This window comes from Melanotaenia boesemani, chromosome 8 (genome assembly GCF_017639745.1).
Source record: "Melanotaenia boesemani isolate fMelBoe1 chromosome 8, fMelBoe1.pri, whole genome shotgun sequence".
Classification (NCBI taxonomy): Eukaryota; Metazoa; Chordata; class Actinopteri; order Atheriniformes; family Melanotaeniidae; genus Melanotaenia; species Melanotaenia boesemani.
The window spans coordinates 36,101,439-36,173,527 of record NC_055689.1 but is presented as its reverse complement, the minus strand read 5'-3'; the positions used below and the strand labels follow the sequence as shown (position 1 = coordinate 36,173,527).

The 72,089-nt window shown below is 42.8% G+C and overlaps 2 protein-coding genes and 1 gene segment (V, D, J or C); 1 reads left to right on the top strand and 2 right to left on the bottom strand.

Annotated features, from left to right (window-relative positions):
- Positions 1 to 8,783: 8,783 nt before the first annotated feature.
- Positions 8,784 to 19,795, bottom strand: LOC121645111. The gene is made up of 8 exons (XM_041993495.1): positions 19,615 to 19,795; positions 15,718 to 15,813; positions 12,427 to 12,630; positions 11,110 to 12,155; positions 10,925 to 10,994; positions 10,358 to 10,532; positions 9,829 to 9,994; positions 8,784 to 9,661 (listed from the first exon to the last, which is right to left on the bottom strand). Exons 3-7 carry the CDS (start codon positions 12,626 to 12,628, stop codon positions 9,847 to 9,849), a joined length of 1,641 nt encoding a protein of 546 aa, XP_041849429.1. The 5' UTR covers positions 12,629 to 12,630; positions 15,718 to 15,813; positions 19,615 to 19,795; the 3' UTR covers positions 8,784 to 9,661; positions 9,829 to 9,846.
- A 3,416-nt stretch (positions 19,796 to 23,211) lies between these two features.
- Positions 23,212 to 24,188, top strand: LOC121645011. The segment is given in 3 exon segments: positions 23,212 to 23,232; positions 23,511 to 23,577; positions 23,710 to 24,188. Coding segments are annotated over 3 exon segments (474 nt in total).
- Positions 24,189 to 37,728: 13,540 nt separating this feature from the next.
- On the bottom strand, positions 37,729 to 55,048 carry LOC121645148 (zinc finger protein 135-like). 4 transcript variants are annotated; one of them, XM_041993550.1, is made up of 3 exons: positions 54,677 to 54,990; positions 40,830 to 41,297; positions 37,729 to 37,757 (listed from the first exon to the last, which is right to left on the bottom strand). In XM_041993550.1, the coding sequence occupies exons 1-3, from the start codon at positions 54,846 to 54,848 to the stop codon at positions 37,744 to 37,746; spliced, it is 654 nt and encodes a 217-aa protein (XP_041849484.1). In that variant the 5' UTR covers positions 54,849 to 54,990; the 3' UTR covers positions 37,729 to 37,743. The 4 variants fall into 4 exon arrangements, 2 of the variants coding, with proteins under 2 accessions (XP_041849484.1, XP_041849483.1); XM_041993549.1 differs by lacking the exon at positions 37,729 to 37,757 and having other exon boundaries at positions 38,055 to 41,297; positions 54,677 to 55,007; XR_006011358.1 differs by lacking the exons at positions 37,729 to 37,757; positions 54,677 to 54,990 and adding an exon at positions 48,716 to 48,832 and having other exon boundaries at positions 41,254 to 41,297.
- Between the last annotated feature and the right edge of the window lie 17,041 nt (positions 55,049 to 72,089).

Below are 72,089 nucleotides of genomic sequence, written 5' to 3'. Positions count from 1 at the left end.
TATAAGGTTTTATAGACAATGATGCAGAGTGAATCAGCAGTGTTAGGAGAGTAGAGTAAGACAGACGTCACCATTTACCCAAAATATACAATATTCTTCCACATTTCTGGAGCATAAAATACACAAACATGTCCCCAAAGTAGCAGGTAAAACTGTTCCAGATGATCTAAGAAGTCAGAACATGCCAGAAAATCTGAGATGTGTTTGGAGCCAAAACTGTTAAGAACTTGGATTCATGAAAACCTCCAACCAGACCAGGGGATTATTCCATGAAGCTTTTAAGGGATTAAGGGAAAGCCGGGCTTATCTTGAGAAGTCTGGATCATTTCAGAGAGAGCTCTGTTCCATAAAGGTGGTTTATGTGAATGCCGGTGAGTAACCATGGTAACTGATGCACCAGAACTAGCCTGCTCGGGGCAGGCTAACGTTCAAGCTTAGCTTAGCTGCGTGTCAAAGATACAGATTCCCTAAAGAAAAGTTCCACCTGGTAGAACGCTGGGCTCCCGCCTCATTCTGGTATTAAAGTAAAATAAAAACACTTGTTATCATATCACTACTTTGTCTTATATAATCAATAAATCTGTCAGCGCCGATGTAACTAAAGAAACACGACTATACACGTACTGAACATGAAATAAAAAGAACATGGTGTTCATTAAAACTAATTAACACCTTATTAACCCTCCCCAGGTTCAGGAACCCGACCTCCACTGCCTCTGGTTGGCTAACAGTAAAACTGGGATCAGCTGAGCCCCGTCCATACAGGCTGAGGGTGTTTAAAGAGAGAGAGAGAGAAAGCTGGTCTAAAGAGATGGACGGAGAAAGATATAGATAGATAGAGACAGGCTTCCTTTCTGGTTACCATGGCTTGGCCTTTTATTAATGACCCTGCAGAGGGCGCACGCTTCATTCAAAGCTCATTCAGACCACCAGACCCACGGTTTTCAGGGGGAGGACCACCAGTAGCAGGTCTCTGACGTTGTCGTGGTCTCTGACGTTGTCTCGGTCTCTGACGTTGTCTCGGTCTCTGACGTTGTCTCGGTCTCTGACGTTGTCTACGGTCTCTGACGTTGTCTTGGTATCTGACGTTGTCTCGGTCTCTGACGTTGTCTCGGTCTCTGACGCTGTCTACGGTCTCTGACGTTGTCTCGGTATCTGACGTTGTCTCGGTCTCTGACGTTGTCTTGGTCTCTGAAGTTGTCTCGGTCTCTGACGTTGTCTTGGTCTCTGACGTTGTCTCGGTCTCTGACGTTGTCTTGGTCTCTGACGTTGTCGCGGTATCTGACGTTGTCTCGGTCTCTGACGTTGTCTCGGTCTCTGACGTTGTCGCGGTCTCTGACGTTGTCTCGGTCTCCGACGTTGTCTCGGTCTCCGACGTTGTCTCGGTCTCTGACGTTGTCTCGGTCTCTGACGTTGTTGGTCTCTGACGTTGTCTCGGTCTCTGACGTTGTCTCGGTCTCTGACGTTGTCTCGGTCTCTGACGTTGTCTTGGTATCTACAGAGCAACATGTTTACAGCTCAACACGTTTAGAACAAACATTTCTTCAAAGATACCTCCCACTCTGAGACATGTTCTGGTTCTTTATTGCTGCAGGTTCGCTTTGCTGGTAAGATGCTGCTGCTGGTGGAACAGAGTTAATGTAGCTCACACACACACACACACACACACACACACACACACACAATAATATATTGACATTATATGATGATGCATATTGATTACTGGATCATTAATAAACTGAGCAGGGCCTGTACATCTTATACAGCAGTGAAGTGCGGTCAGGAGGCAGCAGTACTCTGCTTCACCTCCAGGGGGCGTAGTTTCATGCTGGTGGATGAACAGTGAAATAAGAAACTCTTTTCAGTTCTTACAATGTAAATGTGACTCCAGAGGAGTCGGTGCCTCACCAGCCATGAACCCACCGCACGTCACTGATCTCCATCAGCTTTCTTTGTTCAGCTGCTGAGAAAATGAAGCTCTCGGTTTGCTCTCTTTTCCTGCTGCTCCTCTTTTCCACCGTCCACTCGTTCCTCAGGACCTCCCACATAACCAGGCCATGTAAGTCTCGCTTGGATTAGCTTCAAGTAGATGCAGCTGAATGTGTTAGTGGAACGGCTTGATCCTTAATTCAGAGATGATGTTAGTTCAAGCGAGGCTTTCCGCTTACAGCCTGGCTTTCTGTAGCTACGCTGGTGGAACACCCCCAGCGGTTTGGTTCCATCACCTCTAAAACAGCTCTCATTAGGCCACTACTCAAAAAAACTGGTCTAGACCCAAACACCCTGTCAAATTACAGGCCCAACGCCAACTTGCCTTTAATTTTGAAGGTCCTGGAAAAGGTGGTGGTTACCCATCTCGAGGGTGTAATGGAAAGTTTTACACATAACCCTTATATTTGTGTGATATTGAGATGAGACATGTAATCTTGCACTTTGTATTATAAAACCATGGCTTATATTTCACTAAGCAGAACGACCTGTACCCAGCAAATATTTGGTAATGAGCTTTTCTTTCTTATCACACCGCTGGTAACTTTCTTCAGAAACTCTATAACTCATCAAACCTCCATCCATCTCTCCACCTCTGTGACAAACTTTGCTGTCAGGTTTGACCCCAACCTTTCATTTGACCACCACATTTAAAATCTCTGCAAAAAATATTCTTTTCATCTCAAGAACATTTCCAAATGTTGCCCCTCCTTTACCCTCAGTGATACTGAAAAGCTGGTTTAAGGCCTTTGTCACCTCCAGGCTGGATTAATGTAATGCTCTCCTCGTCGGGATACGGGGAGGAGCCTGGAGAAGCTTCAGCACTTCCAGAACTGTGTTGCCTACGTCCTGAAGAGGAGGCGCAAATACAACCACATCACCCCTGTTTGCAGTCCCTGCATTGGCTCCACATCCAGCAGAAGATAGAGTAAATGCTCTCATTTCCACCGGGTGCGTTTGCACCGTGTTATGGCTGCCGCAGCTTATCGTGGCCATTTTAGTCAACGGTTTAGTTCCCACCGGGCGCACCGCGGTGCGTGTCAGAAGCAACCTGGAAGCGTCTTGTTGCAGCTCTCTGCTAAATAAATGTGGCGAGTCTGGTTTTGACAGAACATGCACCCAGAACGCGTCAAACTCCGCAGTTCAGATATGAGCAGACAGGAAGTCAGACACGGGAGCAGTGTAAAAGCTTCTGGCAATTTTCAAAATAAAAGCCCCCGTGCAGATTTGTGCTGCTGAACCAGTAACCATTACGTCATTAACCGGTCAGGGTCTCTCAGTGGTTTTTCTTTTCATCATGGACGACTAGACGTTTATCTTCGAAGTTGAGAATCACAATATTCTCTAGTCCTCCTGTGGATCCAGCGAGATGGACTGCACTCGCGGGCGCTCTGGACCTGACACGCTCCCGATGTGGACTGACGCGCCACAGACGTCAGAACGAAACCGCAGCTGTTATGCAACCCATACAACCCGGTGGAAATAAGGGGTAAGATGTGTCTGCTGACCTTCCAGTGTCTGCATGGCCACACTCCTGGCTACTTGACAGAGCTACTGACTCCACACTCTACCATTCGCCGTCTTCAGTCCACTGACTCTAACTGCCTTTGCCCACCCAGGACCAGACTCAGCAAAATGGCGGACAGGTCCTTTCAGGCTGCTCCTCCATGGCTGTGGATTTCCCTGCCTGAACCCCTGAGGGTGCCACAGACAGTGGAGTCTTTTACAAAACACCTGAAAGCTTTATTCAGCAGGCGTTTTTATAATCTAATGTATTTATTAGTTTATAGAGTTTTGTGTTTTCATGCTTTACTTGATTTTAATTTTTGACACTTTGACATTTTCTCTAGAATGTAAAGTGTATTCCAAATAAAAATTATAATAATTATTGTATTATTAACTAAATATTTTAATATGTAGGTCGTGACAAACATGCTATTATTGTGGTATTTCTATATATATTTATGCATTTTATGGTAATTTCAGTTTTCTATAGAAATGTAACTACCACTTCCTTTCCTCTCAGCATAGCTGCTTTCAAAGTGATTTTGTAAACACATTAAGTTTCTGTATGAAGTATCGTATCTGATCGGTATCACCGGAGCTGGCTTGTTTTTACTTGGTATCAAATTGGAAATAAAATGAGTGGTATCACACATCACTACCAGAAATCTTACCACGTTCTAAATAAAGACAAAATAAGCACTATTATCCATCCTGGAACACCAAACAAGTCGGATTTACTCACAAACAAAACATCTTAAAGGTTCAACACATGTAGATGATACAGACTCAGAGATGGCTGCTGTCATCTGAAACCCATCACGTAACCACACCTGAGCAAGCTGAAAAATCCTGAACTGAGCTGCTGCTTCCTCCACACAATCACCGGGTGGAGCTAAAACACCTACATGGAACATCACAGACGGTAACTGGAGAGATTCAGGGAGGAGCTGAGCTGTTACTGAACTATAGAAGAGACACAAACTTCCACATTCAACACAGTTCAACACACAAACCACAAACATCACTTTTATTCAACATGCTGATCTTCTGTTTTTTCATTTCTCTGCTTCTTCTTATTCTAACAGGTATTAATGGACTAAAAAGGAAAATTAAGCTAAATGAAAATATTTAATGAAAGTAAATCATGTTAAACATTAACAAATATTTCTCTTCCTTTAGGTTTCAGTGATGAACAACTCACCACCATCAACACCACCATGTCCAGTTTAGAAGGAAGCTCTGTTACTCTGTCCTGCAGGTACACCAAGTGAACTTCTGATTATTTCTTCTGGTATCGACAATATCCAGGAAAACCACCAGAATTCCTGATTGCTCACTTGGAGTCTGGAGAAATTTTTAAGGATTCAGGATCTGGACATTCAGTTAGAGTTAGAAAAGAAGAAACTCTGATGGATCTGGAGATCTCCTCTGCTGCAGTGTCTGACTCTGCTGTGTACTACTGTGCTGTGAGGCCCACAGTGACAAGAAACAGGAAAACTCTGTACAAAAACCTTTGGAGCAAAGACAACGCAATACTCCACAACGTCCACTAGAGGGCCTCACACACTGTTACACTTCTATGGTTTGTTGGGGTTCAGTCTGGGTTCTTTGTTCAGTTTAAAGTAAAACATACAGCAGAGTGTTTGATGCATCTTTTAAGTCTCTGTGATGATGACAATAAACTTTCTTTATTAGAATTAAGCAGAAGAAATAATAATCATGTACTTTTCTCTCTTAAGACAGAAACAGACATTATTAAATCTATAGTTTATGTACTTTCATGTAATAAATTCAGTAAGAGTTTAAAGAAGTGATATGATTTCATGAAGGTGCGTTAATCTGCAGTTGTTCAGGGATTCACTCTCAGTGCTTTGTTTAGCTTTTCTGTTGGTTTAGTGTGTGTTTGACCACGTTCTGCTGGGCAGACGACATCTACAGCCAACATGGCCTCTTAAAGGTGGGATTATGGACTGAGCAGCGTAACACAGGGCCTGACTTCACATATAGAAGGTGGTTTTTGACATCCTCTGTTAGAGCTCATGTGGAACTTTAAATGATCATTTTGTTTGAAACATTTTCCACATGTTGGACAAAAAAATTACTTCTCAGCTGTGTGAATTCTCATGTGGCGCACCAAAGCATCCTGGCGACCGAAACATTTTCCACATGTTTGACAAGAATACGGCCTCTTACCCGTGTGAATTCTCATGTGGTACTTCAAATAATGAGTTTGATTGAAACATTTTCCACAAGTTGGACAAGAATACGGCTTCTCACCTGTGTGAACTCTCATGTGACGCACCAAATTCCCCTGGTAAAAGAAACATTTTCCACATGTTGGACAGAAAAATTGCTTCAAGCCTGAGTGAATTCTCATGTGGCGCACCAAATTACTCTGGTGACTGAAACATTTCCCACATGTTTGACAAGAGTACGGTCTCTCTCCTGTGTGAGTTCTTACATGAACAGTTAACTTATTTTTAATTTTAAATTGTTTCCCACAGAACTTGCAGGAATGTTGTTTCTCATCTCTTTCATTACAATGACTTTCTAACAGAAAGGACTCTCCTACGTTCTCATTTGTCTCCGTTATACAGCTCTTTTCTGGCTGTGTATCTGCACAAGTTGTTGGTCCTGAGTCTTCAACCATGCTTTCCTCTAAAGGTGAATGTTGGTCTGCAGGAGGACTGTAAGAGGGAATATGGTCCCGGTTTGGTTCTGGATCACTGTGACCATCTTCCTCATGAGCAGCCGGTATTGAAAACTGATCAGTTTCATCCTTCAGCCAAAGCTGCTCTTCCTCCTGACTGCTGAGGAGTTCCTCCTCTTCCTCTTTAATACGAGCAGACTCTGGTTGCTCCTGGTCCAGGTTTGAGTTCTGGTTGCACAGCTGCTGGTCATCTTGAAGAGCTTCATCCACCTTGTAGACATATTGATGTGGAACCTCTGGAGGGATAAAGGGACAAATGAAAAACATGAAGAAAGATTTTAGTTTAGGTTAATTACTAGGGTTCCTAAAAAAGAAAAAATAGGACTTAATATTTATATTATTACTTATTTAACCATTACAAGCTTCACTGAGACTAAAAATCTCTTTTCCAAGAGTTTAACAGCACATTTAAAATGTACAAACACACATTCAAACTGAGTTTATAAAACACATTTAAAGTAAATGTAAAACTAATTAAAATCCTCAAATGAAGCAGAACATCTACAAACACATGTAACTGCCTCCAAATCATCATGAAAGCCCTTTATCCCACCTCAGTTTGAACCCTCTGGGACTGAAAACAATAAAAAATCTTGTAAACTAAGACGAAAAGGTCCTGATCTCTTCAGATGATTATATTAAATAATTTATCAAGAGCTATAGGATTAGACAAGAGATGAAAAAATGTGGTTTTAAAGGGAGTCAGTGAGTCTTCATTTGTCCCCCTATGACCCAGAAGGATAGCAAATCATTAATCTGACTGAAAAAAATCATTCTTAACTTTTTAGTTAATCTAAGAGTGATCTTCACATAAAATCCGCCAAAACTAAAACACCTAAAATCTATTATTTGAAAAAAACAAAACAAAACAAAAAAAAACCAAAAATTTTATTTATTTTATTTTCCATCCATCCATCCATTTTCTGCCTCTTATCCGGGGTCGGGTTGCGGGGGCAGCTGCCTAAGCAGGGAAACCCAGACTTCCCTCTCCCTGGCCACATTCACCAGCTCATCCAGGGGAATCCCGAGGCGTTCCCAGGCCAGCCGAGAGATGTAGTCCATCCAGCATGTCCTGGGTCTTCCTCGGGACTTCTTTCCGGTGGGACGTGCCTGGAACACCTCACCAGGGAGGGGTCCAGGAGGCATCCTAACCAGATGCCCGAGCCACCTCATCTGGCTCCTCTGGATGTGGAGGAGCAGCAGCTCTACTCTGATCCCCTCCCGGACCACCGAGCTTCTCACCCTATCTCTAAGGGAGAGTCCGGCCACCCTGCGGAGAAAACTCATTTCGGCCGCTTGAACTTTCGGTGACTACCCACAGCGGGTGGCCATAGGTGAGGGTAGGAACGTAGATCGACTAGTAAATTGAGAGCTTTGCCTTTCGGCTCAGCTCCTTCTTTACCACGACAGACCGATGCAGAGTCCACATCACTGCAGACACTACACCGATCTGCCTGTCCATCTCCCGCTCCATCCTTCCCTCACTCGTGAACAAGACCCCGAGATACGTGAACTCCTCCACTTGGGGCAGGACCTATTGCAGACCCGGAGAGAGCACTCCACCCTTTTCCAGCAGAGGACCATAATCTCGGACTTGGAGGTGCTGATTCTCATCCCAGCCGCTTCACACTCGGCTGGAAATCGCTCCAGTGAGAGCTGAATTTTTTTATTTTATCAAAATAGCAACTGTGTTCAAAATGGGCATTTTAATGGTCAATAATAATTTGAATGATTATATTTGATTGATATTTTTTATTATGAATGAAGATGATTAAAACATCTGAGCCAAAAAAAAAAAAAAAAAGGAAAAAAATCATCTTCTGTCATGTTTTAATAGTAGTTTTTGGGAGGGAAATTTTGTGTCCTCCAATGACCCCAAAGGATAGTAAATTATAGCGAGCTACATCTTCAATCCGTGAACTGTGTTCTAAACTTTACATCAAGACCTTTCAGTGTCATTCTTTTTCGTTCCACTAACTCCGTGGTTCTAAAACATAAATTCAGGGAGGAGATCCAGATATCCGGCAACACATGATCCGATACTGAACAATCAAAAGGGTGTACCTCCGCGTAATGGTCTGCACGTCAGGTCTGGAAGAGGTGCGCGTCGAGACTCTGTGGAGCTACGTCGAGCCTACAACGGGAAAGCAGATGCAGATGCCGCGCAAGCCTAAATCCGCCTTTAGGCATAACCTCAATGCACGTCTTGCACTGTTAGACATTTTATTGCATTTTTGCAGTAACTTACTGGCAACACTATTGCTAGTAAGTTACTGTAACCACTGGTCTGCGGTACCTTTACTGTTATTATGTTTCACAGTAAAAAACACTTTACTGTAAATATCTTTTACAGTAGAACAGCTTTACTGTAAATGTGGTTTACAGTTAGAAAAACTTACCGCAAATTTTACAGTATAACTGTACTACCGCAAATGTGGTTTATAGTATATTACTGTAATTGTGTTTTACAACACAACATATTAATTTTGCTGTGCATTACTGTGAGTTTAGGTTTACCATTTTCAATAAGAACATTTTACTGAAACAATGTAAGATATAAAATAAAAATTAGTCAGAGAATGGTGAATAAAACAGACATTTATTGTCAACAAACTTTTCACAATTAAATGCATTTTCAATCCCATAAAACAATGTCACAGCACAGGACATAACAAATGTTGTCCAATTGGACACATGCATCAATATGAGCACATGACATCACTGAAGTGCCAACAATGATGATGCAAAAGGCTATAAAAAACTAAAGACATGGCGGTTCACCTGTCTGTCTGTCTATCAGTCCCCTGTCTAAAAGTAACAATCAGGGGTCCCCAGTAAATTTTCCAAGAATTTCATTGAGTAACACAGAATCAAAATAAACAAACAATAAACACACAAGTTAAAATAAATATTTTAACAACATTTTTGCAACACCTAACTGTTCTCTAAACAGAACCCACCAGCATGAACATTTAATGAATGGATTATTCTGCCAGTCCCCTGTCTGTCAGAAAATAATAATAATAACAACAATAATAATAAAGACAAAAAACTGAAATACGTATCAGGAGGTTTCCAGTAAATTTTCCCTAGAATTTCATTGATTAGTAACACAGAATATGACTGTTCTTATCATGGGTTTCATATACTTTCAACAATGAAACATTGACAGCTTAAAAGCAACTTTTTTTCCTTTAAAAAGAAAAAACATTTTTGCAACATTTAACTTTCTTCTCAAAACAGAACAAATCCACCAGCACGAACAGTGAATGAATGGATTATTCTGCCAGTCCCGTCTGACAGAATGAAAAAAATATTCAACAAATAATAAAAAAACAATACTTATCAGTGGGTCCCCAGTAATTTTTCCCTTGAAGTCACATAGAATAAGACATGGGTTTCAGGTTTCAGTTTCCAGGATGGTCAGATTCAGCTGAGTCTTCTCTCCATCGCCACCTGTCAGAGACATAGATATGATCAATGTTCATGTTCCTGAGGTTATCCACCTGTTGGTGTCATCTGTCTGTCTGACATCATGGTGTTCTATGGATTTGTGTACAGTAATATATGTGTTGGACAGAGTCATGTCATCAGTTATGTTAAAGATATCTACGTATTCTTACCTAGTTGGAAGTCCTCCATTAAAATTCAGCAAGTCGCTGGAGAAAGGTGATGACCCGAGAACTGATGCTTGCCACTTTTCTCTTGACAACACGTCCTGTCTTGCGGCTCGTACCTAGTTTGGCAGGGCATTTTGTACCCACATCTGGGTTGATCCTCACAAAGAATCTTTTAACAGAAAAAAGGCTGCTTTAATTTTAAAAAATTAAGGCATACAGTACAGCATCACCTATATCAGAGGCCTTAAACTGGTTCCAGAAAGGGCTGTGTGACTGCAGGCTTTCATTCCAACCAAGCAGGAGCACAACAGACTCCACTCATCTCATCAAGTCTTCAGGTTAAGACTGGACTCACTTGATCAGGTGAGTGGAGTCTGATGTGATCCTGTTTGGTTGGAATGAAAGCCTGCAGCCAAATGGCCCTTTCTAGAACCAGTTTGACACCCTTGACCTTTATGTTTTTTTCCCACTGTAGTCAAGCTGTCATGCACTAGATTTCATTCTTAAATGGTTGATGGTGCTAAGTACATACCTCTGTATCATCTCCATCGTGGTGGATGCTGACTCTTGATACTCCAGGTTGAAGACGTAGTATGATGCAAAGAAGACAGCAAGGGCGCTGGCAAAGTCATGCAGCTGCTCAGGCTCAAAGAATACCTTGCCCTCCATACTGACCATCCACCGGGTTGCAGACACCAAATCATTTCCTAAAACAGACAATGTGCTCACCATTACAAATAATGTTTCCACACAGGTGCTGGATCAGTCCACAGACAACAAGCCTGAGACTGTAAAAAATAGGATCCACACAGTCTGCTGCTGTTTCTCTTATTTATTATATGATGAAAATTATTATAGATTACAGGAAAAAAAACAGCCTAATGTTTCAGCCTTAAGGCCTGTGCTGAAACATACGGCTGTTTTTCCTGTTGGTTATCAGGTAGAAAAAAGAAGAGAAACAGAAGCCAACTGTGTGCAGATCCTGTTTTTGTACAACCTAAAACAGGTTAACTGTTGTAGGAAAAATATAGAATACCACAATAATTACATAGATTTCTACAAAAATATTACAATATGGTAAAAAAAAATATTTACTTACCAAGCACTATTACCCTTGGTGTGGTGGGTAAGGTCATCTCTCTTTCAACAGACATCTTAGTGGAAAATGCCTTTAAAACACAGAAGATAGCAATTTGAATGATAACCTAAATAATTTAAACACTTCTCCTTCAAGATATGTGTTTTATGTTGATAGTGCATGTGTAAAATTTAAAAGATAATTACATCAGCCAAGATGAAGATTGAGTCCTCTTTTTCTTGGAAGTACTTCATCAGTAGAAGGATGGCTGTTGTGGCGATCTGGTTTTGATTCAACTCTGCGCTGTCACACTCCCGTAGTAGATGTTCAGTCTCCTTGCTCCACTTGAGTCTCTGGCTTTGAAAGAAGTTCCAAATTCTCCTTCCCTTCGTACGAAGAGCTTCACTGAGGCGTGTGTCCACCTCAATATCAGTGAGTGTGTGGAAGTGCATGCAGAGGCCTCTTTTAGTAAACAGAAATGGCCAATGCTCTTGAATCTCACATAAAGTGGGGGCAGGCCAAGAGTTAAGCATGTGTCGCTGGTAAGTGTAAGTCAATGACATAAATTCATTAACATCTGTTGTCTCAATAGCTTGAGGACCTGCTGATCTGAAGACAGTTGACATAATCTGTCTTTTTGTCTCTAAGGTTTCAGCTGTTTCTCCTTCTGGTAGAGTTGTGGGTTGCCAGTTGATGCAACCATAGCTATCAAGTTCAGATCTCCCTCTTTTGATGGCAGGATCACCGTTTTCACTTGTAGACCTTTTCCTTGGCTGTCGGATTCTGCTGCTGACATTGTCTCTGTTTACATGTTCAACTCTCGTCTTAAGCTGTTTCAGTAGGGAATAATAACCACAGCCTAACTGCTCACCTTCTGCAGTCTTATCTGCAAAGGTAGCGGGATACTTAGATACAATAGCTCTAGCTACCTCTGCACAAGCAGCTCTATTGGGGTTGGAGCAGTGTACTCGCATTCCTTCTACAACAGTCCTAATCATTATTCTCCTGTCTTCTGGGTGAGCCATTCTGCCAGTTGCCATGGCTTGTGAGAGTCTTGTCGGCATCTTCTCCCACGGAACTAAGAAACTGCTGATCCAGGAGGCGTTGCTTGCATTTGGTTGTGTGGAAGGAAGAAGGCCTGATGCTTGTGGAGGATGGAGTGAATAACCCTGTAGTGACACAAGCACAGTTGGTGGACTGTCGGTTTCAGGTTCCGTTGAGGGGTTTGAAGAATTTGACTCCACTTGGTCATCTGTACACACAATCACAACAGAACAATTTCACATTAACTATGCACAGATTGAATATTTATTGAGTAGCGCTGAAGTTTATATGTGAAAGAAAATCAAGAGTGTTTGGAGAAATAATACCCATGACAATGAAAGATAGTTTTAAGATTTTTTTTCTTTTATGAACTATGAATTGATGTATGAAGTACGATTTCAAAATACCTCTAAAAATAACTTATTCCAACTATTTTCAAGACATGTTTTCTACCATTAATTACACAAATACATTCTCACCTTTTCTGAATACTTGAATGAGTCTTTGACTTTGTATTGGCGTCAGGAAAGACTTGAGGTCGCCGGGCTCAACAAACAAGAGATCTTCTCTGTTTCTGACACCAATAATATCTCTTAGGTGTTCAATAAGTGTCCTTGTTGTCTCTTCATGCAGGTCAGGTAATGCCAAGTTAATTTCATGCTCTAGGCTGCCATCATCCATACCTGCAATGATTTAAGAGGATGATACTGAATGATGCAGAGATACAACAGTCAAGCCTGGCAGAGGGTAGTAATCACACAAAGTGTCTGCTTGAACACATATGAATCTTTTTTCAGAATTGTGCAGGAAGTGAAGTCCAAGATCGATCAGTAACACAGACTGAAGAATATCCAAAACAAAGTGTACTTGTTTGTGACTAATGAGGATCACTGAGATTTTTCCAAAGATGTGGCCATGTTCATTGTGACCCATCGCAACAACAAGCCCTTTGCTGTACTTTGTTCCTCTATAAACTACTGCTGATACCTCTGACGTGGTTTCTTTTGTCAAGCCTGCTGTCCTAACAGACTCCTGAATAAGCCCATTGTACAACTGCTCATCATATTCATTAGTTTCACCAACTGCTTGAACTGCTGTGGCAAACAATGATCCACTGCTGAGGTACGCCTGAAGCAACTGGTGCCTTTCTGCCAGTGTTTTACAAAAGTGAACAAAGTTGTGCAGCTTTCTAGCACATTCTTTAAAATATGAATGTTTACTCTCAAACCTGAGAGTCCACAAACGAATAAGTGGCCCAAAGTGCAGTAAAAGGTCACTGTAGTGAAGCAAATAGTGATGCTTAGGCTTGAGTGGGTGATTAGGGAAGATTGTGTGTCTTAAATGGACATACTCTTCAGTTATTATCTTGAGGTATGCAATCTGGTCATGATGGATTTTGGGAGCACACATGAGCTCAACCATTTCCTTGAGCTGCAGACACAGTTGCCACACCTGACTGTCCATAGGATTTTTGATCCTGTTACCAATCAACAGTGGCAACAGTCGCAATAGACACCAGTTCTGTGCTGCAGACCCGGCAAGTTTTTTGCCACATTCCTTAACCTCACATGGTTTACTGAGGCTATCATTTCCTAAGTATTTAAACTGTGAAATCGACCTGTTTAGCTCAGCATAAGTGAAATGCTTTTCTTGTTTCACTAAATGACTTACATACAATGCCAAATCATTAGAGACTACACCTTCAAATAAATCATGACCCAAACATGGGGGAAGCCCAGTGCAGACATGAAAATATTTCAGCGAATTGAAAGGTGAGTCAAACTTTACCCCCTGTACCATGTCTTGGCCAGTGGTGGACAGCTGTTGTACACTCTCTTTGTGATGAGTTATTGTTCTTTTTGGACCAAGCTTAAGTGGTGTCTTTTCAAAGTCACTTCTTTCAATCAAGCAGTATCTACAAAAATGTGTACTACAACTGAAGTTCTCGGTGAAGCCACCTAAACAGTGTGAACCAAGATTATCTCCACATATGGAAATTAAAGCTGCTTTGAGGGTATTTCCATCATCTGTCTCAATCCCTGTATCTTCTAGATCTTTAAGATCTTTGATAATGCTTGAGAAGACTTTCTCATGACCAAAATTCTTGAAATCATTTTCCCTGCACAGCAACACCAACTGCATGGGATCAATTGAGGAGCGATTGTGTGGCTGCACCTCACCAAGACTCATGTAAACACTCAAAACTTTATGTTTTTTCTTCCCTGAGCCAAGAGGATTCACGACCTCAAACGCATCCTGGTAAAGGATAATGGACAATGAAGAGGGGCTGTCTTTTAACAGAACATTTTCTTTAACATTTCTTCCATCTCCCACGTCCTCTACAACCATGTTCATAGAGATCCGATTTTTGGATTGGTGATACTGTTCTCTAACACTTGACTGTCTGAGGAGGGATTTTAATGTCTCTTTGATGGAAATGTACTGACAAAAGCGTTCTTTTCCAGCAGCATCGGTTCCTAGATAAATCTGGGTGGGTTCAACATAGTCAAAATACTGCTTGTAAAATGTTTTCCTTGTTTTGTCAGATCTGAGAATTCCTTTGTTGTATGTTGTGAAGACATCCTCTTTAGAGAGATCTTGAATAATCATTTCTATCTCATTTTGTGGTATGTTTAGCTCAGAAAGCTTGCCCTTCAACTTTTCAAAAAAGTCTGACATAGAAGTGCTGTGGACATGCTGAAATCCATCAATAATGCACTGTATGGTGCTAGCTGGCAACAGCATTTTGGCCTGCATTTTCAGGTAAAAAAGAGCCAAGCTATGCAAAAATGTCTCTTGATGATCAACTCCACCTCTACATGATCACATGGAGTTGGAGTTCGATTCTCCTCTGGAGGCTGAGTACAACTTATTTTCAGGCAGAGTTGAAACCTGGGTTGTTTTTGCCTGCTTATGTTTCCTGGATAAATGTGTGGCAAAGGATGAGCGCACTCTGAAAAATTTGTTGCAGTTATCATTGGGACAGACAACTTTCTTGCCATCTTTAATATGAAATCTTAAGTGAGTGCATAATGCTGGAAAATTCTCTGCCACATAGGAACATGCCTCAACTCCACAAGCAAGAGTTTCTTTAAAATGAGTGTGTTTAGTCTGCGGCATGCAATTACGGTGGTTCCTATGCATATGGGACCTGAATGCAGAAAATGTTCGATAGGAAGCAGGGCATTGCTCTATTCCACATGCAAACTGATAATTAGCTGTGTGCTGATGTTTCTTCACATGACAACAAAATTGTCTTAATTCTGAAGTACAAACACTGCAAAATTTACACCTGTACATAGCTCCATGCGTCTGAATTTTTCCTAACTTTTATTTGCAAAAAATCATGGGATAAACACATCAGTGTTTGAAAAAGAGCTCAATTCATTATCAGCAAATGCTTCAACAGGTAATGTAAAGTAATTAATGTAAAGCAAAGTTTCCCTATAATTTTCTTTACCAGATAATGAGCTAATGCTTTACCAGGATGTCCAAGCAGTCTTTCTGATTATCTGATTACATTCAATAAGGGATCTACATAGCTTAAGTTGTGGACTTCCTTGTGTCCACCTTTTATCTCACTACACTGTTATGTCAGAGATATAGCTTTTAAAAATGTAGCTTATGTGCAATAATACACCACAGCAGGTATTTAAGCAGGCTAACCGACATGAACAAGCTCAAAGCTAGGTTAGATTACATTAGCTGTCTCTAAATTCCCAGACTATTTTTTTCTTCCTTTACTCTAATTAAATACAATGTCTTTTTACCTGCCGTTTTGTCTGGTCTTGAGAAGAGCTGAAGGTTACCACTCTCATCACACCAAGCTCTAACCGGGCAGAACAGATGGGCAGGACAGGACAGCGCTGCACCAGAATGGGCGGGAAAAAGCAAAGACAGAGACAAAACGATAATTCAATGTTGTCTTAATTTACCCCTTGAAATTTCAGTTTAAATAAGTTAAGAAAAACTAACAGCACAACCTATTTTTCCAGAGTATTTGAGCTACTTCGCTCTTTTAACCAAGCTAACACCACCTTTACATGGTTTCCCCAATGAAAAACAGTCTGATAGACGTTAGATGAAAAAAAAAACATACTCCCTTTCCCGATGATAAATAAATTAGTGTGGGAGGGTCTCATGACACCTGCTTAGCCTTACATTACGTTATAGCGTCCTGTGTTGCAGTTGACACAAACTGAAATAAATCTAAGCATTTGACCCCCCTCCCCAAAAATATAAAAAAAATTTTTTAATGAGTAACGTTAGGCGGGAGAGGCGGGTGTCGGGACACCTGCTTAACATTACCTTGTGACGTCCTGTGTTGCAGTTCCCACAAAGTGAATAAAGTCTCAGCAGTCGGTGTGGTTATGGTTGTAGTCGAACAACGAAGCGCTGCAAATTGGCAGAAATGGTCCTTTCGAGCATAAAATAACGATGATATCGCCACTGGCCGAAACTCCGTTTCTGAGTCCTTCTCCCTCCTCGTTAAGGAACAAATACGTCACGCGCCCATATACGCCTAAACAAGCAGCAGCACGCAGAAGGCCTGCGCTGTGCGGTGTACCTCCGCCTCTGCCTGATCAGAACTTTTACCCAGGCAAACATGGCCTGAGCAAGGGAGGAAAGTGCTTACTATAGAATATGAAAGTAATTTCACTACCCATATTTTAAGTATAATTTTAATGTTACTTTACTTGTCACCACAAAAACGTAATATCATTAACAAGACATCCCCAGCCTAAATAAATAACTAAATAAAAAAATAATAAAAACTTTCCCTGGTATCATACCTACAAGGGATGGCACTGGGGTGGAGGAAAATCTGAAAATGGCTGGCAGTGAAAGTTAAAATGTAATGTATTATTGCAACCACCACTAAAACAATAAAAAATACATAAACACCATTCAAATCAAACCATATAGGCTAGTAACAGCAGCGCTACTGCCAATGTTTGAGCAGTAAATTACCGTAATTTAAAAAAATACAGTAAGTTACTGTAAATAATAGCACTATACCCATAATGCAAAGCAAATTACAGTAACTAACTGCAGAAATTTTTTAAGGTAAGTTTATTGGGCCTGTTGTGGTAATTTACTGTAAAAAATATAGCAAAGGCTAACAGTGTGGGCTCTGGACCCAGTGTCCTCGAGAAGGGTTGGACTCACTTCCATTCTGAAGTAGCTCCCAGTAGGAGGTGCCAAGCAGGTGTGAGCATGCTCATTGCCCCCCCCCACTTGGCACCTGTACATTGGAGTTTACCTCGGTGGACGAAAGGGTAGCCTCCCTCCACCCTCAGGTGGGGGGACGGGTCCTGACTGTTGTTTGTGATTATGTACAGAGTGGCATTTCAGAATACCACTCAGGTGAAGAGAGGGGTGGAGCTGTCAACTGATCACCACCTGGTGGTGAGTTGGCTTAGATGGTGGGGGAGGATGCCGGTCAGGCCTGGCAGACCCAAACCTGTTGTGAGTGTCTGCTGGGAACGTCTGGCGGAGTCTCCTGGCAGAAAGATTTTCAACTCACTTCTCCTACAGAGCTTCAACCATGTCCCAGGTGAGGCACGGGACATTGAGTCCGAGTGGGCTGTGTTCCATGCCTCTATTGTTGAGGTGGTCAACTGGAGCTGTGGGCGTAAGGTCATCAGTGCCTGTCGTGGCGGTAATCCCTAACTCACTGGTGGACACCAGTAGGGAGGGATGCTGTCAAGCTGAAGAAGGAGTCTTATCTGGCCGTTTTGGCCTGTGGGACTCCAGAGGAAGCTGATGGGTATTTGCAGGCTAAGCAGGACACAGCTTTGGTGGTCGCTAAGGCAAGAACTCGGGAATGAGAGGAGTTGGGAAAGGCCCTGGAGAATGACTTCTGGACGGCTTTGAGGAGATTCTGATCCACCATCCGATGGTTCAGCAGGGGAATGCAGTGTTCCATCAACACTGTGTACAGTGGGGATGGGGGGCTGCTGACCTCGACTCGGGACATTGTGAGTCGGTAGAGGGAATACATAAAGACCTCCTCAATCCCTCCAACATGTTTTGTGATGGGGAAGCAGAGTCTGGGGACCCTGGCCTTGGCTCTCTTATCTCTGGCGATGAGGTCGCTGAGGTGGTTAAAAAGCTCCTCAGTGACAGGGACCCAGGGGGTGGATGAGGTCCACTCAAAGTTCATTAAGGCTCTGGATGCTGTAGGGCTGTCTTGGCTGACACGCCTCTGCAGCATTATGTGGACATCTGGGAGAGATCCCCTGGACTGGCAGATCGGGGTGGTGGTCCCCCTCTTCAAAAAGGGGGACCTGAGGGTGTGCTCCAACTCACATTCCACAGCATCCCTGGTAAGGTCTATTCAGGGGTCCTGTAGAGCAGGATCTATCTGATAGTCGACCCTCGGACTGAGGAGGAGCAGTGTGGTTTTCGTCCCGATAGTGGAACAGTGGACCAGCTATACACCCTCTTAAGGGTCTCGGACGAAGCATGGTGGTTTGCTTAACCAGTCTACATGTGCTTTGTGGACTTGGAGAAGGCATTTGACCATGCCCCCCGGGACTCTTGGGGGATGGGGGTGGGGGGGTGTTGGTCCCACATGGCATGCCACCGGGGTCGGGCTGATATTACGATGTGTCCGTAGGGACGAAGGAAGGGGTAGGGGGGGCAGCGGGGTCCTGGTGGGGGGTTAGGGCTCATGGGGGGTGGAGTCTGCTCTCCTTCTTGCTCACTCTCCTCCCGCCATGGGCTCCTTCGGAGTGGATGGGGGCGTTGTGCCTTGGGCCCAACCAGGATATGTGTGTGCAACCTGGGGCTCTCTGGTCCCCTGGTGTGGTGGCGTTGGCTGCCAGGGATGGGTGGGTGTTCGGGGTGCTGGTGCGTTGGACTCTTGGCTGGGCCGGGGCTTTGCCCTTTGGCCCTCGGGTGGTCTTGGGGAAGTGGGGGCGCCTACAGCGGCCAGCTAAGGAGTTGGCTGCCTGGGAGAGAGATCTCTCTCCTGGTTGTGCCCCTCCCCGAGCCCCTCTCCTCCCCCACCACCCCACATCATACACACCACACATAGGGCACTGTGGGGCGAGTGGAGGCAGTGGGCTTGGCTGAGGGGTCCCCATTGCGGGATCCCCGGTGGACTCCTGCGACTTCCTGCCCCACTAGATTTTAATCACAACCTAGACATCAATATACATTTAGGGCCTCGGGGGGATGGGCTGTGGGAGGGCAGACAGGAGTAATATAAATATAATAAAAATATCAAGGGAGCCATGTATACAACATGTCTACCTTGGTAGAGCAAATATGTCAAGCAAAATATGGCACACCGACCACCGTTCTGTATGTTAGGATGCTGGACAGGACACGGTAAAAAAAAGAAAAAAAAAAGAGGTAACATCGCTAAATATAGCGGTGAAGTCGCTACGTTGGCAACACTGACTACAACCAGCTACCGACTGTAAAAGGGGTGCGCCACTGTGCCCTTGTTATTTAGGCAGCTTAATGAAGCTTTGGCCTTGCGTTCAACCCCTGGTGGTTGGCAAACTACAGGGTGAGAATGTACGTGATCAGAGATGCAGCAGAGCCGCACTCTGAATGTAAATATCGTTGACGATCAGGTGAATTTAACTGTGGCCACCAAAATCATGATCACGATCAAAATCGGATTAATTGTGCAGCCCTACTAGTCAGGATACCTCCAGGACGCCTCCCTGATGAGGTGTTCGGGCATGTCCCATCTGGAGGAGGCCGCGGGGAAGACCCAGGACATGCTGGACGGACGACATCTCTCGGCTGGCCTGGGAACGCCTCGGGATTCCCCTGGATGAGCTGTTGAAATTTCACAGTTTCATCCTTCAGCCAAAGCTGCTCTTCCTCCTGACTGCTGAGGAGTTCCTCCTCTTCCTCTTTAATACGAGCAGACTCTGGTTGCTCCTGGTCCAGGTTTGAGTTCTGGTTGCACAGCTGCTGGTCATCTTGAAGAGCTTCATCCACCTTGTAGACATATTGATGTGGAACCTCTGGAGGGATAAAGGGACAAATGAAAAACATGAAGAAAGATTTTAGTTTAGGTTAATTACTAGGGTTCCTAAAAAATAAACTTTTTTATACTTTTACTCGTTCCAGACTCTTGGTAGGTTTTCTCAGTTTGGGGACTGTGGGTAATGACCGAAAGAACAAGATCGCGAGTACAAGAGGCCGAAATGAGTTTCCTCCGCAGGGTGGCCGGACTCTCCCTTAGAGATAGGGTGAGAAGCTCGGTGGTCCGGGAGGGGCTCAGAGTAGAGCCGCTGCTCCTCCACATCCAGAGGAGCCAGATGAGGTGGCTCGGGCATCTGGTTAGGATGCTTCCTGGACGCCTCCCTGGTGAGGTGTTCCAGGCACGTCCCACCGGAAAGAAGTCCCGAGGAAGACCCAGGACACGCTGGACGGACTACATGTCTCGGCTGGCCTGGGAACGCCTCAGGATTCCCCTGGATGAGCTGATGAATGTGCCGGGGAGAGGGAAATCAGGGTTTCCCTGCTGAGGCAGCTGCCCCCGCAACCCGACCCCGGATAAGGATGGACGGAGGAACGGATGGATGGGCTGGGTTTGACAAACCAATTTTTTATTTTAATTATTAAAATAAAATAAGATTATTACAGTAATCTGATTACTGCCAGATAACTGATTTTGATTGACAAGTAAATGCACTCAGTGTTTTATATATTAAAAAGTTAACTGAGATCATCTTTAATATTGAAGAAAAACAGGTGATGTTACATAATCAGGTATAAATGAATCGATATCAAATCAGATTTAATCTAAATTGAATTGAAATAGGTTGTTGTGAATGGAATTGATTCAGGAAATTAGTGATGACATCCAGCCCTGATATATACGTGTGAGCAGGACGGCAGGACCTGGGCCGGCATTGAAAGCCTCGATCGGTTCTGCTGTCCGACCTGTTGTGTGCATGCGTGGTGTCGGAACAGCTCTAGTATGTTGATGCTAGCAAGCCACGTTCCGTCCCACAACTTTGGCTCGCTGACCCGGCATTTAAAGACCGGCTTTAGCCGGTCATGGGGAACGATCGGGAAGCTTTTTGTAAAGTGTGCAGGAAAACCAATAATGTGACCTGGAACGGTGTCACAGCGATCATATCACATGGTTTTTGGTGCAACTGCAAACAACCACCTGGTTTGTTGCTGTACTGTTCCATCTCCCATCAGCCCAAACATAAAAGCTACTGGTTATTCCAGCCTTGGACATACAGGGTCTATATGGGATTTCCTGCTACCACAGAGAAAATACCACTTCATTTTATGTGCTGTGTTAAAGTGACAGGTGGATATTTCAGTACTGCTGCTGCTCAGCTAAACTAGTCTGTACACGTAGGCTACCGTCCACATCTGTCCACATCTGTCCTGGTCCAGCTCAGAAACAGCTGTAAACTGGGCCAATGAGGAACATTTTCTTAGTCCAGGTTAAAGCTGATGAGGAGACTTTGTGACTTCATCAGTGTGTTTATCTGGCTGGAAATCTGCTTGTTGGCTTATTTTACTGCATGAAATCTTTGGTGGGTCCTGCTGGACCAAACAGACCTCCACAGGTGGGCTGCTGCATGGAAAAGTTTAATATGTTTAATATGCCTTAAATTGTAACGTAATGTTTTATTTTAGGATTAAAACACTGCTCTTTTAAAATAATGCAAAACATAAAAGAACCAGTCTTTTGAACGACTCTTTGAAGTGACGACTCCCGAATGAACGACTCGTTTCAAAGAGCCATAAGTCCCATCACTACAAAACACACTCATTTTAAATGGGAACATCATCTTCCCCAAATAAAGATGAAAATGAAGCTTTTTTTTCCTGAAAGGACCAAATTATCAGTCAGTTTTAGGTATTTACCCAGTAAGAACATGTGAAGTTCACTTACCCGGTAACTGCAGCTAGTTCAAATGGGTAAATACGAGGAAACTACTGTTCAACAGCTTCATAATTACTCTGGATTTACCCATGAAGTTCTTAGTAGCAGCAACACATGACGGTAACTACAGAAACATGTCAGTAAAAACGTAGAAAGAAAGAAGTGTTGAAGTACAGTGAAAAGCTTCTATTATTTCCTGCTAACTACGTCCCTGCAAATATCTGCATTGGGGTGGTAGAGATGTGAAACGTCTGCAACCAGCCCACAGTGGCATCTCAGCGTCTCTCTTAGTGTTTCTGCCTGAAACTGCAGCTGCAGCATCATTTTCCTCTCAGTCTAAAACTAAATGCTGCCACGTGGACTACAGATGGGAATTAGTGAGAACGCTGGAATCTGCTACAGAGCATCTTTACCTTGTGGATCAGGTTTTCTACATGGTCCCTGACAAATAAAGCAAATAAATCTAAACTAAATGTACCGTAGAGCTCTGATCAGGATCCTCCATGAGTCCATGTGTTAGTTCATTCAGACCATCCCAGTGTTTCATACCTGTTCTGGTTAACTTTATCTGTGGATTCCAGGTGATATCCAGCAGTCTGCGCTGACGATCGATCTCTTCTTCGTACTGGACGATGGTTTTTTCAAACTCTGTGAATATTTCTTCAGCAGCAGCAGTTAGTCGCTCGCTGATAAACTCTCTCAGATGCTGAACTGAAGACATTGTTGCTGAAACACTGAAATATTCAGCTGAGAGACGACAACACAACCGTCTTCCTGCTCCGTCCTCACACGAGGAAAGCTAACGATGCTGCTAGCGGCTTGTTTACTTCCGGTTGGTGTCACACTGGGACGTTCCGGCAGCAGAAGAGGAAGTCAACCTTTTATTCCGCTTTGTATTGGAAACATTCCTTACTTAAATGTACTTACTTAAATATAATTTAACCGTAGTACTTACCTAAATATAATTTAATTAAGAACACCCATGACCTTAGAAACTAATGTTTAAACCTTTATAGGGATTTAATCTTTGTCCAATTACAAGACGTTTGAGAGCTAATCTGAATGTATAAATAAAACCTAAAAGCACTCAGAGACCACAGACCTCCACCAAGCCATTGTAATTTGTTCCCAGTGATTTTAGGCATTAACTTTGAGTCAGAATCTGTTGGTAAAATTATCCCTAGAAAAAGAAGAAAATCCTGCATCCTGATCCAGATCACCCCTAAAATCTAATCACTTGTTTCTCTTGAGATTAAAAACAAACAAAAACAAAAAGGTAATCGAAATCTGTTGTCCTTTTCATTTATTTATTTATTTATTTATTCATTTATTTATGTTTTTTAGTTATGTTGCTAACAGACAAAGCAACGCTGGTGAAAACATGACCTCTACTTTGGGGGAGGTAATAATTTAAAGTGATTATGGTTTTCTCTCAGCTTTTTCAGACACCTGCAGGATGACACACTTTCTCCTCTCCAGGCTGTAGAGCTCTGTGGTAATCAGTCTTTATGTCAGACTGGTTTGAGCTGACAGAAATGCTGCACTAACTCAGATAAAACTAGAACTGTGCTGAGCAGAAAAGCAGCTCAGGTTCATGAGTCTCCTCCTACTGTTTGACTGCAGCTGTGAACATCAGACCAAACACAAAACCTCTCACAGATAATTCATCCTGAACTCCAGGTCCACCATTTCTCCTCTGGAAACATTAAAACACTGGCTGTGATTTGCTTCTTTTCAGCTCTCGTAGGTACGTATGTTTGTAAGAAGAAAACCTGGAAAACAACCAGGTTAAAAACTACAGATAGAGTTTGGATTCTCATTGAAGTGAAATCTGACTTTAGATCAGAGCTGGAAATAAAACATGTGGTCTGATCAGCAGGTAACAGCCTGGAAGATGATATAACTCCCAGCAGAGCTGAAGTGTTTTCATCAGAGGGTCAAAGAGAAACTCTGTCCTGTAACTACTCAGTTGCAGCTCAGAACCTGCAGTGGTATCGACAGGATCCTGGATCAGGTCCTCAGTTCCTTCTCCTCATCACTGTTTCAACAAGTCCAACTGTGGTGGAAGCAGAACCTCCATACCCTGGACTGACTGTAGAACTGAAGAGGGACAGAAAACAAGTAGATCTGGAGATCTCCTCTGCTGCAGTGTCTGACTCTGCTGTGTACTACTGTGCTCTGCAGCCCACAGTGACAGGAAACAGCAAAACTCTGTACAAAAACCTTTGGAGCAAAGACAACGCAATACTCCACAACGTCCACTAGAGGGCCTCACACACTGTTACACTTCTATGGTTTGTCAGGATTCAGTCTGGGTTCTTTGTACAGGTGGAAATAAAGTAAACATCACTGTTTTCTACATCATTGAACTCTAATGAAGTTATTTTATTTATTACTTTAGTACAAGCATCAGAAAATAGTAAATACACAATAATGATAAATGTTAAAGAATAAATTAAGTAAAAGAATTAATGATTTTGTTGCATCAAAAGATAAAAACTGAGATATTTTCTAATTTCAATAAAAATGTTTAATCTTTTTATCAAGTACTGTGAGTGTGTATGTCACTGGGAACACACTCCTCATCCTCCCTGGAAAGGTCTATTCAGGGCTCCTGGAGAGGAGGGTCTGTTAGAAAGTGGCCAGAGAGAAAGAAGTCTGGACCTCCTGCTTAAGGCGGTTATATACTCGTGCAGCATCAGCATCACCATCGTAGGCTCAGCGTAGCTCTGCAGAGGTTCGACACACACCTCTTTTAGACCTGACGTGCACCCCTGCTACACAGACGGCTACAAGGAAGTACTTCCTTATGATTGGTCCGTTTGGGATTATGAGTTTCCGGATTTCAAGATTCAAGATTCAAAGCGTTTATTGTCACATGTACAGTAAGGAAACAGGTTTCCCTGTACAGTGAAATTCTTACTTTGCCGTCCACACCGAATGCCATAAATATTCAAAGTACATAGAAAAGACTAATTTAAGAAGAGCATGCAAAGGAGTAAACATAAATATAAACTATAGGTAAAATATAAGTAAGTAAAGTAATCTATGGACATAATGTGCAGCGTGCTACATAAACTGTTCAACATTCAGCATTGAATGAATGATTGTGCAAAAAAAGAGCTGTCATGAGGTAGACGGTATGATCTATGTGCAAATACTGAGTAATAATAATAAGGTGATAATGTAAACAGTCAGTATGCGTAAATGTACAGTCCATTGTTACTCCAGTCTGCTGTTAGCTGTTAAGGAGTCTGATGGCTGAGGGAAAGAAAGAGTTTCTGAGTCTGCTAGTCCTGCATTTCACACTCCTGTACCTCCGGCCTGAGGGGAGGAGAGTGAACAGTCCATGTTGAGGGTGGGTGGGGTCTTTGATGATGGAGGCAGCTCTCCTGAGGACTCTGCGCTGGTAGATGCTCTGCAGAGAGGGAAGGGGAGTCCTGGTGATCTTAGATGCAGTCTTCACCACTCTCTGCAGGCGTTTGCGGTCCGTGACAGTAGAGCTGCCGTACCACACGGTGATGCAGCGGGTCAGGATTGACTCAACGAGGCAGCTGTAGAAGTTTCTGAGGATCTTCGGTGACATGCCGAATTTCCTCAGCCTCCTCAGGAAGTACAGCCGCTGCTGAGCCTTCTTCACCAGCTGTGTGGTGTTAAGTGTCCAGGTGAGGTCCTCGCTGATGTGGACCCCCAGATATTTGAAGCTGCTCACCCTCTCCACTTCCAGCCCGCGGATAAGCAGTGGATGATGAGGGTTCCTCTCCTTCCTCATGTCCACTATCATCTCCTTGGTCTTGTCTGTGTTGAGGGTAAGATTGTTGTCCTCACACCACGTCACCAGAGAGGCCACCTCCCTCCTGTAGGCTGCTTCGTCCCCACCTGTGATGCGTCCTATCACAGCGGTGTCGTCTGCAAACTTCAGGATGATGTTGTCCTTGTGGGAGGCGTGGGTGAACAGGGTGTAGAGGATGGGACTGAGAACACACCCCTGTGGTGTGCCAACGTTTGTGATGATACTGGCTGAGGTTCTGTTCCCTATCCTGACAGACTGAGGCCTGCCAGTCAGAAAGTCCAGAAGCCAGTTACAGAGGATGGGGTGTAGTCCGAGGGAGAACAGTTTGTGGGTGAGCTTGTGAGGGATGACCGTATTGAATGCAGAGCTGTAGTCAATAAAGAGCATCCTGATGTAGGAGTCTTTATTCTCCAGGTGTGAGAGGGAGATGTGCAGTGCAGCAGTGGCATCTGAAGTGGACCTGTTGGGCCGGTAGGCGTACTGCAGGGGGTCCAGTGTGACCGGTAGGCAGCTCTGAATGTGGGTCAGCATCACTCTCTCGAAGCACTTCATAATGATTGGAGTGAGTGCTACTGGCTTGTAGTCATTCAGGCAGGTGGGGGGGCACTTCTTGGGAAGAGGGACAATGGTGGTGGTCTTGAAGCAGGAGGGAACAGTTCTCTGGGTAAGGGAGAGGTTAAATATAGAGGTGAGAATGTCTGTCAGCTCTTTGGCACATGCTCTGAGGGCTCGTCCAGGGATGTTGTCTGGCCCCGCCGCTTTGCGTGGGTTGATCCTCCTCAGGGCTTTGTTTACCTGGGCTGGTGAGACAACTGGTTTCTGCATCTCCTCCCTGAATTTGTGTGGCAACCACCATTTTTAAAAACAACATGTAATGGATCAAGTTGATGAGAGGCTGATCAAATTATTTCTTCGTTTTCTTCCACAAGCTAATAAACACACTGAACCATACTGGACACCGTTGTTGTTTTAAAACAGAAAATACCTACCGAACTGACGGGAACCACCAAAAGAACTCCGACCTGGTGAGTTTACCGGCCGATACCACCCCTGCTGCCACCTTCAGGTTAGGAGGAGAAACTGCAACATGACACAAAACTACGCTCATCCCCTACGTTCGAGTGCAGGAGCAAACTCATTAGCTCATAACCCTAACCCGTAAACAACCACATGTATACGCCACGCAAGTATAAATCTGTCTTTAGGATGTTGCCCCCACAACCCAACACCTGATAAGCAGAGCAAAATGTATGTATGTATGTGTGTATGTATGTGTGTGTGTATGTATGTATGTATGTATGTATGGATGGATGGATGGATGGATGGATGGATGGATTTCTTGACATAGAAACTAGATGAATCCATCCAGAGTAATTCTACAGCCAGACAGTGTTTTTCTGAAGTGTTCATGTCCAAAGACAACAACATCACTCTGGTCTGAATCTAGAAGGAGAAAACTCTGAGTTATCCAGGCCTTTATGTATTTAAGACTTCTAAGTAGTTTGAGGAACTGGTTGGTTTCCTCAGGTGTCATGGTTACGTGTTCAAGATTGAATTTATTGTCAGTTTCTGCAGTATGTGAGTACATACACAGGAATCTAAAAGGACGTTTCTCTCCATCCCACGGTGTAAAAACACAAAGAATTATTTAAAGAAAAGAAAAGAGATGAGACCCACCACAGTCGTCTCATCTGCAGACTTCACTCTGTGGTTGGTGCTGAATGTTGGTGTGCAGTCATGGGTCAGCAGGGTGAAGAGCAGGGGACTGAGCACACATCCCTGCGGGGCTCCTGGGTCCAGTGTGATGCTGCTCGAGGTGTTATTACCGACCCGTACTGCTAGTGGCCTCTCACTAAGGAAGTCCAGCAACCAGGTGCACAGTGTTGAGTCCTGTTGAGGATTATTATTTATTTTATTTCATTTAGAAGGGACCATGTACAATTTCAGACAAAAATGTTTCCACTTGTTGCATCGTACCTGAGTTAGCCTAAAGGACCATTTATGCTCGACGGAGACAGACGAACAGTTCTGTCAATCCACTATTAATGTCAAATACTCTTCTCATTCTGTCCATGTGGTCACTATGTCATCATCTTTCTATTTATTTTTATATTAGTCCAGTCAGCCTGTCTTCAATATTTTGTTCTCATTCTGTAAAATAAGGCGTCTTTCCTCTGGTTCAAAGTGGCATCATCAAAGGGTCTTGGTTCATGCCACCGAGGACCCAAACAACATCTCAACACTCTTTCAAGCTCGACATCATTCACCAGTCAAACCCCATTTCTTTCCTTTCTTCATGTTTCCACCACATCTCTCTCTTCAGTTCATCCACCAGGTTCTGACATCCATCCTCATTCAGTTTCCCATCAAACTTAAACTTTTCTTCCACTTTTCCAAACATCTCACATTTGAGGAATCCCTGCAAAGCATGAACTTCACATCTCCTTCCAACTCCAAAGAACTCTTGTTCCATGGTGACAAGAGTTCTTATCGAGGTTCCCTGAACCCCCTTAAATGGTCCCAGACTATTAAATGTGTCCCACACACACACCTACATTTCTATGTGACTAAAGTAAAGAATTCCTCTGCAAATTCTTAGAAAATGAGAAAATTCAGCTTCTCACCGTATCTGAAGTCGTGGTTTGGACTAGTTGGCTCCCGTCACTCTCCAAAGGTCGGTCCGTCCCGGTCCCTCTGTGAACAGTCAATTCAGACGGGGTTTTTTCAGTAAGGAGGTCCCGGACCTCCACCGTTCACGGTACAGGTACTTTCCTTCCGTTGGAGAGATACCTGGGAATCCGGTTCGAAGGACCAAGTTGTTATGAAACACACACACTCAGATCAGTGAGAAGACACAGCAGGTTTACTTGCAAGGAGTTTCACAGACAGCCAGAAGACAAGCTGAACACTGCTGAACTGACCTTTAGCTTAGGACACTTCTTTGTTGACCCCTAGTCCAACATGTGGGAACTGTTATCTCTCAGCCCCTGGTGCCGGACCCCTAGAATGAGGTTTACATTGACCGATCCCAGCAGGAGGGTAATAAGGTCCCTAAATGTGGTTTTACAACTGACCCCATCTTCCAGAGGCAGACTTAAAATTACACAGAGTCTTGTTAAAACAGTTCTGGTCACATCATTTTCTGACTAGCTGTGTCCCTTACAGAGAGTCACAATATCATCAGCAACAGATTTCCATCAGTTTTTTAGTTTTTATTTAAGAAATCAACAAACAACATTCTAAAAAATAAACCTTAAATCTTATAAATCTTTTCTGTTCGCCCAAAATATCCAAACCAAGTTAAATATGGATAAAAGTTTTTACGTTTCCAACAGTGAAACTGGGATCCAGATTGTAAAGTCCTGATCTAAAACAGAAAGACCTTCTAAGCTCCTGAGATCAGAGTGATGAAGATGAAGCAGCCAGACTGTTAACCAGGAGGAAGAGTAACTGAGAGAAGAGAAACTACAGATGAAAGAGGAGACGGAGAGATTCAGGGAGGAGCTGAGCTGTTACTGAACTATAGAAGAGACACAAACTTCCACATTCAACACAGTTCAACACACAAACCACAAACATCACCTTTATTCAACATGCTGTCTTTGCAGACATTTGGATTCACTCTGCTGTTTCTAGTCATTCTAACAGGTTTGTTTGCTTCTTTAAAACATCCATTTCTGGATTTTCTGCTTCTTCTTCAGTTATTTGACTTCTCTCTTCCTTTAGGTGTCAGCTGTGAAGAACTCACTGCAGTCAAGAATGAAGAGTCCAGTTTAGAAGGAAGCTCTGTTACTCTGTCCTACACTTACTCTAAAACACCAGCTGGAAATGATTATTTCTTCTGGTATCGACAATATCCAGGAAAACCACCAGAATTCCTGATCTCTCACTATGGAACAGGAAGAGAAATATCTCCTTCAGTTTCTGGACTGTCTTTTAAAGTGATTAAAGAACAGAAACAACTGGATCTGGAGATCTCCTCTGCTGCAGTGTTTGACTCTGCTGTGTACTACTGTGCTGTGAGGCCCACAGTGACAGGAAACAGCAAAACTCTGTACAAAAACCTTTGGAGCAAAGACAACGCAATACTCCACAACGTCCACTAGAGGGCCTCACACACTGTTAAAGCTCTGATTGTTGAGTCATTGGACTGATGACAAAGACAAGAGAGAAATGAAGCAGTAAAGATCAGAGACAGAGACAGAGCTGCTGTGGAAGCAGGAAACAATCTGATTGGTTGAGCTGAACTGAAAACATCATGGCCCCGCCCACTGAACTTCAGCTCATCCAATGACATTATTTCTTCCTCATTCTACTGCAGTGGAAGAACATTGTTCATCTGCTGTGTGTCTGGCTTTAAGAACTCCAAAGACATGTTGCTTTACCTCTTTTTGCTTCTATCTCACATTCTAGGTGAGTTTAAGAACAGGGATTAAAGTTTGCTTGAAGCTGCTGCATTAACCACATATACAGACTGCATTTCACTACTTTTCTGCTTTCTTTGCTCTGATAGGATGAAAATCATCTTTGGATCATCTTGTAAATTGAACTGACAGAGTTCTACAGTTGATTTAGTTGTGAATGTCCACAGAGTAACACTGTACAGGAGACATTTTCCACTGTCTTCTCCTCTCAGCCTCATGGACAATGTTAGTCTGATGGCTTCATTTTCTCTACTTTTTCCAGGACTAAAAGCTGCAGACACAATCTCTCCTGATCAAGATGAAGTCAGTGGTAGAGAAGGACGACCTCTCACACTCACATGTAGATATCAGACTGATGATAGTACTCCTTACCTCCACTGGTACAAACATCATTCTGACCTTCAGGCTCCTCAGTTTATACTCTGGAAACAACATGGCTCCACAGCTAAATACATTCCTGATCAGCGATATTCCTCAGAAACATCGTCTACAACAACCAGCCTGACCATCAGCGAGCTAACCCTGGCAGACACAGCTCTCTACTACTGTGCTCTAGAAACACAGTGATACAAAGTGTAGAAGAGGCTGTACAAAAACCTGAACACAGATATCTGACTACTCTTCAAAGAGGAGGGAAGTGGTATTCAGACCACAGCTTCATATCAGATGGATTCTGCTCATTCCTGTTTTATCAGAGTCTCTGTGGTTCCAGCTGCAAACACTAATTATTCTAATAGAAAAACTCACCAACAATGTGCTTCATAGAGCTTTGGAAAGAATAGAAAATGTTTTAAAATGTGTTATAGAGAAGATAAAATGAAGAAAACCAAGCAGAGGTTGCAGAGTGCTGAAAAGCAGAGTTTATATTTCCACTTAAACAGATAAAATCTCAAACCTTTAAGGTTTTATAGACAATGATGCAGAGTGAATCAGCAGTGTTAGGAGAGTAGAGTAAGACAGACGTCACCATTTACCCAAAATATACAATATTCTTCCACATTTCTGGAGCATAAAATACACAAACATGTCCCCAAAGTTGCAGGTAAAACTGTTCCAGATGATCTAAGAAGTCAGAACATGCCAGAAAATCTGAGATGTGTTTGGAGCCAAAACTGTTAAGAACTTGGATTCATGAAAACCTCCAACCAGACCAGGTGTAGAAGCTCATCAGAGGTGTGGGGCATGTGGTTTTGTTGGTCCATTTGGGGTTGCTGAATGCTGTTTGGTAGGATGGGCTGTTGCTGCTGTGCTCTGGGTCTGCTGGCGTTCAGAGCCCTCACCACCACCTCTACCCCATCTTCCATCGCTCTCTGAAGGGCATTAATGACCATCATCAGCCCAGATACAGCTCTGACCATCTGCAGTGTGTGTGCTGCAAAGAGCCCTCGTTAGCGAACACAGCGAACCTCGTGGTAATGAAAGCTGCCACAGGACGCACGCATGTCTTTGGCTGAAAGTTTTCATTTGTCAGTAGAAACTATTGTGTTGTCACAAACCTTCTCTGCAACCAGTTCTACTGCATCAAACTGGGTTTGTTGGACTTCTGGGTAATGCTCTGTGTATGATGCTGGTAAAACGCTCTGACTGAATTTTACACTTCTTATGGTTTTTAACTGGTTTTACTTGCTTTTTTACCAGTTTGATCCTTGTTATTTTAGTTGGCATTGTAATGTAGAGACGGTTTTATTCGGACTGATTAATGATTCATGTGGTACAGATGCTGTACTGGACGCTCTGCCAAACTTTTCACCAGTTTTACTGGTTTTATTGGTTTTACCTGTTTAACCCTTTTTTAGAGCTGAACTCTACGTCCACTCTATTTTTAACCCTGGTTTTTAATCCTGTAGTTTTAATAAAGAAAGGTTTTAGCCTAAAAGCAGAGAAGGCTTGAAACGGCTGCCTCGGCAGACCTGGAACTAACAAACAAACAGATCACCAACCGTAAAGACCACATCCGGAAGCTGTCCGAGGACCTGAGTAGAGATGTGACGTTCATGAACAAATCGATTCTTTTGAACAACTCTTTTAAATGAACGATGGGAACCGATTCACAGCTGTGAGCCGTTCTTTTTATATATAAATTTTTGACACTGCATTCATCAAATCAAATCAAACTTTATTTTAAAAGCGCTTTTCATGCCACAGGCAACACAAAGTTCTTTACATGATTAAAAACATAAGAATAAAAACACTCACTGAAATCTTTCTATGAACTGAGGAAAATCAAGCGTGAAGAAGAAAAGGTCTAAAAGAAGAAAAAATAATGACATGGCCTCCTTGTTCACCTGATCTTAACCCCATAGAGAACCTGTGGTCCCTCATCAAATGTGAGATCTACAGGGAGGGAAAACAGTTCACCTCTCTGAACAGGGTCTGGGAGGCTGTGGTTGCTGCTGCACGCAATGTTGATCGTAAACAGATCAAGACACTGACAGAATCTATGGATGGCAGGCTTTGAGTGTCCTCACAAAGAAAGGTGGTTATATTGGTCACTGATTTGTTTTTGTTTTGTTTTTGAATGCCAGAAATGTATATTTGTAAATTTTGAGTTGTTATATTGGTTTCCCTGATGAAAATAAATAAGTGAAATGGGTTTATATTTGGTTTTTGTTAAGTTGCCTAATGATTATGCACAGTAATAGTCACCTGCACACATAGATATCCTCCTAAGATACTAAAACTAAAAAAGCCCCACTCCAACTTCCAAAAATATTCAGCTTTGATATTTATGAGTCTTTTGTGTTCATTGCGAACATAGTAGTTGTTCAATAATAAAATTTTTCCTCAAAAATACAACTTGCCTAATAATTCTGCACACCCTGTAGGTACATATTTTGATTGTCATTCTTATATATGGTGAAATTTTGTAAGATATTGTGAGAACGAACCAGTCTTTTGAATGGCTCTTTGAAAGGAACGACTCCTCAAGATACAGCTCCCTTCAAAGATCCATAAATCCCATCTTTAGACCTGAGGTCTAAGAATGAGCAGCTGAACTTCCTGATGGACGTGGCGATAGCAGTCGATAGCATCCGTCTCCAACGGTTCTGGCCTGGTTTTATCCAACCATTTCCAGGTGTTGTCTGATGGGAGGATGCCCAGCTGTGATTCTGTGTTTACCTGGGCTGCAGGCTCGGCGTTGACAAGGGTGGTCGAGTCCCGATGGTCATCCCAGCGTTCCTCATTGGTGAGGCATTTAAAGCTCCTGGTAGAGGGACATGCCGAGAATTGTTGTGGTCATGGTGAAGAATGCACCTCCATTCAAGCTGGAGCTCCCCCCTCTCCTCCTGCATCCACTGCTGCAGCTGCCATCATGGAGGCCATCGCTTTGCCCTCTGGTGCTGCAGGTCCCTCTACCTGGAGACTGTCGGCAGCTGGAGCTGGTCTTCACGTGCTCATCGTGGGGGATTCAGTTGTCCCACATGTCCATGTGAACAGGTGCCGCACATCCTGCCACTCAGGTGTTAGCAGCTCCGCCCACCAACTCTCTCATCACCACCCCTCAGCTTCCATGTTGGTAATACATGCAGACACAAATGACCTCAAGTTCCAACAGTCAGAGACGTTAAAGATGGATTTCATCAACCTCATCAACAACATCAAACAGTTAAATAAACACTGCATAATTTCCGGTCCACTACCTTCACCCCGTTCTGGAGACATGGAGATCGGTCGCATCCGACATCTTCACATCTGGTTCAAAGGTTACTGTCACGCCATCAATATTCCATACCATGACAACTTCACCTATTTCTACAACAGACCACACCTTTTCAAAGCCGACGGCTCACACCGAATCAAACAGGTTCTCATCTCCTCACCTTGAACATTGAACTTACCCTCCACTCCTGCAAAGCTCTCTCTGATTGATGGTCCAGCCAGAACACATCTCCCCAGTCAGCCCCTCCTCTCTGACTCATCATATACCAGTGCACATCACCAGCAGACATTATAAGCCTCCCTCTCCATATCCATACACTTCTACTGTCACACGTCTCCTTCACATTTATACAGCTCAATGTACAAAACCCACATCAACAATCTCCCAACCCAACTTTCCTGCATCGCTCAACATGGCTCTTTTAAATGTCCGATGACTGTCGAGCAAATCTTTTAGAGCAAACTCCTGCTCAGATTTACCTGCATCATGTCATTTTATCGTTAACCGTTTTAACCACAGACTAAAGTCGGCTTTGACTCAGCAGCTCCACTGAAAACAAAACTTTCAGAGGAAAATCCAAAACGCCGTGGAGAAATTAGAAAGCTGAAAAGAAACTGCAGGAAAGCAGAGAGAAAACGGAGAAAACCTAAACTACCAGCCAACAGGGCTGGTATCATCACTAACTTCCTGAATCCACTCCATTCACAACGACCTGTTTTTATTCAATTTAGATTAAATCTGATTCAATATCCATTAATTTACAGCTAATTGTGTAACACCACCTTTTGTTATTGAATATTAGAGACTTTATCAGATAACTATTTTTTATAAAACACTGAGTCCATTCACTTGACAATCAAAAGCTATCTGGGAGTAATCAGATTACTGTAATAATCTGATCTGACACATCTACATGCATTTCTGAAATACCACAACAATACAGTGTTTCCCCAGATTCACAGCTAGAAATGCTGTGATGGAAACGAGTTTTCTCTTCCTTTAGGTGTCAGCTGTGAACAGCTCACTGAGGCGCTGCTGGACGGCTGGTTTTCTTCTGGGTTTACACCACCCAGAGAGGAGCTTACGAGGCCCTTCCCCTCCCACACCTCGGCTTCTCTGACCACATCACTGTCATGCTAACGCCAGCATACAGACCACTGGTTAAAGTCACCAAACCAGTTCTCAGAGAGGTACCTGTGTGGCTGGAAGGGTCCCTGGAGGTACTTAAGGACTGTTTAACACCACAGACCGGACTGTGTTTAAACAGGACGCCCCTGCAACAACAACACAGACCTCCAGGAGTACACCAACGTCGTCACTGCCTACATCACCAAGTGTACTGATGATGTAACAGTACTCAAGACCATCACTGTTCGGGCCAATCAGAAGCCAAGGCTGACAGGGGAGGTCCAGAGGCTGCTGAAGGCTCCGAACGCTGCCTTCAGAGCAGGAGATGAGGAGGGTTTGAGGACAGCGAGGACCAACCGGTGATGCAGCATCAGAGAGGTAAAGAAGCAGGACTGCAGGAGGAAAGCTCATCACTTCAGAGACAGCAGAGACACACAGAGCCTGTGGTGAGGGATACAGACCATCATGGACTACAAGACCCCCTGCAGACCTGTGACAGCTCCACCTCTCTGCTAAACGAGCTAAATCATTTCTTCACTCGCTTTGAGGCACACAACAGCACACCTGTACAGAAGTCTCCACCCCCTCCTGGAGAACAGGTGTTGATGCTGGACAGTGTGAGGAGGACACTCAGCAGGATCGATGCTCGCAAAGCTTCTGGTCCTGATAACAGACCTGGTCGTGTGCTGAGGGACTGTGTCGGGGAGCTGACGGATGTCTTCATGGACATCTTCAACATGTCGCTGAGCCAGGCTGTCGTCCCCACATCCCTCAAAACCACCACCATCATCCCTGTCCTGAAGAAGTCGTCCTCCTGTTTCCATGACTACCATCATGAGAGCAACAGCTTCTTCAGCCTGCTGCCATCAGGATGGAAACTTCAGGACCAGGACCAGGACCAGGACCAGCAGACTGAGGGACAGCTTGGTCCACCAGGCTGTCAGGATGCTGAACTCTCTCCCTGCTCGGCCCCCCTTCCACCCACCCTGGACTCTGACGCCCCCCATCATCACTTTTTACCCCCTCAGGAACAAAAACACTTTAACCAGTTTAACCAGTTTAACCACTTTAACCACTTTAACCAGTTTAACCACTTTAACCAGACCAGACGCTAACTCAGTCTGCTTTTATTAATGTGTAACCATGAACATATAAACACTGACTGTAAGTTTCTTTTTCTATTTATTATCATGTTTATTTACTTAGTGATAGTACTTGTTTGTTTGTTTGTTTATTGGTTTACATTCTTGTATTTCATGCATCAGGTTTGAGAAAACTGTAATTTAATTTCTCTATTTGTCCTGTAAATGCTGCAGAATTAAAAATGAAAGCTGACTTTGACTTTTTCCTCCCTGTTGAAGTGAACTTTTTCCTCCACTAGAGGCCACATGATGAAGTAGGCGGGGCTCTACTTCTGCACTGTGTTCAAGCTTTCTGTCAATAAGAAGAGCTGCTGTGAAGAGAACAATTGTCAGACTGAATGTTGAACATCAGCTAGTTTCTCCTGCTGATTGAAACCTTGTTGTACAGATGGAACATTGGCTGTGGATTATTCTGGCTGCTCTTTTCTTTGGTAAGATAGAAACTCAACATGTTTCCTCTTCAAACACTTGAACACATTACTGAGCTGTACATGAAGAGCTTTTAATGTTCATTCTACAGAAAATCACAGCACATCATTTCTGCTGCCATTTGTTACCTTGTAAAAACACCTTCTATGCTTCAAAGTGACAATGATGAGTGGAAATGACATCTATTCTACATGGAATAGAACTCTTTAAAGCTGCTCATTCTTCTCCTTTAATCAATCATCTTTATTGATTCATCTCTTCCTCTGCATGTTCTGTTCTTCCTCAGAGTGTAAAGGAGAAGACACAGTGACCCAGCCAAGAGAAGATGTTACTGCTGCTGAAGGAGACCATGTTACACTCAGCTGTACTTTTACTACCACAAGTTATACAGTTCCCACATTGATCTGGTACAAACAAGAAGTAAATAGTTTCCCAAAGTACATGCTGAAAAGATTATCAACCACAGCAGATAATGATCCAGAGTTCAGCAAAGACAGATTTGATGCTGATATCAGAGACAAATCAGTTCCTCTGAAGATCCAGAAGCTTCATGTGTCTGACTCTGCTGTGTACTACTGTGCTCTGCAGCCCACAGTGACAGGAAACAGCAAAACTCTGTCCAAAAACCTTTGGAGCAAAGACAACGCAATACTCCACAACGTCCACTAGAGGGCCTCACACACTGTTACACTTCTATGGGTTGTTGGGGTTCAGTCTGGATTCTTTGTTTAGTTTAAAGTAAAACATACAGCAGAGTCTTTGCTGCATCTTTTAAGTCTCTGTGATGATGAAAATAAACTTTCTTTATTAGAATTAAGCAGAAGAAATAATAATCATGTACTTTTCTCTCTTAAGACAGAAACAGACATTATTAAATCTATAGTTTATGTACTTTCATGTAATAAATTCAGTAAGAGTTTAAAGAAGTGATATGATTTCATGGAGGTGCGTTAATCTGCAGTTGTTCAGGGATTCACTCTCAGTGCTTTGTTTAGCTTTTCTGTTGGTTTAGTGTGTGTTTGACTACGTTCTGCTGGGCAGACGACATCTACAACCAACATGGCCTCTTAAAGGTGGGATTATGGACTGAGCAGCGTAACACAGGGCCTGACTTCAGGGGCATTTACCTCTTTAATCAAGCAAGATGATATTTGAGCATGAAAACAAGAAATCCTGCTCTCAGATCAAACCATTACACTCTTGATTAAAGAGGGAAATACCCCCATACCTGGCCAAAACAACACTGGCCACCTGGATTTAACTAAGCAAACAGGTACCAGCCTCCTACTGGATGATGACTGCTGGGCGTCCACCACTAGAGGGCCTCACACATGGTTCAGTCTGGAGTTTCTGTACAGGTGAGATGATGGGTGAAAAACAACACGTCAGTGTGTTTCATGCAGATTCTGTTACCGTACAAGCTTCTCAGAGATGATAGAATATCACGTCAAAATGACATAGTTTTGATTTGATATCACACTGGACGTACCGTCAGCTTAAATGAAATGATCACCTATTAGATTATCTGACATCAGTTTTTTTTTAATAACAGCAATAGTCATTTTAAAATAACAGCTTTTTACAGACAGTTTTTATTATTCTCAACAGAGGGCAAAAAAGAACAAGGAAGACATACCTGGAGGTTATTTGGTCATCCTTTATTTACATTCCTTCATTTCCAAAAGGACAGTACAAATATTTCATGGTTCTTCTATTTATCTTTGATATGACAAATCAATTCAGCTTTATTTTTAATTACCTTTCATAGGGATTAAATGTAGTTCAGTGTGCAGTGATATAAAAACATAAAATAATGACAACACACAGTAATAACAAAGATGGGCGTAGAAAAAGAAACACAAATAGTTAAATATAAATTATATAACAACAGCAAGACTTGAAATAAAAATAATTCCAAGCATCACAAATTTAAAACAAAGACCACCCAAGACAGTGATGAAAAAAGCAGTTAAATAAAATATTGAGTTATTATTACACATTATAAAAAGTTGATTAAAAGAACCCTACATACAAAATATTGACGGATTAATTTGTTTATTTTTGGTTTAAAAGTATAGATATTCTCAGATCCCATGCACACATGTCCACTGTTTGAGAGCATAATAGCTAAATGAAATAGAACAAAAATGTAAACTAAATGCATCTCTGAGAGAAACCAATGCAAGGCTGTGCCTTAAAAATTAATACAATAATTGTAAAATCAATGAGGTAATCACAGGCAGCCGATGTAAAGAATTTTAATTTATGTAACGTGTGCTTTTCTAGTCTTCTACTCTATGTTGGCGCCAGCATTTCTGCATTTTTAATCAACTGCAGTTTATTGTATTTCTTTGGAAGACCAAAAGTATAATTTTCTTTCTGTGCACCCCTGGCAGTTCTATAACAAATGTTTTAAAAAACGTAAGCGTACACTTTCTGCTCTTTCAGATTGCAGCCATATCGTTGGGGGAAAGGACGAGTATTACCCGGTGAAGCAAGTTTTAAAGAGAAAAATCCAGAAGGTTCTCCTTTGTCATTATTTAAAGTAAAAATGTAATGTGAATATATACCTTAAGTCTGAATGTATTTAGTGGATTTTAATGCACCACAGCTCTAAAGTCCTCTGACAGTGTGATTGCTTATAGCAGTAAACATTTTAAAATATTTTTCTGGGGAAACAAATAGAGCTGGTGGAGAGGGAACCATGTTCCATGTGGTATGTATGATTTCCCTTCTTTAAATTTTTATAAAAAATAGTCTTTAAATTGAAACTTTTATTATTCATGTCATGGAAGTTGTAAGGTATTTATTGTTAAATGCTTCTGTGCTATTTATTTGTAGAAACTTATTTTAAATTGCATTTATAGCTTGAGTATATCTATATATGATCCAGATGTTGTTGTACTGCAACTAACTAACAAACAGGAAGATTGACTGAATGATTGATCTACCCCAGAAGGAAAAGAAAATTGTAGCAGTATTAATACAAACATATGAATAAAAATATAAACAGTTTAAATTCAGGAAAATGAATTACATACACCTACCAGTATAATATATAAAGACAAATTAGGCATAAATGAATTTGTTGTATGGGATCGTAGTTTGTGGTCTAATGAATCTTGTCTTAAAAGATTTGTCTCATTAAATCAAATGACAAACTATGTATTAATAGTGTGTAAATATAATACAACCATTCTAAAATTCTAGAGTTTGTATTGTGGCTAAATACTTTAATTTGTTTAATTTTTTAATAGCTATCTTTTTCAAATCAAACAAGTCATTATTTAATTGATAGTAGCTTAAGCAGATTTGTGGTTAAACGTAACCAGTTTGAACTCAGTCCGTGACGCACCATTAACTTTCTTCCAGTTTGTTGTTAATGTTGTTGTTAATAGCGTCCGTAGCAACCACTGTAGCAACAATCTGAAATGTAGTATTCCTACAATTTCGTTGAAGGATTGTGCATCGAAACGAAAAAACTACTAATTGTGTAAATAAACCGAATGGATACTATAAAAAAAGTGTTCATTTGTCGCTACAAAAGCTATCAAAACTAGGCTAAAGCCACAATCGATCTTAAAATATAGCATTTTCCAACAAAAATAGAAGGGATGTCCGCCACGTTTTTAGTTCACGCCGGGTAGAAACTCGGCAGTCACGTGACCCAAAGAAAGTGAAACGTAACCATGCTACAATTTCAGAGCCCTTCTTGTTAAACGTGGCTACGTTTCGCCCTGTGGACAAACGTAGGTATTACATGATTTAGAGTGAGACTGGGTTGCTCCATCAGGCTACTGGAGAATCAGTGAGGTACGCACTCGCGGGCCTGTGATTACAAACGTACTGGCAGTGCATCGTGGGACTTGTAGTATCAGCGGGCCAACTCTAATAGGGATTAGATATGATCATGCAGGCCAAAGATTAGACTGAATTATTTTCCACATATAGAAGGTGGCTTTTGACATCCTCTGTTAGAGCTCATGTGGAACTTTAAATGATCATTTTGTTTGAAACATTTTCCACATGTTGGACAAAAAAATTACTTCTCAGCTGTGTGAATTCTCATGTGGCGCACCAAAGCATCCTGGCGACCGAAACATTTTCCACATGTTGTACAAGAATACGGCCTCTCGCCCGTGTGAATTCTCATGTGGTACTTCAAATAATGAGTTTGATTGAAACATTTTCCACAAGTTGGACAAGAATACGGCTTCTCACCTGTGTGAACTCTCATGTGACGCACCAAATTCCCCTGGTAAAAGAAACATTTTCCACATGTTGGACAGAAAAATTGCTTCAAGCCTGAGTGAATTTTCATGTGGGTCACCAAAAACTTCTTTTTAGTGAAGCTTTTCCCACATGTTTGACAAGAGTACGGTCTCTCTCCTGTGTGAGTTCTTACATGAACAGTTAACTTACTTTTCGTTTTAAACTGTTTCCCACAGAACTTGCAGGAATGTTGTTTCTCATCTCTTTCATTACAATGACTTTCTAACAGAAAGGACTCTCCTACGTTCTCATTTGTCTCCGTTAGACAGCTCTTTTCTGGCTGTGTATCTGCACACGTTTTTGTTCCTGAGTCTTCAACCATGCTTTCCTCTAAAGGTGAATGTTGGTCTGCAGGAGGACTGTAAGAGGGAATATGGTCCCTGTTTGGTTCTGGATCACTGTGACCATCTTCCTCATGAGCAGCCGGTATTGAAAACTGATCAGTTTCATCCTTCAGCCAAAGCTGCTCTTCCTCCTGACTGCTGAGGAGTTCCTCCTCTTCCTCTTTAATACGAGCAGACTCTGGTTGCTCCTGGTCCAGGTTTGAGTTCTGGTTGCACAGCTGCTGGTCATCTTGAAGAGCTTCATCCACCTTGTAGACATATTGATGTGGAACCTCTGGAGGGATAAAGGGACAAATGAAAAACATGAAGAAAGATTTTAGTTTAGGTTAATTACTAGGGTTCCTAAAAAAGAAAAAATAGGACTTAATATTTATATTATTACTTAATCTATTAAAATGTACAAACACACATTCAAACTGAGTTTATAAAACACATTTAAAGTAAATGTAAAACTAATTAAAATCTTTAAATGAAGCAGAACAGCTACAAATACATGTAACTGCCTCCAAATCATCATGAAAGCCCTTTTTCCCACCTCAGTTTGAACCCTCTGGGACTGAAAATAATAAAAAATCTTGTAAACTAAGACGAAAAGGTCCTGATCTCTTCAGATGATTATATTAAATAATTTATCAAGAGCTATAGAATTAACTGTCCCGACTCCGTCTGCGTTATTTTGAACTTGGGGACAAACCCCATACTCTGTTGGCTCGTCAGCTTCGGGGGCAACAATCCAGAAGGGCCATACATAAAATTAGATCTAGAACTGGCGATGTTCTTATCAACCCCAAAGCAATAAATAAACGATTTGCTGACTTTTATCAAGATCTGTACAAATCCAAAGCCAAAGGTGATGTGGATGCATGGTTAAAGGATCTTCCCATCCCAAAATTAGATATCGAATCCCGTAATGCACTGAATGCCAGACTAACTTTAATAGAAGTGACAGATGCTATTAAATCATTCAGCACTGGAAGGGCCCCCGGACCGGATGGCTTCGGAGCTGAATTTTATAAAAAGTTTTCTGAGCAGATATCCCCACTCCTGCTTAGAATGTTGTCTCACTCTACTGATATAGAAAAGCTGCCCTCAACGCTATATAATGCTGATATTGCTCTTTTACTAAAACCAGATCGAGATGACACCAATCCAGCGTCATACCGTCCAATCTCTATGCTCAATCTAGATTTTAAGATATTTACTAAAATTTTAGCCAACAGGTTGAATAAGTATTTTGAATCTCTCATTCATATAGATCAGACCGGTTTTATACCCAATAGATACTCCTTTTTTAATACTAGAAGAGTATTGAACATTATACATTATAAATTTCCTTCAGGTTCAAAAAAGGGCATATTATTTTTGGATGCGGAAAAAGCTTTTGACCAAGTGGAGTGGGGGTATCTGTTTAAGGTTTTGGAGGGGTTTGGTCTTGGGGATTCCTTTGTTTCTTGGGTACGGATGGCATATCTATGCCCAACTGCTTCGATTGTAACTAATCAGGAAAAATCACACCCCTTCTGTCTTGAGAGGGGCACCCGTCAGGGTTGTCCCCTCTCACCGTTACTGTTTGCACTTGCCATTGAGCCGTTGGCAATCAATATAAGAGAAGATCCATTGATTAAACCCATTACTATTGGTGGTAGAGATCATAAGATATCACTTTATGCCGATGACGTTGCCATTTTTGTGTCAGAACCTGAGCAGTCAATTCCGCGGTTGCTTGAAATAATAAACAAATTTAGCGCAGTCTCGGGTTACACTATAAACTGGCAGAAAAGTGACCTTTTGTCAGTTAATGCTGACTTGGATCCAACATTTATATCCTCTACTCAATTTAATATTTCAAATGTAGTAAAATACTTGGGCATCAATATAACTAAAAATCCAAAATTACTTTTTAAATATAATTTTATAGAGAGATTAAATGCTTTAAAGAAAAATATAGATAAATGGAGAACGCTGCCGCTGTCTTTGATAGGTCGGGTAAACACAATCAAAATGGTTTCTTTACCAAGATTTCTATACCTATTTCAAAACATTCCAATTCATATTCCAAAATCCTATTTTAAATTAATTGATTCTACTATTTTACCATTTATTTGGGGTTATAAGGCACATAGAATTTCTAAACAACATCTGCAGAAACCAAAGGAACATGGCGGTCTAGGCCTGCCGTGTTTCCTGCATTATTATTGGGCTGCCAACGTTAGGGTAATGGTCTATTGGCAATTAGCTCAGAGCCATAATCCATCGACAGATATGCCTTCATGGCTGGCAATTGAGCAGAGTCTGACACAAAAAATATCCCTTCAGGCACTTCTCTTTTCGTCCCCTAGGTTATCATCCTCTCGTAAAGGAGAACACTTCACCTTATTTAACTCCGAAAAACTTTGGTTACAAATTCGGAAACTTTGTGAACTCCCTAATACTTCAGTGCATGCCCCGATTTGGCATAACCACGCCTTCCCCCCATCATTTACAGATGCGGTCTTTAGGGAATGGAGTCAAAAGGGCATAGTATCCTTAAAAGACCTATATATTAATAAACGACTTTGTTCATTTGAACAATTACGACTTAAATTTGCACTGCCTAAAACTCATTTCTTCAGGTATTTGCAACTACGAAATTATATTAGGCAGAATTTTCCCTTGCTTGACTCCCCCCCTGAGGATAATGCTTTGTTTGAAATCTTGCTGGGCCCTCCAGAGGCTAAGGGTTTGATTTCATCTTTGGTTCGCATCTTTTCACACAAACTTTCGCAACCTGCTTTAAAAATTAAACAAATATGGGAGGAAGACCTCAATATTATAATTCAGGATGATATCTGGAAACAAGCCTTAAATGATATTCATCATTGTTCCATCAACTCCAGACTTCAACTGATCCAATTTAAAGTCATGCATAGATTACACTATTCAAAAGCCAAGTTGAATAAATTCTTCCCACAGACCTCCTCTTCTTGCGATAGATGTAAGGCTGTACCCAGCACACTTGCGCACCACTTTTGGCTGTGCCCCAAACTCAGTGGCTTTTGGTGTTCAATATTTAGATGGTACTCGGCTGCGTTGAAAGTAAACCTTAATCCTGACCCTGAAACGGCTTTACTTGGCTTTTCTAGCCTATTACAGAACATGGATCGTAATATATGTACAGTTATCTCATATGGGATGGTTATTGCAAAACGATGTATCTTGAAATTATGGAAATCTGATTCACCACCCCATTTTGAGGCTTGGTTACGGGAACTGACAGGAGTTTTACATATTGAAAAATTAAGGTATGAGGTGTCCGGAAACCCACAGAAATTTTACACTGTATGGAAACCAATTTTGGACCATTTGAAACCGCAGTTGGCCCCTACAAAGTAAGAAATATGAAAGATGCATTTTGGTATACCTTTGATTCTGAGTGGTAAATTTTGACTTGAACCTTTTTTTTTGTTTCTGCCCCTCTGTATGTGTTACTTACTTTATTTATTATTCACTGTTTCTTTTTTTCTGAGACCATTTGAATTGTTAAACACAATTGTTACACTTATTTCTGTTCTTTCCTGTAGTGTTTTTACGTATCTGTAATTGAATTATGGTCTTCTTCTGTCTTGGTTTTTTTGTCATGTCAAATTGTATTTGTCCCTTTTGTATGTTAAAATATCAAAAGTTATAAATAAAATTAAAAAAAAAAAAAAAAAGAGCTATAGAATTAGAGATGAAAAAATGTGGTTTTAAAGGGAGTCAGTGAGTCTTCATTTGTCCCCCTATGACCCAGAAGGATAGCAAATCATTAATCTGACTGAAAAAAAATCATTCTTAACTTTTTAGTTAATCTAAGGGTGATCTTTACATAAAATCCGCCAAATCTAAAACACCTAAAATCTATTATTTGAAAAAAACAAAACAAAACAAAAAAACAACTAAAATTGTATTTATTTTATTTTCCGTCCATCCATCCATTTTCTGCCGCTTATCCGGGGTCGGGTTGTGGGGGCAGCTGCCTAAGCAGGGAAACCCAGACGTCCCTCTCCCTGGCCACATTCACCAGCTCATCCGGGGGGATCCCGAGGCGTTCCCAGGTCAGCCGATAGATGTAGTCCATCCAGCATGTCCTGGGTCTTCCTCGGGGCCTCTTTCCGGTGGGACGTGCCTGGAACACCTCACCAGGGAGGCGTCCAGGAAGCATCCTAACCAGATGCCCGAGCCACCTCATTTGGCTCCTCTGGATGTGGAGGAGCAGCTGCTCTACTCTGAGCCCCTCCCGGATAACCGAGCTTCTCACCCTATCTCTAAGGGAGAGCCCGGCCACCCTGCGGAGGAAACTCATTTCGGCCGCTTGAACTTTCGGTGACTACCCACAGCGGGTGGCCATAGGTGAGGGTGGGAACGTAGATCAACCGGTAAATCAAGAGCTTTGCCTTTTGGCTCAGCTCCTTCTTCACCATGACAGACCGATGCAGAGTCCGCATCACTGCACACGCCGCTTCACAATCGGCTGGAAATCGCTCCAGTGAGAGCTGAATTTTTTTATTTTATCAAAATAGCCACTGTGTTCAAAATGGGCATTTTAATGGTTAATAATAATTTGAATGATTATATCTGATTGATATTTTTTATTATGAATGAAGATGATTAAAACATCTGAGCCAAAAAAAAAAGGAAAAAAATCATCTTCTGTCATGTTTTAATAGTAGTTTTTGGGAGGGAAATTTTGTGTCCTCCAATGACCCCAAAGGACAGTAAATTATAGCGAGCTACATCTTCAATCAATGAACTGTGTTCTAAACTTTACATCAAGACCTTTCAGTGTCATTCTTTTTTGTTCCACTAACTCCGTGGTTCTAAAACATAAATTCAGGGAGGAGATCCAGATATCCGGCAACACATGATCCTATACTGAACAATCAAAAGGGTGTACCTCCGCGTAATGGTCTGCACGTCAGGTCTGGAAGAGGTGCGCGTCGAGACTCTGTGGAGCTACGTCGAGCCTACAACGGGAAAGCAGATGCAGATGCCGCGCAAGCCTAAATCCGCCTTTAGGCACAACTGGAGCTGTGGGCGTAAGGTCATCAGTGCCTGTCGTGGCGGTAATTCCCTAACTCACTGGTGGACACCAGTAGGGAGGGATGCTGTCAAGTTGAAGAAGGAGTCTTATCTGGCCGTTTTGGCCTGTGGGACTCCAGAGGAAGCTGATGGGTATTTGCAGACTAAGCAGGACGCGGCTTTGGTGGTCGCTAAGGCAAGAACTCGGGAATGAGAGGAGTTGGGAAAGGCCCTGGAGAATGACTTCTGGACGGCTTTGAGGAGATTCTGATCCACCATCCGATGGTTCAGCAGGGGAAAGCAGTGTTCCATCAACACTGTGTACAGTGGGGATGGGGGGCTGCTGACCTCGACTCGGGACATTGTGAGTGGGTAGAGGGAATACATAAAGACCTCCTCAATCCCTCCAACATGTTTTGTGATGGGGAAGCAGAGTCTGGGGACCCTGGCCTTGGCTCTCTTATCTCTGGCGATGAGGTCGCTGAGGTGGTTAAAAAGCTCCTCAGTGTCAGGGACCCAGGGGGTGGATGAGGTCCACTCAAAGTTCATTAAGGCTCTGGATGCTGTAGGGCTGTCTTGGCTGACACGCCTCTGCAGCATTATGTGGACATCTGGGAGAGATCCCCTGGACTGGCAGATCGGGGTGGTGGTCCCCCTCTTCAAAAAGGGGGACCTGAGGGTGTGCTCCAACTCACATTCCACAGCATCCCTGGTAAGGTCTATTCGGGGTCCTGTAGAGCAGGATCTGTCTGATAGTCGACCCTCGGACTGAGGAGGAGCAGTGTGGTTTTCGTCCCGATAGTGGAACAGTGGACCAGCTCTACACCCTCTTAAGGGTCCCGGACGAAGCATGGTGGTTTGCTTAACCAATCTACATGTGCTTTGTGGACTTGGAGAAGGCGTTTGACCATGTCCCCCAGGACTCTTGGGGGGTGGGGGTGGGGGGGTGTTGGTCCCACATGGCATGCCACCGGGGTCGGGCTGATATTATGATGTGTCCGTAGGGACGAAGGAAGGGGTAGGGGGGGCAGCGGGGGTCCTGGTGGGGGTTAGGGCTCATGGGGGGTGGAGTCTGCTCTCCTTCTTGCTCACTCTCCTCCCGCCATGGGCTCCTTCGGAGTGGATGGGGGAGTTGTGCCTTGGGCCCAACCAGGATATGTGTGTGCAACCTGGGGCTCTCTGGTCCCCTGGTGTGGTGGCGTTGGCTGCCAGGGATGGGTGGGCGTTCGGGGTGCTGGTGCGTTGGACTCTTGGCTGGGCCGGGGCTTTGCCCTTTGGCCCTCGGGTGGTCTTGGGGAAGTGGGGGCGCCTACAGCGGCCAGCTAAGGAGTTGGCTGCCTGGGAGAGAGATCTCTTTCCTGGTTGTGCCCCTCTCCGAGCCCCTCTCCTCCCCCGCCACCCCACATCATACACACCACACATAGGGCACTGTGGGGCGAGTGGAGGCAGTGGGCTTGGCTGAGGGGTCCCCATTGCGGGATCCCCGGTGGACTCCTGCGACTTCCTGCCCCACTAGATTTTAATCACAACCTAGACATCAATATACATTTAGGGCCTCGGGGGGATGGGCTGTGGGTGGGCAGACAGGAGCCAACAAGGTGGCCCTTCCTTCATCCCCTCCCTCTGTTACCTCTCTCCCTCCGATTTTATTTACACGTTAGACACTACCACATTTAATAGTACTGCACTACACACATAACACACACACACTGAGGGAGCCCTGAGGGGGTCCTGATGCCTGGCAGCAGTGGGACCCACCACCATCTCATGGCTCCTCCGGTTTTTAATTTTATTATAAATAACCCACAGTCATGCACACCTAACTCAGGCGGTGGTGCAGGGGGGCGGGGGTCTTCCTACGCCCTTGTGTTCTGGGCTGCGGGGGGTGGAGGTTGGGTACCTGCCTGGAGTCCTGTGCGGGGTGTTGCTGGGTGCCGTTTGCCCTGGGGAACGCTCTCAGTGCTGCATCTGGGGGCTAGTGAGACCTCAGGGAGAATGTATTTGGTTGTGTGTGTGCGTGTGTGTGTGTGTCTCTCCATCCACTTCTGACTAGATGTTGCTGATGTTTGTGTGTTGGTACGTTTCTCTGCAGGTACATTTGATGACTACTGTACTTTTTCATATCATTTTTCTCCCTTTGTTTCACCTCTTCCTCTATCTCCCTGTCAGGTTTGGCACTGACATATAAAGACTAAAGAAAATAAGATTACAATAAAAATAATAAAAATATCAAGGGAGCCATGTATACAACATGTCTCCCTTGGTAGAGCAAATATGTCAAGCAAAATATGGCACACCGACCACCGTTCTGTATGTTAGGATGCTGGACAGGACACGGTAAAAAAAAAGAGGTAACATCGCTAAATATAGCGGTGAAGTCGCTACGTTGGCAACACTGACTACAACCAGCTACCGACTGTAAAAGGGGTGCGCCACTGTGCCCTTGTTATTTAGGCAGCTTAATAAAGCTTTGGCCTTGCGTTCAACCCCTGGTGGTTGGCAAACTACAGGGTGAGAATGTACGTGATCAGAGATGCAGCAGATCCGCACTCTGAATGTAAATATCGTTGACGATCAAGTGAATTTAACTGTGGCCACCAAATCGTGATCACGATCAAAATCTGATTCATTGTGCAGCCCTACTAGTCAGGATACCTCCAGGACGCCTCCCTGATGAGGTGTTCGGGCATGTCCCATCTGGAGGAGGCCGCGGGGAAGACCCAGGACATGCTAGACGGACGACATCTCTCGGCTGGCCTGGGAACGCCTCGGGATTCCCCTGGATGAGCTGTTGAAATTTTACAGTTTCATCCTTCAGCCAAAGCTGCTCTTCCTCCTGACTGCTGAGGAGTTCCTCCTCTTCCTCTTTAATACGAGCAGACTCTGGTTGCTCCTGGTCCAGGTTTGAGTTCTGGTTGCACAGCTGCTGGTCTTCTTGAAGAGCTTCATCCACCTTGTAGACATATTGATGTGGAACCTCTGGAGGGATAAAGGGACAAATGAAAAACATGAAGAAAGATTTTAGTTTAGGTTAATTACTAGGGTTCCTAAAAAAGAAAAAATAGGACTTAATATTTATATTATTACTTAATCTATTATTATTACTCTAATCAAACTATTAGAAGCTTCACTGAGACTAAAAATCTCTTTTCCAAGAGTTTAACAGCACAGTAAAAATGTACAAACAAACATTTGTTGAATGGGACGGCCCCCGTTAGCATTAGCTATTCTATTCTATTCTATTCCATTCTATTCTATTCCATTCTATTCTACAGTCATTTAGCAGACGCTTTTATCCAAAGCGACTATCATTTAAAAGTAAGAACAACACAAGCAATCCAGTTGGATCCAGATGCTGTCATGTAGAGCTGGAGGTGGTGATTTTTTTTTTTAGTCCAAGATCATGATTTCATCACACATCATCTTAGGTGTAAAGCTACGCTGCTTTTTCAATGCTGAGTTGAGCTGGACAAATCTTTCTACCTCATTCTGAGTAGAAGAGTTAAGCTAAGTGTGGAAATGCTCCTTGAAGAACTGAGTCTTTAGCTTGCTTTTAAAAGTGGATAAGGACTCTGCGGATCGGACGGAGTTTGGTAGATCGTTCCACCACCGGGGAACAACAGAGGAGAAGAGTCTAGCTACTGATGTGGCGCCACCTTGTGGTGGGAGCACTAGGCGTCTTTCACTGGCAGAGCGTAACTGTGGAGAGGGAGTGTAGCTCTTGATTAAGGAGTGGAGGTAGACCGGAGCCGTTTGGGTTATTGTTTTGTAAGCCAGAAGCACAGCTTTGAATCTGATGCGCTGCAACTGGAAGCCAGTGGAGAGCGATTAGCAGCGGAGTGACATGAGCTCTTTTGGGCTGGTTGAAGATCATCTGGATCATCTGCAGAGGTTTAACTGAGCATGCAGGCAGGCCAGCCAGTAAGGAGTTGCAGTAGTCAATGCGTGAAATGACCAGAGCCTGGACCAGGAGCTGGGTCGTGTGTTCAGTCAGGTAGGGTCTGATCCTCCTGATGTTGTAGAGAGCAAATCGGCAAGACCGGGAAACCGAGGCAACATGATCCTTAAAGGTCAGCTGGTTGTCTACCATGACACCAAGATTCCTGGTAGAAGACGTAGACACAAGCGTGATGGAGTCAAGCTGCACGCTTATCTGTGGCGGTAAAGAAGGACTGGCTGGAAAGACAATAAGCTCGGTCTTGGACAGATTTAGCTGAAGGTGGCGATCCTTCATCCATGCGGAGATATCAGCAACATGCTGATATTCACATGGAGACGTTGTGTCATCAGGTGGGAAAGAAAGGAAAAGCTGAGTGTCATCTGCATAGCAGTGGTAGGAGAAACCATGAGAGTTAATGATGCACCAAGTGAGGAGGTGTATAGTGAAAAGAGAAGAGGGCCAAGCACGAGCCCTGAGGCACCCCTGTTGTCAGTCTATGTGGTCTGGTGAGGTAGGACGTAAACCACAAGAGGACAGATCCTGAGATACCAAGCTCCGAGAGTGTGGAGAACAGTATATGATGGTTGACCGTGTCAAAGGCAGCAGACAGGTCCAGCAGTATAAGGACTGAGGATGGACCAGCGGATCTGGCAACCCGTAGGGAACCAGTAACTGACAGGAGAACAGGTTCAGTAGAGCGGCCTTGGCTATAGCCAGACTGATATGGATCTAACAGGTTGTTGTCTTGGAGGAACTGTGAGACCTGACTGAAGACGGCACGTTCTAGTAGTTTAGACATGAATAGAAGCAGAGAGACCGGCCGGTAGTTTCCAACCTGGGCTGGGTTGAGTGTGGGTTTCTTCAGCAGCGGGGAACCCGAGCTTGTTGAAGGCAGAAGGAAAGAAACTGGATTTAAGAGAGGAGTTATTAATACAGGTTACTGCAGTTGTCAGAGGGAACAGGATCAAGAGGACAGGTTGTGGGTTTTGAGTTGACCAGAAGTTTAGAGACTTGGTCCTCATTTAGAGAGCGGAAGGAGCAGAATGAGGCACCAGTAGCTGGTTTGGTAAGGCTGAGTTGGTCCGGCTCAGTGAATTGGTTACTGATGGTAGCTGGTTTGGTAAGGCTGAGTTGGTCCGGCTCAGTGAATTGGTTACTGATGGTAGCGACCTTTTCAGTGAAGTAGGAAGCAAACATTTCTGCAGTCAGCACAGTGGGAGGCTGAGCAGGTGATAGAAGAGAGTTACGACCCGACTCAGGGGTATGATTGGGCGTAACAAAAAGATAACGTTGGGACAGATGTAAAAATTATAATCAGCACATTTTATTGTACACAAGTGAAACAACAAATAAAACCTGTAACAAAATTACACAAAATAAACAAGTGTTGGGGTTCGAGGACCTGCTGAAATAAATATACAAAAAGGTTTAACCAAAACCATATACAAAACCCACCGAGTGCAAACGAAGAAGTGACTAAAACTTGGTGAGGAAACTAAAACCAAACAAAAGAGCAGCAGATCCATAACTAATGTGACCGTTGTCACAAACAAAAACACCAACCTAGCCCAACACCAAACTAAACACAAAACACCCACTATGACAGAACAAATAAAAGTGCAGCAAAGCTTGAACTAAACTGAGTGTAGAACGGTGAATCCAACCTAAACAGAACCATAACTAAGTCCTCCCACAGGACAGCACAAAATGGTCTGACACCAAACGGATCGCCCACACAAAGCACAGCGAACACCCAGTAAACCGTACTACCAAACTTCTGTCAAAATCAGGATGAAACCACCTGCAGCAACCAGTCTCGCCTTGATTCCACAAACACACACACACCCGGTGCACAAAGTGAGGGGAAGCGGCCTGTGCCATTTTCGCCCCCCCGACTGGCTTCTGCTGCAGCCTTTTCAGCATAGGCTTCTTCTAAGCTGCAGCCTGATTGGTCCGGATCTGATTGGCCAATCAGAAGGGAGGAGACTGAGGTGTGTTGGTTCCAGCCACTCCAGACAGAGCCTCCAAACCAGGCAATCAACGGCAGAACGAGCCGCAGCTGCCAGCAATAGGCAGTGGCCGTAACAAGAGCGTTAAACACCATGAACATGTCGTGTGTTGGGAGCATTGCGGATCTTGTTCTGATAAAAGGCCATCTTGGCTGCCTTTAGGCTGGATGTAAAAATGTTTTGCTGGTAATTTAGTACGTTAGTTGCGAATGTGAGCGGTAATTTGCTGCAAAAGCCTTTACAGACAAATGTAACCCACATGGGTGAATGAAAACATCTGGAAGTGACATCATCTCGGCAAGAAAAGCTGATTGGACGGAGGCAACACAAAAAACCAGTTGTGTATATGTGCTAAGATCTCGCCGAGTCTCGATAAGTCACGCGAGAGTAGGATCACGTTACCGGAAATGAGGACGTATAAAAAAATCTATCTGCAGATTTTATGAATCGATATTGGATTAATTTAATTTGAATCAAAATAAGTTAAACTAATTATCTGGATGCACTTTTTCCTTATTGTTGTTTCTATTTCTTATTCCCTCGTTGTTTGGTTTTAACTGATGTGCCTTCTAAGTAGACTTAATACATGTCTTTAAAAACTGGCACTAAAATGACAAACTGGTACACAGTATGAGATAATTACTGGGGTACTTTAACTCACAGAGAGGAGGTTCTCAGACACCTGGACAGCAACACGCCCTCCCCCTCACCAGTCGTCTCATCAGCCCAGGTAAACAAAGCTCTGAGGAGGATCAACGAGTCCTCAGAGCACGTACCAACGAGCTGACTGACATTCTCACCTCCATATTCAACCTCTCCCTCAACCAGAAAACTGTTCCATTCTGCCTTAAGACCACTAACACGGTCCCCTTCCCAAAAAAGAGCCCCCCAGCTGTCTGAATCACTACAAGCCAGTAACACTTCAATCATTATGAAGTGCTTGGAGAGAGGGGTGCTGACCTACATTCAGAGCTGCCTACCAGACACACTGGACCCCCTGCAGTAGGCCTACCGGTCCAACAGGTCCACCTCCGATGCTACTGCTGCAGCCCTGCACACCCCCCTCTCACACCTGGAGGGTAAAAACTCCTACATCAGGATGCTCTTTATTGACAACATCAATAAAGCATTCAAGCATCGGCATTCAATACGGTCATCCCTCACAAGCTCCCCCACAAACTCTTTTCCCTGGGACTACACCCCATCCTCTGGGACTGGCTCAAAGACTTTCTGACTGGCAGGCCTCAGTCTGTCAGGATTGGGAACAGGACTTCAGCCAGCATCATAGCTAACTCTGGTACACCACAGGGGTGTGTCCTCAGTCCCATCCTCTACACCCTGTTCACCCACGACTGTGTGGCCAACCACAAGGACAACACCATCCTGAAGTCTGTGGACTGGACGGCATCTTTTTATGGCATTTAGTGTGGACTCGTGTAGTGCTGGACGGTATACCGGTTTGCACCGAAAACCGTTTTTTATTTTTGTTATGATATGAATTTTTCATATACCGGCAACACCGGTTTAAATAGCCTAAATATGTCCGGAACGCAGCGCAGTGGTACTTTGTTTCACAGGGGACATATTTCATTGCTGCGCAGCTAAACACTACTGCAGTAATTCTTATCACAATAATATGATTAACACAGTATGCACAAGGGAAAAAAAACGTCAAATATCGTGAAACCGACATGATTTTTAAAAATACCGTGATATAGAAATTTGGTCATACCGCCCAGCACTAGACTCGTGTCAATAACATGAACAATTTTTCTGAATAAAACCATATTTAATGTCCCACCTATTAAACATGTTTAACATGACTTAAACTGTAATGTAGAACTCATCCCAGTGTTTATTTTAGGATTAAAACACTGCTCTTTTAAGATAACGCAAAACATAAAAGAACCAGTCTTTTGAACGACTCTTTGAAGTGACGACTCCCGAATGAACGACTCGTTTCAAAGAGCCATAAGTCCCATCACTACAAAACACACTCATTTTAAATGGGAACATCATCTTCCCCAAATAAAGATGAAAATGAAGCTTTTTTTTCCTGAAAGGACCAAATTATCAGTCAGTTTTAGGTATTTACCCAGTAAGAACATGTGAAGTTCACTTACTTACTCGGTAACTGCAGCTAGTTCAAATGGGTAAATACGAGGAAACTACTGTTCAACAGCTTCATAATTACTCTGGATTTACCCATGAAGTTCTTAGTAGCAGCAACACATGACGGTAACTACAGAAACATGTCAGTAAAAACGTAGAAAGAAAGAAGTGTTGAAGTACAGTGAAAAGCTTCTATTATTTCCTGCTAACTACGTCCCTGCAAATATCTGCATTGGGGTGGTAGAGATGTGAAACGTCTGCAACCAGCCCACAGTGGCATCTCAGCGTCTCTCTTAGTGTTTCTGCCTGAAACTGCAGCTGCAGCATCATTTTCCTCTCAGTCTAAAACTAAATGCTGCCACGTGGACTACAGATGGGAATTAGTGAGAACGCTGGAATCTGCTACAGAGCATCTTTACCTTGTGGATCAGGTTTTCTACATGGTCCCTGACAAATAAAGCAAATAAATCTAAACTAAATGTACCGTAGAGCTCTGATCAGGATCCTCCATGAGTCCATGTGTTAGTTCATTCAGACCATCCCAGTGTTTCATACCTGTTCTGATTAACTTTATCTGTGGATTCCAGGTGATATCCAGCAGTCTGCGCTGACGATCGATCTCTTCTTCGTACTGGACGATGGTTTTTTCAAACTCTGTGAATATTTCTTCAGCAGCAGCAGTTAGTCGCTCGCTGATAAACTCTCTCAGATGCTGAACTGAAGACATTGTTGCTGAAACACTGAAATATTCAGCTGAGAGACGACAACACAACCGTCTTCCTGCTCCGTCCTCACACGAGGAAAGCTAACGATGCTGCTAGCGGCTTGTTTACTTCCGGTTGGTGTCACACTGGGAAGTTCCGGCAGCAGAAGAGGAAGTCAACCTTTTATTCCGCTTTGTATTGGAAACATTACTTACTTAAATGTACTTACTTAAATATAATTTAACTTCTAAATGTACCGTGGTACTTACCTAAATATAATTTAATTAATAACACCCATGACCTTAGAAACTAATATAGGAATTTAATCTTTGTCCAAGTACAAGACGTTTGAGAGCTAATCTGAATGTATAAATAAAACCTAAAAGCACTCAGAGACCACAGACCTCCACCAAGCCATCATATCTCAACAATTCATTTAAAAACCTAATTCCTGCAGGAATAAAACGAAGCTTTTAGTCTGTTAGTCCTACAAAAGACTACAGAGCCAAGTATGACATAAACATCCACATATATGACACAAGAAAGAAAGAAAGAAAGAAAGAAAGAAAGAAAGAAATAAAGAAAGTTTGTTAACAGACATTTTAACATGTTGTTGCTTCTCATGAACTGATCTAAATAAAAAGTTTAACACATGAATATTTTTTCATGTTTGTTTGCTTTTATAATAAATCAAATGTTTTACTTTTCTATGTCTTCGTTTATTCGGTTTTCACCATCCAGCCGATGGTTTTCAGGAGCTCCGGCTGGATGGTGTTGAAGTTACTGGAGAAATAACAAACCTGATTCTCACAGTGCTGCCAGGCTTCTCCAGGTGAGCCAGAGCTCGGTGTAGCAGGAAGATAACCACGTCTTCCACTCTGATGCCAGGCCGGTAGGCGAACTGCAGTGGCTCCATGGAGGGTCCCACCGTGGACCGAAGGTGTTCCAGGATCAGACTCGACAGCATCTTCATCAGATGGGACGTGATAGCCACCGGCCTGTAGCTGCTGAGTTCATTGGAGTGAGATGTCTTTGGCACTGGTACCACACAGAAGGTCTTCCAGAGCTGTGGTACCACACAGGAGGTCTTCCAGAGCTGTGGTACCACACAGGAGGTCTTCCAGAGCTGTGGTACCACACAGGAGGTCTTCCAGAGCTGAGGTACCACACAGGAGGTCTTCCACAGCTGTGGTACCACACAGGAGGTCTTCCAGAGCTGAGGTACCACACAGGAGGTCTTCCATAGCTGTGGTACCACACAGGAGGTCTTCCAGAGCTGAGGTACCACACAGGAGGTCTTCCAGAGCTGTGGTACCACACAGAAGGTCTTCCAGAGCTGTGGTACCACACAGGAGGTCTTCCAGAGCTGAGGTACCACCCAGGAGGTCTTCCAGAGCTGAGGTACCACCCAGGAGGTCTTCCAGAACTGTGGTACCACCCAGGAAGTCTTCCAGAGCTATGGTACCACACAGGAGGTCTTCCAGAGCTGTGGTACCACCCAGGAGGTCTTCCAGAACTGTGGTACCACCCAGGAGGTCTTCCAGAACTGTGGTACCACCTTCAGCTTGAGGCTCAGATTGAAGACCTGCTCCATAACTCCACACAGTTCATGTGAGCAGGACTTAAGGAGCCCAGAGCTGATGCCGTCTGGTCCAGCAGCTTTTTCACCTTGATCCTCCTCAGCTCCGTTCTCTCCTGGGTTGCTGTAAAGGAGAGGGGTGGGCAGGGGGGCTCTGTCCAAGGAGATGTGGAGGGCTTTGATGGCAGAATGAGTCAGAAGTGTGAAGGACTGTGGGGGGTAGTCCCAGTGTCAAGGTGTTTGAGTGCAGCTGTGTGGGGGGAGGAGTGGGTGCTTGATCAAACCTACTGAAATGCAGATTCAGATCGTTGACCCAGTTCAGGTCCCCCTCAGTCTGTGAGTGGAGCATTTTGAAGCCTGATATACTTTTTAGGTTTCTCCACACCCCTCTGATGTTCTGCTGCTGATGCTGCTGCTGTCATCTTCTTCACGAGAGGGCTTAAATATCAGGCTTAATCCACAACTTCTTAGTGAAGAACCGCACCACCTTGGAGGGAAAGAACGAATGAACATCCATCCTTTTTCTTCTGCTTATCCGGGGTCTGGTTGCGGGGACAGCTGCCTGAGCAGGGAAGTCCAGACTTCCCTCTACCCGGCCAAATTCGCCAGCTCATCTGGGGGCATCCCAAGGCATTCCTAGGCCAACTGAGAGATGTAGCCATTCCAGCGTGTCCCGGGTCTTCTCTGGGGCCTCCCATGTGAACTCTTCCACGTGGGGCAGGACCTAATTCCCAACCCGGAGAAAACACTCCACCCTTTTCCAGCTGAGGACCATGGTCTAAGATTTGGAGGTTCTGATCAGTGGTGTAGTCTAGTAGTCCCACCCCACCCCCACCCCCACCCACCCTCATACATCATGTCCTAGTGTAATATCTGTCCAGCAGCACCCTTCTCAAAGCAGCAGCTGCTATTAAATGTATACTTTGTTAATGAGCACCACGGTAATTAATACAGTTTGCATCCACACGTAAGTGAGATCATGAAAGACTGTTTATGTGTTATCTAAATGTAAACACAAGATGTATAACAGCCATTCCTTTCCTCATGGGGAGGAGCTTTGCCTGCTTGGACTGGGGGTTGTTGCCGTGGTGATCGCCCTTGTCCCAGTGGCTGGGGGTCCTACACTGCAGTCCTACAGCTGTGATGTGGACTCTGGTCTGTCCTGATCTGGGTGGCTGCTGTGCTGGCTTCTGTGGAAATGGGTGGGCTGGGTCTTGGTGTGATCAGATCCCCAAGATATTGTTTCTTCACAGCAGCATCAAGCCAGATGTTTATAACTTTGATTATTTTGTACTAAGAAACAGAAATGAGGGAGTTTATGTTTGTGTATAATGGAGGGAGGGGGGACGGCTCTGTTTGTACATGTATGTGGACGTCTGTGTGACTGTGAGAGAGACAATGATGGGTGTGTTTTTGAATTGCTATGTCATATAGTGTGTGAAGGCTTGTTTTAATTTAATATGCATACATTGTTTTCATCATGTAAAACACTTTGTGTGGCCTTTGGCAAGAAAAACGCTTTATAAATAAAGTTTGATGTGAATTGATTACGACTGATGTCAGAGCTTGGTCCGCATTGCTGGCAGTAAATCAGAATTGTTTCCAGTGCGGGTTGGACTCTGCCATGGCTGCACTTTGTCACCGAATCTGTTTATCTGGCTGCGAATCGCTCCAGCGAGCTGAAGATCGAGGCCCGATGAAGCCAACAGAACCACATCATCTGCAAAGAGGAAAGACCCAATCATGAGGCCACCGAACCGGATCCCCTCAACACCTTGGCTGTGCCTACAAATTCTGTCCATAAAAGTTATGAACAGAAAGGAATGGATTTATTGGTCAAGAGTTTGAGAAAGGATGTCGGCAGAGGACCCTGCAGGGAGAGAGCCTGATCACAGGAGAAGGAGATTCCACTGAAAACAACTCCACAGTTAAAACGCAAGGCCAAGATCCAGGAACGTAGTCCATAAACAGGCAATGGTCAAACACAGAAAGGCAGATTTTGGGATACTTAGGGTTGGGTGTGAATTAGTGGTCAGAAGTCAGAGCATGGGCCGGTGTCCAGATAACCAGAAGGCAGGAGAGGTCTGTCGTAGGCAAGGCAAGATGAAGAGAATAATCCAAGGATGTGAACTTGGTCAGCAACATGGAAACAAACTAGCACATGGGAAGTCCAGCGGGATGGTAGATGTCCAGCACAGATTGGAGGAGATCTACCGGCACAAGGCTGTCCATAGTCTGGCAGAGAAGGAGAGTCTGGAGAGAGTTTAGGGAGACCTGAGCACAGGTGAGGATGAGGAGCAATCAGGGAAGTCCAGGTGGACTGAATGAACCTCAGGCCTGGCAGAAAATGAACCATGACATTTTATCCTAATCATACTACGTTAAAAGCTCTTTTTATATTTGCTTATTGCCCCTATAATCTGGGAAAATTGTGTAATTATAACTTTTCCATTTATCACCAGCTGGTTCCAACAGGATGGAGATGAAAAATGTGAAGACCTGGTGGTTCCAACAGATCCTTCCTTTAAACTCTTCTTCTACATCAATAACAGATCGAAGCTCCTGAGATCAGAGTGATGAAGATGAAGCAGCCAGACTGTGACCCAGGAGGAAGAGTAACTGAGAGAAGAGAAACTACAGATGAAAGAGGAGACGGAGAGATTCAGGGAGGAGCTGAGCTGTTACTGAACTATAGAAGAGACACAAACTTCCACATTCAACACAGTTCAACACACAAACCACAAACATCACCTTTATTCAACATGCTGTCTTTGCAGACATTTGGATTCACTCTGCTGTTTCTAGTCATTCTAACAGGTTTGTTTGCTTCTTTAAAACATCCATTTCTGGATTTTCTGCTTCTTCTTCAGTTATTTGACTTCTCTCTTCCTTTAGGTGTCAGCTGTGAAGAACTCACTGCAGTCAAGAATGAAGAGTCCAGTTTAGAAGGAAGCTCTGTTACTCTGTCCTACACTTACTCTAAAACACCAGATGGTGGTGATTATTTCTTCTGGTATCGACAATATCCAGGAAAACCACCAGAATTCCTGATCTCTCACTTTGGAACAGGATTAAAACTTTTAGCTCCAGTTCCTGGACTGTCTTATAAAGTGAGTGCAGATAAGAAACAACTGGATCTGCAGATCACCACCACTGAAGTGTCTGACTCTGCTGTGTACTACTGTGCTGTGAGGCCCACAGTGACAGGAAACAGCAAAACTCTGTACAAAAACCTTTGGAGGAAAGACAACGCAATACTCCACAACGTCCACTAGAGGGCCTCACACACTGTTAAAGCTCTGATTGTTGAGTCATTGGACTGATGACAAAGACAAGAGAGAAATGAAGCAGTAAAGATCAGAGACAGAGACAGAGCTGCTGTGGAAGCAGGAAACAATCTGATTGGTTGAGCTGAACTGAAAACATCATGGCCCCGCCCACTGAACTTCAGCTCATCCAATGACATTATTTCTTCCTCATTCTACTGCAGTGGAAGAACATTGTTCATCTGCTGTGTGTCTGGCTTTAAGAACTCCAAAGACATGTTGCTTTACCTCTTTTTGCTTCTATCTCACATTCTAGGTGAGTTTAAGAACAGGGATTAAAGTTTGCTTGAAGCTGCTGCATTAACCACATATACAGACTGCATTTCACTACTTTTCTGCTTTCTTTGCTCTGATAGAATGAAAATCATCTTTGGATCATCTTGTAAATTGAACTGACAGAGTTCTACAGTTGATTTAGTTGTGAATGTCCACAGAGTAACACTGTACAGGAGACATTTTCCACTGTCTTCTCCTCTCAGCCTCATGGACAATGTTAGTCTGATGGCTTCATTTTCTCTACTTTTTCCAGGACTAAAAGCTGCAGACACAATCTCTCCTGATCAAGATGAAGTCAGTGGAAGAGAAGGACAACCTCTCACACTCACATGTAGATATCAGACAGATTATAGCGACATTTACCTTCACTGGTACAAACAACGTTCTGACCTTCAGGCTCCTCAGTTTATACTCTGGAAAGGAGCAAAATCAAGGAGTGATAGAGAATATATTCCTGAATCTAGTCGGAAGCGATATTCCTCAGAAACATCGTCTACAACAACCAGCCTGACCATCAGCGAGCTAACCCTGGCAGACACAGCTCTCTACTACTGTGCTCTAGAAACACAGTGATACAAAGTGTAGAAGAGGCTGTACAAAAACCTGAACACAGATATCTGACTACTCTTCAAAGAGGAGGGAAGTGGTATTCAGACCACAGCTTCATATCAGATGGATTCTGCTCATTCCTGTTTTATCAGAGTCTCTGTGGTTCCAGCTGCGAACACTAATTATTCTAATAGAAAAACTCACCAACAATGTGCTTCATAGAGCTTTGGAAAGAATAGAAAATGTTTTAAAATGTGTTATAGAGAAGATAAAATGAAGAAAACCAAGCAGAGGTTGCAGAGCGCTGAAAAGCAGAGTTTATATTTCCACTTAAACAAATTAAATCTCAAACCTATAAGGTTTTATAGACAATGATGCAGAGTGAATCAGCAGTGTTAGGAGAGTAGAGTAAGACAGACGTCACCATTTACCCAAAATATACAATATTCTTCCACATTTCTGGAGCATAAAATACACAAACATGTCCCCAAAGTTGCAGGTAAAACTGTTCCAGATGATCTAAGAAGTCAGAACATGCCAGAAAATCTGAGATGTGTTTGGAGCCAAAACTGTTAAGAACTTGGATTTATGAAAACCTCCAACTAGACCAGGTGTAGAAGCTCTTCAGAGGTGTGGGGCATGTGGTTTTGGTGGTCCATTTGGGGGTAGACCATCAAATGATAACAAATATTTACTGTTAACTGACCCTTACTTGAGTAAACATCAGATGTCCAAGGGTCAGTAAATGCAGCATGTCATGTGTTGTTCTGCATCACCTCTACCGTGTCCTAGATCATAAGATGTTTCCAATGCTGGACCACTCAGAGATCTCAGAACTGGACTGATATGATCCATTTCTTCCATCTCATCTACAAACTATAAACATTCTGGAAAAAAATTTGTTTGTAAAACTACTGAGACATCAGGTTGAAGGTCTCCAGTGCTGGACGACTCCTACCACCAAGCAGTACAGAAAACATGTGACCTTGAATTATTCTCTAAACATCATCAAACATCATGATAGTCCTGCTTTCCTGCTGGACTCCACTTTCCTGTCCTTGTAACGCTGCCTGATTCAGAAAAGGCTCAAAGAAACTAGAAGGTGATGAGAGTCCCGACCAAAACCAAATAAAAGAAGGACAAGGCCTGTCGGATTAGGGCCCAAACAAAAACCAACAAACTTTACTTAATTCAGTTAAAATTTTTAACATCTCACCCAGTCCTGTCACCACAGGGTACTACAGGGTTCATTCCTGGGTCCTCTTTACATCCCCCCTTGGAGCTATTTTCCAGGAACATCATGTCCACTCCACTGCTATGCAGATGACACCTAAGTCTATATTTTCAATAAACTGATAAAAAATACAGCAGCTTGTATCAGTACAATGACATCATCTATTTCCCACATCACACCTGTGCTACAGAAACTCTACTGGCTCCCTGTCACATATCACATTCAGTATAAATTATTTCTATTAACATACAAGCCATTCACAACCTCGCCCCTTCATACATCTCTGACCTTCCTGTTTGTACCCTCAGATCTTCTTCTTCTATTCATCTCACTGTCCCTCCTGTTCTCCTCAACACATAACCAACCACCATAACCAACCCCCCCACCACAATCCTCCATCTGAGGAAGGAGGTAGCAGCTGGATTTGGTGAGGCCGTTTATCTTCTTGAAGTTTCTACAGAAACGGTCAGACCCACCAGATTTACCGTCCTAAAGGCAGGGTGAACTCCAGGAGCTACAGCTGGTTCAGCAACGCCATGCAACATGTAATCAACCTGCATTTAAACACGGATGTTTATCAGGATTTATCCTGTAAGGGGGCTGTTTTATAGGGTGGAGGCCCCCACATCCATGTCATGCTGTATAACTTGAGTTTGAGAGGGCACGTTAGAAAACATTGAACAGTGTGAACAATGAACCACATCATCCCACTGAATTCCACTTAAACACATGAAACAAGAGTCAAGTTGAGGCGATACTTCAGAGTTCAGTGCAGCCTCTGACAGTCTGTCAGCATCAGTTTCAGCAGCAGATAGTTTCAGTGTGGCCCCGTCTTACCTTCACTACACAGCACCACAGGGGTCGTGGAGGACCCTCAACAGCAGGTGGAGCCACACATGATGTCAGTGTTGAAGTCTTCTTACCTCCACCAGCAGGATCAAAAGCAGGTAAATCCATCTCCCCCTGATCACAGCTTCATCAATGCTTCCAATAACAGTCCTCTCCACCTTCAACTGGTACAGGCAGATGGCTCCTGGTCCTGGTTCTGGTTCTGCTGGAGGTTTTCCTTCCTGGAAAGTTTTCTGCTCCACTCACCTCATGCAGCTGATGACAGTGGATTGAATCAAACGTCTTGCTATCTGTTGCTTCCATCTCTAGGTCAGCTTTCTATAGATCGGCTTCCTATGAAACACATGATAAACTGGACTAATCAGGATTACTGGGAATTTGTTCCAAGTAGATCAGATACGATTAAAGTTCAGTGGAAACTGGATTATAGTTTATTTAGATGGTAAAACTGCCTGGAGATGGCTTTGTGGTGAAACTGCACTTTACACATAAAGCTGAATAAAAAATTAAGCAGAGACTTAAAGAAACTGAACAAACTGATCCAGAAGTTCTGGTTCTGTTCTGATGACTGGAATCAGCTAAAATGGAGATTGTCAGGTCAGATTCTTAAAAAAGTAAAAGAGACTTCAAATAGTTTTCAGCTAGTTGTGGTATTTAGTGAGAATCCAGGAGGAGAATCAGTTGTTTTACTTCATGGTTTCCTTCAGTCTGTTCTGATACTTTAGTTCCTTCCTCCATCAGGTCCTCCTGCAGCTCTTTGTCAGTTTTACAGCTGCTGTTTTCAATCTGATTCTCCTTGTTGCTGATTCTTTCAGCTCCAGGAAGCTTTGAAAACTAAATCATATATTTAACATGAAGAGAGTTTGACTGAGAACAACTATCAGATCAGAAACTTCCAGAGTTTTCTCTTCCTTTAGGTGTCAGCTGTGAACAGCTCACTGAGGCGCTGCTGGAAGGCTTTTTCCTCCCTGTTGAAGTGAACTTTTTCCTCCACTAGAGGCCACATGATGAAGTAGGCGGGGCTCTACTTCTGCACTGTGTTCAAGCTTTCTGTCAATAAGAAGAGCTGCTGTGAAGAGAACAATTGTCAGACTGAATGTTGAACATCAGCTAGTTTCTCCTGCTGATTGAAACCTTGTTGTACAGATGGAACATTGGCTGTGGATTATTCTGGCTGCTCTTTTCTTTGGTAAGATAGAAACTCAACATGTTTCCTCTTCAAACACTTGAACACATTACTGAGCTGTACATGAAGAGCTTTTAATGTTCATTCTACAGAAAATCACAGCACATCATTTCTGCTGCCATTTGTTACCTTGTAAAAACACCTTCTATGCTTCAAAGTGACAATGATGAGTGGAAATGACATCTATTCTACATGGAATAGAACTCTTTAAAGCTGCTCATTCTTCTCCTTTAATCAATCATCTTTATTGATTCATCTCTTCCTCTGCATGTTCTGTTCTTCCTCAGAGTGTAAAGGAGAAGACACAGTGACCCAGCCAAGAGAAGATGTTACTGCTGCTGAAGGAGACCATGTTACACTCAGCTGTACTTTTACTACCACAAGTTATACAGTTCCCACATTGATCTGGTACAAACAAGAAGTAAATAGTTTCCCAAAGTACATGCTGAAAAGATTATCAACCACAGCAGATAATGATCCAGAGTTCAGCAAAGACAGATTTGATGCTGATATCAGAGACAAATTGGTTCCTCTGAAGATCCAGAAGCTTCATGTGTCTGACTCTGCTGTGTACTACTGTGCTCTGCAGCCCACATTGACAGGAAACAGCAAAACTCTGTACAAAAACCTTTGGAGCAAAGACAACGCAATACTCCACAACGTCCACTAGAGGGCCTCACACACTGTTACAATTCTATGGTTTGTCAGGATTCAGTCTGGGTTCTTTGTACAGGTGGAAATAAAGTAAACATCACTGTTTTCTACATCATTGAACTCTAATGAAGTTACACTGTTTATTACTTTAGTACAAGCATCAGAAAATAGTAAATGCATAATAATGATAAATGAAAACGAATGAAAGATTAAGAGAAAGAATTAATGATTTTACTGCATTAAAACACCAAAAATGAGACATTTTCTAATTTTAATAAAAAAGGTTTAATCTTTTTACAGTGTACTGTGAGTGTGTATGTCAGGGGGATCACACTCCTCATCCTTCCTGGAAAGGTCTATTCAGGAGTCCTGGAGAGGAGGGTCCTTTGGAAAGTAGCCAGAGAGAAAGAAGTCTGGACCTCCTGCGTGAGGCGGTTATGTAGCTGTTTACATTGTCACTTAGTGCATCCCTCTGTGTAGTGGCTTTAAAAGAAAAGGCAGATTGTCCACAAGTTGTGCAGCAGAAAGGTAGATTACAGTTATAGATGGAAGCTATTCTGGTGGATCTTACAGAACTAGCAGGGTGATAGCAGACTAAATCCAGTAAACATGCAGACGCCCGGCCTTTTAGGATCTTATATACTAGACTCAAGTTTGAAAATAGTCTCAAATTTTCAAATCTCAACAGGTTACGTTTCTGGAGAATCTTGCAAGGGTGGACTGGCTTTTTATCACATACTTTTATAATTTGTTTGTTTGGTGATTCTAGAGGTCTGATGGCAGATTCACTGACCTTTTCCCAGCAGGTGATGCAGTATGAGATGTGTGAAAAAATCAGAGCTTGCATAAATATTTAGGCTACGTCCGTAGGGAGAAACAATCTAATAATAATTTACCAGGTTGTATTTGATTGTTTTTGCCATTTTCTTGATGTGTGATTGGAGGTTAAGACTCGTATAGCTGAGTATCATCTGCATAGCAATAAAATGTGTCATTATGTCCAATCATTTTACCAACTAGAAGCATAAATTATCAATCAGGCTGAGACCAGTGGCGTTGCCTGATGATTTTTCCAAGGCTTCATTCCTGGATGTTTTGAGTCCAGCCCCGGGTAGCCAAAACATCTGTAGCCTGTAACTTAGACTCATTACTCATGAGCAGCTGCAGGCCGATATCGAACCTCCGCTTTCTTAGTAAGATTAAAGAAAAACCTCTTTCAATAGCTACACATCTTCCTGACACTAAATACCTGTTCTGATGTCGACCAGTCAGGTTTTCAGCCACACCGCAGCACTGAGATGCTCTAGTTCAGGTTTTTAATAACATCCGCCTGAGCACAGATAGCGGGAACATTTCAGTCCTGGTACTACTGGATCTCAGTGCTGCATCAGACACCGTTGACCAGAACATCTCACTAGACCAGCTGAAAACTGGGTCGGACTTTCTGGCACTGCAATAAATGATCTGAGTCCTATTTAAAAGACAAGAACTTCTTTGTGTCTATAGGTAACTATAAATCTCAGAGAACTAAATTAACCTGTGGAGTTCCCCAAGGCTCCATCCTGGAGCCACTGCTGTTCAACATCTACATGCTGCCACTCGCTCACATTATGGAAACAACTAAACATGTTAACAGTTATGCTGATGACACACACATCTACATAACCATCTCACCAGGAGACTACAGTCCGATCCAGACTCTGATCACCTGCATGGATCAGATTAAAGATCAGATGTTCCAGAACTTCCTTCAGTTACATGAAGACTAAACTGAAATAATAGTTTTTGGAGCCAAAAAAGAAAGATTAAAAGTCAGTTCTCAGCTTCAAACAGCAAAGTTAAAAACTACCAACCAAGAAAGACACCTGGGAGGAGTCCTGGACTCAGACCTGAGAACAGTCCTAGACTCAGACCTGGGAGCAGTCCTGGACTCAGACCTGGGAGCAATCCTGGACGCAGACCTGAGAACAGTCCTGGACTCAGACCTGGGAGCAGTCCTAGACTCCGAACTGGAAGCAGTCCCGGACTCAGACCTGGGAGGAGTCCCGGACTCAGACCTGGGAGCAGTCCCGGACTCAGACCTGGGAGCAGTCCTGGACTCAGGCCAGGGAGCAGTCCTGGACTCAGACCTGGGAGCAGTCCCGGACTCAGACCAGGGAGCAGTCCCGGACTCAGACCTGGGAGCAGTCCCGGACTCAGACCTGGGAGCAGTCCTGGAATCAGACCTGGGAGGAGTTCTGCAGCATTTAATAAAACACGTTACTTTAAATAGTTTTTTACATTTTATTCATGAAACTACAAACAACAACATTCTATTAACGTACTTTTCCAGCAGAGAACAAAACTACTTTTGCTCTGAACGCTTCTGAAATGATTTCATTCAAACATTAACTTGGTTATTTCTTGTTTTACTACATTAAAGAACAAGAACAAAGTTTTCTGTACAACATTCTGGAATATTGAAGTCAAAGACGTTTATGGGTAAAAATCATAAATGAATGAATAAATATATCATTATTTTAACTAAATATTCATCTTAGCTCCACATTGAATGGACACATAATCAAACATCTTCAGAGCTCTCATCACAACTCTGATCATGAATCTGAATCTGAGCCACTCTGGATGTTCTCAGTTAGCTTGGTGTTTCCATTTCTTCATCAACTCCAGCCTGAGTGAGAACAAACTCTGTACGTCAGATCTCAGTGGTTTCCACCTCCTCTTTGCTCACTGACATCCTCCCCCACATCCTTTCTTTCCTTCTAACCGCCTCCTTGTTTCCACCATCTTGTTTTTCCTTCTACAGACACTTTCTTGCTTTAAATTTCTCTCCTCATCCAGCTGCACTTTGTTCAGGCAGCAGCTCATAAACGCCACCACGCAGCCGATGGATGGATGATACGTCATAGAATAGTGTTGATGGGAAATGTAGTGAGAGCTCTGCCAGGACAAGGAACTGGAATCATTTGCTTCTTTCATCACCTGCTGAACTGGACAGGAAGTTTTCATTTCATCCGGTAACTGGTGGACTGTGGTTGTTCATGACACGTTTCATGACCACCCACACCCTCATTAGAGGGGATCAGGTCTCAGGATCATCACGTCCATATTAGTGGAATAACTAGTTCCTACCTTCCTACACTTGAGTAAACCTGAGAATCTTTTATTCCTCCCTAAAATCATAGAAAACCAAGTTAAACATGGATAAAAGTTTTTACGTTTCCAACAGTGAAACTGGGATCCAGATTGTAAAGTCCTAATCTAAAACAGAAAGACCTTCTAAGCTCCTGAGACCAGAGTGATGAAGATGAAGCAGCCAGACTGTTAACCAGGAGGAAGAGTAACTGAGAGAAGAGAAACTACAGATGAAAGAGGAGATGGAGAGATTCAGGGAGGAGCTGAGCTGTTACTGAACTATAGAAGAGACACAAACTTCCACATTCAACACAGTTCAACACACAAACCACAAACATCACCTTTATTCAACATGCTGTCTTTGCAGACATTTGGATTCACTCTGCTGTTTCTAGTCATTCTAACAGGTTTGTTTGCTTCTTTAAAACATCCATTTCTGGATTTTCTGCTTCTTCTTCAGTTATTTGACTTCTCTCTTCCTTTAGGTGTCAGCTGTGAAGAACTCACTGCAGTCAAGAATGAAGAGTCCAGTTTAGAAGGAAGCTCTGTTACTCTGTCCTACAGTTACTCTAAAACACCAGCTGCTGGTGATAATTTCTTCTGGTATCGACAATATCCAGGAAAACCACCAGAGTTCCTGATCTCTCACTCTGCTACGGGAAAAGAAGGAAATCGAAATGTCGATGGACTGACGATTAAAGTGGAGAATAAAGAAATACATATGAACATCTCCTCTGCTGCAGTGTCTGACTCTGCTGTGTACTACTGTGCTGTGAGGCCCACAGTGACAGGAAACAGCAAAACTCTGTACAAAAACCTTTGGAGGAAAGACAACGCAATACTCCACAACGTCCACTAGAGGGCCTCACACACTGTTAAAGCTCTGATTGTTGAGTCATTGGACTGATGACAAAGACAAGAGAGAAATGAAGCAGTAAAGATCAGAGACAGAGACAGAGCTGCTGTGGAAGCAGGAAACAATCTGATTGGTTGAGCTGAACTGAAAACATCATGGCCCCGCCCACTGAACTTCAGCTCATCCAATGACATTATTTCTTCCTCATTCTACTGCAGTGGAAGAACATTGTTCATCTGCTGTGTGTCTGGCTTTAAGAACTCCAAAGACATGTTGCTTTACCTCTTTTTGCTTCTATCTCACATTCTAGGTGAGTTTAAGAACAGGGATTAAAGTTTGCTTGAAGCTGCTGCATTAACCACATATACAGACTGCATTTCACTACTTTTCTGCTTTCTTTGCTCTGATAGAATGAAAATCATCTTTGGATCATCTTGTAAATTGAACTGACAGAGTTCTACAGTTGATTTAGTTGTGAATGTCCACAGAGTAACACTGTACAGGAGACATTTTCCACTGTCTTCTCCTCTCAGCCTCATGGACAATGTTAGTCTGATGGCTTCATTTTCTCTACTTTTTCCAGGACTAAAAGCTGCAGACACAATCTCTCCTGATCAAGATGAAGTCAGTGGAAGAGAAGGACAACCTCTCACACTCACATGTAGATATCAGACAGATTATAGCGACATTTACCTTCACTGGTACAAACAACGTTCTGACCTTCAGGCTCCTCAGTTTATACTCTGGAAAGGAGCAAAATCAAGGAGTGATAGAGAATATATTCCTGAATCTAGTCGGAAGCGATATTCCTCAGAAACATCGTCTACAACAACCAGCCTGACCATCAGCGAGCTAACCCTGGCAGACACAGCTCTCTACTACTGTGCTCTAGAAACACAGTGATACAAAGTGTAGAAGAGGCTGTACAAAAACCTGAACACAGATATCTGACTACTCTTCAAAGAGGAGGGAAGTGGTATTCAGACCACAGCTTCATATCAGATGGATTCTGCTCATTCCTGTTTTATCAGAGTCTCTGTGGTTCCAGCTGCAAACACTAATTATTCTAATAGAAAAACTCACCAACAATGTGCTTCATAGAGCTTTGGAAAGAATAGAAAATGTTTTAAAATGTGTTATAGAGAAGATCAAATGAAGAAAACCAAGCAGAGGTTGCAGAGCGCTGAAAAGCAGAGTTTATATTTCCACTTAAACAAATCAAATCTCAAACCTATAAGGTTTTATAGACAATGATGCAGAGTGAATCAGCAGTGTTAGGAGAGTAGAGTAAGACAGACGTCACCATTTACCCAAAATATAACCACATATATACAAATATATATATATTTCTATATACATACATGTTATGGGCCAGATGTAATTCAGGACCTTGTTCTACATTTCTGGTGTATTGATCTTCCCTTGATGCAAAGTTTCTTCTTCTTTTTTAATGATCAACTTTTTATTCTGTTCCATCTCCAACTTTTCCACAATAGAACATAATAATAATTTTGAATATTTATAGATCTCCCTCTTCTTCTTCTGATACTATGAAAAATATAACGTCAACAGTCAATTCTTTCAAAAACAACAGTGAGCTGATTATTCTGGGAGACTTCAATAGTAACTGCCTCCATCGTTCATCTGCCAGTGATAGACATCTAGTAGCTAGTGCCAACCTCACACAGTTAATTAATGAACCTACCAGAGTCCACCACCTTCCCTCAACGTTAATAGACTGGATACTAGTCTGAAATCCAGAGAGAATAATTACATCCGGTGTAACTGCTTCAGTCACCATTTAATAGTGTTTTGTGTATGGAAGATCAAAACTCCCACCTGGATATATTAATGTAAGACAATATAAAAATATAAATACGGAGCTTCTCCTGACTGACCTTGCTAACATTACCTGGACTAGATTTCAGTTGATGCCCTACGTCACAGATGCATGGGAATTCTTCTATTCTGAAGTGAAGGTCATTGATAAACATGCTTCTTTCTAAACTATTCATGTTAAAGGAAGACATCTTCCATGGGTTCGTTCTGATTTAATTAACCTTTACAAACAACGAGACCAAGCTTGGACCAAGTATAGGAGCTCTAAAGAACCAGCTGATTGGGAGAGATACCGTCAGCTTAGAAATCACTCCAAAACACAAACTAGGAATGCTAGGTCAAATTATTATAAGGAAGCCTTCACCCAAATCATAAGAACCCCAAATTACTTTGGAATAAATTGGATCAACTTCTTAATAGGTCCAGAAAAACCGTACCTAACTGTGTCAATGTTAATAATAGTGTAATATCCAACCCTCACTTGATCTCTGAAGTTTTCAGTCATCATTCTCCTCCATAAGTAGTGGACAACACTCAGACAACACTAGCTATTTATCTTTCACTGGTCCTTTAAACAGAGCAGTGCCGGAGGGATCATTCTCCTTCACCCAGTTTTCTTACTCAGATGTTCAACAAGCAGGTATTGAACGTAAAAATAACAGTAGTGTGGGTCCTGATGGCCTAGAAGTTAAATTTCTTAAACTTGGATCCAGTGTACTTGTTTACCCATTAACAGATCTATTTAATTTATCCATAATTACATGCTCTATTCCTCTTATCTGGAAAACTGCAAGGATAACACCCCTATTCAAAGGTGGTGATCACACTGATATAAGTAATTACCGACCTATTTCTATTTTATGTGCCATCACCAAATTATTTAAAAAAACTGATCTTCCATCAACTAACCAATTATCTTAATCATTTTGATATCTTATCACCCAATCATTCAGGCTTTCGGTCTGGCTACTCAACAACTACTGCTCTACTTAAATTTATAAATGATGTGCTCTCTTCCTCAGATCAAATTCAGTATACAGGTGCCATATTTCTTCATCTCTCTAAAGCTTTTGATCTAGTAGACCACTACTTACTTCTGGATAAACTCTAATCAGTTGGACTCAGCAGGAATGCTCTTTTATGGTTCAGTGCTTATTTACATAACAGACGTCAATTTGTTGTTTTTAATGATCATCAGTCTGGTCACTGTATTTTGAAAAAGGTGTTCCACAAGGCTCTACTATCGGCCCCCTATTATTTTCTATTTTTATTAATTACCTTCCTCAAGTCTGTATCAACTGTCAAACTCATTTGTATGCTGATGACACTGTCATCTATCTTTCAGGCTCAAATATACCTAAGTTATAAAAACTACTACAGGACGATTTTAATCCAATTCAAAACTGGCTAAAAGTAAATTTGCTAAAACCTAACCTAATAAAACCACTTGCATGCTATTTGGTACCCGAAATTAACTTAATTTAGCTAACTTAAATATCAGTTTTAATAATGGCGCATTAATGGATAATGACATTACTGTTAAATACTTAGGTGTTCTATTAGACCAAGAACTCAAATTTAAACAATATATTGACTACATAATCAAAAGAACATACACTTGCTTGTTTAATGCATTTGTACCGATCATCTAACTGTTTCACACAAGGAATAAAAAAGAAAATTTTCTCAGTTAATATTACCTATTATTGATTATGCTGACATAATTTATCAAAATACATATGATATACATGTTAAACCATTAAATATCTTATTTAATACTC

Coding starts and splice junctions, on each gene's coding strand:
- LOC121645111 (XM_041993495.1), bottom strand. CDS start 12,628: ATGGATGATGGCAGCCTAGAGCATGAAATTAACTTGGCATTACCTGAC. Junction 12,156..12,426: donor CATTCAAGTATTCAGAAAAG/GTGAGAATGTAT, acceptor TTGTGTGTACAG/ATGACCAAGTGGAGTCAAAT. Junction 9,995..10,357: donor ACGATGGAGATGATACAGAG/GTATGTACTTAG, acceptor TTCTGTTAAAAG/ATTCTTTGTGAGGATCAACC.
- LOC121645148 (XM_041993549.1), bottom strand. CDS start 54,848: ATGTCTTCAGTTCAGCATCTGAGAGAGTTTATCAGCGAGCGACTAACT. Junction 41,298..54,676: donor GATAAAGTTAATCAGAACAG/GTATGAAACACT, acceptor TTATCCCTCCAG/AGGTTCCACATCAATATGTC.